General features: G+C 43.6%; 2 protein-coding genes and 1 long non-coding RNA gene across 4 annotated transcripts in view; 2 read left to right on the top strand and 1 right to left on the bottom strand.

The window, feature by feature from the left end:
• The window catches only part of LOC116356591 (uncharacterized), a 5,045-nt gene extending 402 nt beyond the window's left edge, over positions 1-4,643 (top strand). The window contains exons 2-5 of the long non-coding RNA XR_004205001.1: positions 1-18; positions 701-864; positions 1,120-1,924; positions 4,433-4,643. The exon at positions 1-18 is cut by the window's left edge and continues 154 nt beyond it. This is a non-coding gene — a long non-coding RNA (uncharacterized LOC116356591). The remainder of the gene's footprint in view (positions 19-700; positions 865-1,119; positions 1,925-4,432) is intronic.
• A 10,720-nt stretch (positions 4,644-15,363) lies between these two features.
• LOC109868431 (syntaxin-binding protein 1) lies at positions 15,364-53,816 on the bottom strand. Of its 2 annotated transcripts, XM_031802902.1 has the most exons (20): positions 53,583-53,750; positions 40,216-40,265; positions 36,480-36,561; positions 36,133-36,209; positions 35,833-35,911; positions 35,296-35,399; positions 30,079-30,227; positions 28,096-28,180; positions 27,601-27,731; positions 26,157-26,264; positions 25,789-25,852; positions 25,628-25,693; positions 25,424-25,504; positions 24,186-24,324; positions 23,828-23,937; positions 23,514-23,615; positions 23,295-23,380; positions 21,526-21,680; positions 20,160-20,321; positions 15,364-17,166 (listed from the first exon to the last, which is right to left on the bottom strand). In XM_031802902.1, the coding sequence occupies exons 1-19, from the start codon at positions 53,617-53,619 to the stop codon at positions 20,209-20,211; spliced, it is 1,818 nt and encodes a 605-aa protein (XP_031658762.1). In that variant the 5' UTR covers positions 53,620-53,750; the 3' UTR covers positions 15,364-17,166; positions 20,160-20,208. The 2 variants fall into 2 exon arrangements, with proteins under 2 accessions (XP_031658762.1, XP_031658763.1); XM_031802903.1 differs by lacking the exon at positions 20,160-20,321 and having other exon boundaries at positions 53,583-53,816.
• Positions 53,817-59,175: 5,359 nt separating this feature from the next.
• The window catches only part of LOC109868282 (protein Niban 2), a 38,301-nt gene continuing 25,387 nt past the window's right edge, over positions 59,176-72,089 (top strand). Inside the window, exon 1 of the mRNA XM_031802898.1 lies at positions 59,176-59,561. Within this exon, the coding sequence (XP_031658758.1) occupies positions 59,507-59,561 (55 nt within the window). The 5' untranslated portion in view covers positions 59,176-59,506. The remainder of the gene's footprint in view (positions 59,562-72,089) is intronic.

The following is a 72,089-nucleotide window of genomic DNA, read 5'->3' as shown; positions in this document are numbered from 1 at the left end:
CACATGCCACTCCCTGAGGTACCATGACAACACAGCTACTGAATAAACTACATTAGAGTATTCACTATTCTATACTATACTATCTTACAGAATGGAGGCCTGCCTTTCAAAGAGTGTTAACCTCAGTAAGCAAGACACTCTCTTTCTCGCAATCTCTCTCTCTTTCTCTCTCTCACTATCTCTCTCTTTCTCTCTCTCTCCAGAGACCAGTGTTACCTCTGCCTGGGGAGTCTGGGGGGGGGGGGGGGGATGAGGGTGGAGGTTAGCTCGGCTAGCGGAGAGAGCGAGGGAGTGGAGGGATCCTTTAAGTCACAAACACCAACGTGTAGAGAGAGACTTCAGCTTGCTGATGTTCCAGTAAGACTCCAACAATTTTAGACACTTTGAGATTCAGAAAAACAAAACATTTGAGATATGGACTTGCATTTGTTTATGGACAAAAATTATAAAACATTACCATTTGGAGACAGTGGCCAGAGGTAAACAAAACCAAAGCATGGATTGCTGTCTTACCTTGTCCATAGACCACTTACAGAGTAAGGAAATATGTCATTTTGTAATTTGGGTGAATCCTTTTTAAGAAGTCTAGTCTGTATATGAAGTACAGAACTATTCAAAAGCAGCCAATTGATCAATGTAGTAGTAATGTCAATATCAGTTTGCTTGTAAATACCACATCCAAAGGCTCTGTCTCTTCCAGCTACCAGAGTTTCAGGGAGGTGCACAGACTGCTAGACCTGGATCTGACAGAGGGAGACCATGACTTTCCTGATGCAGGAGAAGAAGCCACACATGCAGGCGGTGAGGGGACAAGAGAGGGACCACACCCAGTGACCAGGAGGGCCACACATGTCTCCCTCAGAGGTGAGTCTGAACTCACTGCACCGGGGTTGTATTCACTAGGAACCAAACTGAACCAAATGGAAGCAAACTGGCTGAAACAGAGAGTGACTATCTGAACTTGTTGTCGTTTTACGTTCCAAACCTTTTGCTACGGTGTGCTGACTGTGCACTAATGAATTTGACCCAGGCCTCTAAATGCTCATCATAAACTCTTACCAGCTCCTGAATTGTATTCTTTTTTTAATACTCTAAATTCTATTATGTGTTTTCGGATAGCCAATGCTAGGTCAGAAGGACGCTACATTCATTCCACTGGCAAGACCAAGGACCAGCAAATCAGTTCTTTGTTCCCCTAAAGACCTCAGCCAATCCCCTGCATTTCATGGCTCGCCTGCCAGTGACAGCAAGAGGTCAGAGGTCAGGAAGTCTCGAGGCAGCAGGCTCACCAGTCGGGGGAGAGTACTGCGTCAGAGAGGAGGGGCTCCAAACTGCAGCCTGGGACCAGGAGAGTGTAATCTCAGGTCAATTACTTGAGAGACTGGATCAAGCTTCCATTACATTTTTGACTGCTTATTCACCTACCTGGTGTCTGCTGTGAAAGAACAAATGTCATTACTTTTTGCACACTATCCACCCATTTCCTGTTCATGACTGAAAACACAATGTAATTGCATCTAACTTGTTTCCAAAACATGTTCAACCAACAAATATCTGTTTTTTTGTTGTTGTACTTTTTAGTAATTTAACTGACACTCTTATCCATAGCTAGGTGGGACAACCACATATCATAGGCATAGTAAGTACATTTTTCCTCAAAGTAGCTATCAATCAGTAAAGTCAGAGCTAGTAAGTGAGGAAAAAGTGTATAGGTCTATGCATATGAAAAATAATGTTGAATAATAAGAATGTTGTTCATTTATCTTGACAATTCAGCAATATCTTCTAAACCAGCAGTAAATTGTCTCTCAAACCCTCTGTGTGATAGGATAGGATAGGATCATCTCACCCGAGATGTGGGCTCTGAGAGCGGTCACCTGACTCCTGCAGCACCCAGTCCCTTCCACCAGATGGCCACCACGAGGTGAGCTACTCTCCTACTCCTTCCCTCTCTCTCCAGTCAGTGACTTGGCTGTAATTCTCACCGAACCTCACATCACATTCCTCACTCTCTCTCTCACACACACACACACAGCTCTGTACCGTGCCCTTACATTATCCCTAGTTGCCTATCTAAACTCCTTCCCTGTTTAATTCCTAATTATAGTTGCCTAAATCAAATCAAGGTGTAATAGACCTTACAGTGAAATGCGTACTTACATGCCCTGAAACCAACAATGCAGTTTTAAGAAAAATAAGTGTTAAGAAAGTACATACAAAAAATAAAATGAAGTAAAAAAAAAAATGTAATAATTATAGGGCAACAATAAAATAACATTAACCAGGCTATATACAGGGGGTACCAGTACAGAGTCAATATGCGGGGGCACAGGTTAGTCGAGGTAATTGAGGTAATATGTACATGTAGGTACATGAGGGGGGTCAATGCAAATTGTCCAGGTAGCCATTTAATTAGCTGTTCAGGAGTCTTGGGTGTAAAACCTTTTAAGATACCTTTTGGACCTAGACATGGCGCGTACCACTTTCCGTGTGGTAGCAGAGGAAACAGTCTATGAATAGGGTGGCTGGAGTCTTTGGCAATTTTTAGGGCATTCATCTAACATCTAGCCTGGTATAGAGTTCCTGAATGGCAGGAAGCTTGGCCCCAGTGATGTACTGGGCTATACGCACAACCCTTTGTAGTGCCCTGCGGTCGGAGGCCGAGCAGTTGCCATGCCAGGCAGTGATGCAACCAGCCAGGATGCTCTCGATGGTGCAGCAGTAGAACATTTTGAAGATCTAATGACCCATGCCAAATCTTTTCACTCTCCTGGGGGGGAATAGGCGTTGTCGTGCCCTCTTCACCACTGTCTTGATGTGTTTGAACCATGATAGTTCGTTGGTGTTGTGGACCCCAAGGAACTTGAAGCTCTCAACCTGCTCCAGTATAGCCCCGTCGATGAGAATGGGCCCGTGCTCAGCCATCCTTTTCCTGTAGTCCGCAATCATCTCCTTTGTCTTGATCAGGTTGAGGGAGAGGTTGATATCCTGGCACCGCACTGCCAGGTCTCTGACCTCCTCTCTATAGGCTGTCCTACCACTGTTGTGTCATCGGCAAACTTAATAATGGTGTTGGAGTCGTGCTTGACCATGCAGTCATGGTTGAACAGGGAGTACAGGAGGGGACTGAGCACGCACCCCTGAGGGGCCCCTGTGTTGAGGATTGTTGTGTCTAGGTGTGGCCCGTCAGGTAGTCCAGGATCCAGTTGCAGAAGGAGGTGTTTAGTCCCATGGTTCTTTGAGGGCACTATGGTGTAGAACGCTGAGCTGTATAGCATTCTCACGTAGGTGTTCCTTTCATCCAGGTGGGAAAGGGCGGTTTGGAGTGCAATGGAGATTGCGTCATCTGTGGATATGTTGGGGCGGTATGCAAATTGGAGTGTTGATGTGAGCCATGGCCAGCTTTTCAAAGAACTTCATGGCTACAGACGTGAGTGTTACGGGTCGGTAGTCATTTAGGCAGGTTGCTTTGGTGTTCTTGGGCGCAGGGGCTATAGTGGTCTGCTTGAAACATTACAGACTCGGTCAGGGGCAGGTTGAAAATGTCAGTGAAGACACTTGCCAGTTGGTCAGTGCGTACACGTCAGTACACGTCCTAGTAATCCGTCTGGCCTTGTGAATATATACAGCTCATTGACTGTGGTCTTAGTGCCAGCATCGGTTTGTGGTGGTAAATAGCCAGCTACGAAAAATATAGAAAACTCTCTTGGTAAATAGTGTGGTCTAAAGCTTATCATGAGATACTCTACCTCAGACAAGCAACCTTGAGACTTCCTAAACATTCGATTCCGTGCACCAGCTGTTATTTACAAATAGACACAGATAGCCACCCCTTGTCTTACCGGAGGCAGCTGTTCTATCTTGTCGATGCACAGAAAACCCAACCAGCTGTATGTTATCCATGTTGTTGTTCAGCCACAACTCTGTGAAACATAAGATATTACAGTTTTTAATGTCCTGTTGGTAGATTAGTCTTGATCGAACCTCATCCATTTTATTATCCAATGATTGCACGTTGGCTAATAGGACTGATGGTAGAGGCGAATTCTTACAAGGCAACCCAACCTATGTCCTCGATATCTCTGTCTCTTCTTAAAGCGAATGATGGGGATTTGGGCCTTATCCGGTGTCTGAAGTAAATCCTTCGCGTCCGACTCTGTAAAGAAAAAATCTTTGTCTAGTACGAGTTGAGTAATCACTGTCCTGATATTCAGAAGCTCTTTTCGGTCATAAGAGACGGTGGCAAAAACATTATGTACAAAATAAGTTACAAATAACACAGAAAAACACACACAATAGCACAATTGGTTAGGAACCCGTAAAATGGCAGCCATCTACTCCTGCACCATTACTTTTAAACAGACAGCTTATGGGTTCCCTTGTAATCTTATCAGTTTGTGTTCCTGTCTTTGTGTTCCCTTCCTCCCTCCAGTCTGTGTAGCCTGTCAGTTCCAGAGGAGCAGAACTCAGGGAAGCCCCAACACACACCCCCTCTCCCCTCCTCCTCCCCCTCACAAAGACCTCAGAGACCCGCCTCGCTGGAGCACAGTGGAGGCTCTCCTCTCAGCACCACAAGGTGGGTACGAGAGTCTTCAGGGAGAACTAGGGGAGGGGGGTCTCAGCATCCAGCTTCCCCCAGACCTGGGCTGAGAACCTCAGCATCAATATTCCCCCAGCCCTGGGCTGGCAGTGGTACCAGTGAGTTTGGACAAGGCAATGACCATAGTGAGTCCATGCTGTTCTGTCTATAACCATCATATATATGTTATGTTGCAAAATGTGTTCTTACATGAAGTGACTTAGAACCAGTGGTTGAAACCCAAATTGTTTCCCGATGGTGTTGTTCTGAACAGAACCATTAATTTTGTTGTTCAGTTTCACTGTTCCGACCAGCGAAGTAAAGTTCTGAACCGGTGTGTGTGTGTGTGTGTGTGTGTGTGTGTGTGTGTGTGTGTGTGTGTGTGTGTGTGTGTGTGTGTGTGTGTGTGTGTGTGTGTGTGTGTGTGTGTGTGTGTGTGTGTGTGTGTGTGTGTGTGTGTGTGTGTGTGTGTGTGTGTGTGTGAGTGATAGGTAGTTGGATGAAGTCTTTGTCTTCGTGTGTGTGTGTTTGTTTGTTTGTGTGTGCATGCGTGCACATGTGTCCCAGTGAACCCATCCAGTCTCTAAAAGTGGAAGTGAGCAGACTGAAAGTGCGACTAGAGGGCAGTCTGAGACAGACCAACCCTCCCAGTCTTGTCAGAGCTCCCCCTCAGCCCAGAACGACCACACACACCCCCTCAGCTCAACACATTGCATTAGGTTGGCCATTTGTTTGTTTTTTAAGTGAGATTTCATCATACACGTGTTACTGTTGAAACAGGTTAATTGCCATTTCTACTGTCCCTTAGGGCTCTGATCAAAAGTAGTATACTATATAAGGAATAGGGTCCCATTGTCTTCTTTAATTGATTTTGTAATGTTCCTTTGGATTCCTCTCCTCTCTCAGTTCTGCTCAGCGAAGGAGCGATGGTGATAGAGAGAGGAAGAGGGGCTAAGTTGGGTGAATTTTGACCCATTCCTCCTGACAGAGCTGGTGTAACTGAGTCAGGTTTGTAGGCCTCCTTTCTCGCACACGCTTTTTAAGTTTTGCCCACAAATGTTCTATAGGATTGAGGTCAGGGCTTTGTGATGGCCACTCCAATACCTTAACTTTGTTGTCCTTGAGCCATTTTGTCACAACTTTGGAAATATGCTTGAGGTCATTGTCCATTTGAAAGACCCATTTGTGACCAAGCTTTAACTTCCTGACTGATGTCTTGAGATGTTGCTTTAATATATCCACATAATTTTCCTCCCTCATGATGCCATCTATTTTGTGAAGTGCACCAGTCCCTCCTGCAGCAAAGAACCCCCACAACATGCTGCCACCCCCGTGCTTCACTGTTGAGATGGTGTTCTTTGGCTTGCAAGCCTCCCCCTTTTTCCTCCAAACATAGCAATGGTCATTATGGACGAACAGTTCTATTTTAGTTTCATCAGACCAGAGGACATTTCTACAAAAGTACGATCGTTGTCCCCATGTGCAGTTGCAAACCGTAGTCTGTTTTTTTATGGTGGGTTTGGAGCAGTGGCTTCTTCCTTGTTGAGAGGCATTTCAGGTTATGTCGATATAGGACACGTTTTACTGTGGATATAGATACTTTTGTACCTGTTTCCTCCAGCATCTTCACAAGGTCCTTTGCTGTTGTTCTGGGATTGATTTGCACTTTTCGCACCAAAGTACATTCATCTATAGGAGACAGAACGTGTCTCCTTCCTGAGCGGTATAATGGCTGCGTGGTCCCATGGTGTTTATACTTGCATACTATTGCTTGTACAGATGAACGTGGTACCTTCAGGCGTTTGGAAATAGCTCCCAAGGATGAACCAGTGGAGGTCCACATTTTTTTCTGAGGTCTTAGCTGATTTATTTTGATTTTCCCATGATGTCAAGCAAAGAGGCACTGAGTTTGAAGGTAGACCTTGAAATTCATCCACAGATACACCTCCAATTGACTCAAATGATGTAAATTAGCCTATCAGAAGCTTCTAAAGCCATGACACCATTTTATGGAATTTTCCAAGCTGTTTAAAGGCACAGTCAACTTAGTGTATGTAAACTTCTGACCCACTGGAATTGTGGTACTGTGAATTAAAAGTGAAATAGTCTGTCTGTAAACAATTTTTGGAAAAATTACTTGTGTCATGCACAAAGTAGATGTCCTAACCGACTTGCTATAGTTTGTTAACAAGAAATTTGTGGAGTGGTTGAAAAACAAGTTTTAAATGACTCCAACCTAAGTGAATGTTAACTTCTGACTTCAACTCTACATATCCCAACCAGAAGCTATGGATTACAGGCAACATCCACACTGAGCTAAAGTCTAGAGCTTTCAATGAGCGGGACACTAAATCCTGCTACTCCCTCTGACAAAGCATCAAACAGGCAAAGTGTCAATACAGGACTAAGATCGAATCATACTCAGAGCATACGCTGACCGGCTGGAAAGTGTATTCACTGACATTTTCAACCTCTCCCTGACCCAGTCTGTAAATCCTACATGTTTCAAGCAGACCACCATAGTCACTGTGCCAAAGAACACACTGTAGTACCCACATCTGTAGCCATTAAATGCTTGGAAAGGCTGGTCATGGCTCACATCAACACCATCATCCCAGACACCCTGGACCCACTCCAATTCGCATACCGCCCCAGCAGATCCACAGATGAGGCAATCTCTATTGCTCTCCAGTCTTCCCTTTCCCAACATCACAAAAGGATCACCTACATGAGAATGCTGTTCATTGACTTCAGCTCAGCGTTCAACACCATAGTGCTCTACAAGCTCATCACTAAGCTACGGATCCTAGGATTAAACACCTCTCTCTGCAACTGGATCCTGGACTTCCTGATGGGCCGCCCCCAGGTGGTGAGGGGGGGCAACAACACAACCGCCACGCTGTACTCCCTGTTCACCCACGACTGCGTGACTGCGCATGATTTCAACACCATCATTATGTTTGCAGACGTCTCGACGGTGGTAGGCCTGATCACCGACAGTGTGGTGCCAGCATAACAACCTCTCCCTTAACATCAGCAAGACAAAGGAGCTGATCATGGACTACACAAAATGGAGGGCCTTTGTACACTTCCATCCAAATCAACGGGGCTGTTATGGAACAGGTCGAGAGCTTCAAGTTCCTAAGGGTTCACATTACTAAGGAACTATCATGATCCACACACATCAACACAGTCGTGAAGAGGGCACGACAATGCCTCTTCCAACTCAGGAGGCTGAAAAGATTTGGCATGGGCCATAAGATCCTCAAAACGTTATACAGTGGCACCATTGAGAGCATCTTGACTGGCTGCATCAACCTTTGGTATGACAACTGTTTGGCATCCGACCACAAGGCGCTACAGAGGGTAGTGTGTATGGCCCTGTACATTACTGGGGCCGAGCTCCCAGCCATCCAGGACCTCTATACCAGGCGGTGTCAGAAGAAGAAGGCCCTAAAAATGTTTAAAGACTCCAGCCACCCAAGTCATCAACTGTTCTCTCTGCTACTGCACGGCAAGCGGTATCAATGCACCAAGTCTGGAACCAACAAGGCCCTGAACAGCTTCTACCCCCAAGCTAGTGCTTCGGAAAGTATTCAGACCCCTTGACTTTTTCCATATTTTGTTATGTTAGCCTTATTCTAAAATAGACTAAATCAATTATTCCCTTATAAATCTACATACAATACCCCATAATGACAAAGTGAAAACAGGTTTTTAGAATCTTCTGCAAATGTATAAAAAATTAACAACAGAAATACCTTATTTACATAAGTATTCAGACCCTTTGCTATGAAACAGGATTGTGTCGAGGCACAGCTCTGGTGAAGGGTACCAAAAAATTTCTGCAGCATTGAAGGTCACCATGAACACAGTGGCCTCCATCATTCTTAAATGGAACAAGTTTGCAACCATCAACCATCCTAGAACTGGCCTCCCGGCCATGGTCAGGGAGGTGACCAAGAAACCAATGGTCACTCTGAAAGAGCTCCAGAGTTTCTCTTTGGAGATGGGAGAAACTTCCAGAAAACCATACATCTCTGCAGCACTCCACCCACCAGGCCAGACGGAAGCCATTCTTCAGCCATTCTTCAGTAAAAGGCACATGACAGCCTGCTTGGAGATTGCCAAAAGGCACCTAAAGATCTCTCAGACCATGAGTAACAAGATTCTCTGGTCTGATGAAACCAAGATTGATATCTTTGGCCTGAATGCTAAGTGTCACATCTGGAGGAAACCTGGCACCATCCCTACGGTGAGGCATGGGGTGGCAGCATCATGCTGTGGGGATGTTTTTCAGCGGCAGGGACTGGGAAACAGGATCTAGGGGAAGATCTATGGAAAGATGATCTAGGGAAAGATGAACAGTGCAAAGTACAGAGAGATCCTTGATGAAAATCTGCTCCAGAGTGCTCAGGACCTCGAACAGGACAACCCCTAAGCACACAGCTAGGACAACGCAGGATGTCCTTGAGTGGCCCAGCCAGAGCCTGAATGTCCTTGAGTGGCCCAGCCAGAGCCCGGACTTGAACCTGATCGAACATCTCTGTAGAGACCTGAAAATAGCTGTGCAGCAATGTTCCCCATCCAACCTGACAGAGCTGAGAGGATCTGCAGAGAAGAATGGGAGAAACTCCCCAAATACAGGTGTTCCAAACTTGTAGCGTCATACCCAATAACACTCGAGGCTGTAATCACTGCCAAAGGTGCTTCAGCAAAGCACTGAGTAAAGGGTCTGAGTACTTATGTAAATGTGATATTTCAGTTTTAAAATGTATTAAATTAGCAAAAAAAAAAATGTGTTTTCCTTTGTCATTATGGGTAATTGTGTGTAGATTGCTGAGGGACATTTTGTTTCATCCATTTTAGAATAAGGCTGTAATGTGGCAAATATGTAAAAGGTTTTTTCTACTATTTCTCTTTTCTTTGCATTGTAGGGATGGCCCGTGTGTAAGCATTTCACTGTTAGTCTACAACTGTTGTTTACAAAGCAGATTCAATTCCTGTTTTCTGTTGTGTGTAAACGCTTTGTCATTTTAATTGACAAACAAGCCTGTGTTGATTTCTGACTTGCAGACCGAAGGACGGAGAGAGAGACAGAGGCACCCGGCCACATCCCCACAGAGATGTGAGAGGCATGTCCTTTGTAGCGCCGCCCCCTCCATGCTGGGCAGTGTGCCGCTGGTCCAGTGTGTGCCAGTGTGCCCACCAGTTCTGTGAGTACCACTCACTCACTCACACACAAATGACAACACGAGTAATCAGCTCCCTTATGTGGAGGAACACCTCCAGGAGTAAAATCCTGGAGGTGCTTACGTTTTGCATTAATCATGTAATAGTTTTATTAGTGTGAATATTTGAATCACACATAAGTATCTGTCGTGATTTCATCATTGTTTAACATTCCACTTTCTCCCCCTATGTAGTAAGAGCAGTAGTAAGTAAGTGTAATTCTGAATCTGTCCTGTTCCCTGCAGGTACTACTCCAGCCAAGTGATAAAGGCAGCTCAATCCCACCCCCAGTTCATCTATGTGTCTCTGAGTGGGGGTGTGGCCTCTGGGTTCAGGGGTCGTGAGCAGGTCAGAGGTGGATCTGGCCGTTCCATCTGCTGACCTGCGCTCTCCACCAGAAGGCGCTGTCACAGTCCTGCATGCACAGATGGATCAGACCAGAAATACACTAGGGTCGTATTTATTAGGCACCAAGCAGAAGAAAACTGACTGAAACGGGGAGGAACTTCCTGGATTTGTCCAATAAGAAACGCTTGTTTCCGTTTTCAGTTGCAAAACATTTTGTTACGGTTTGCACTAATGAATACAACCAGGCAAGTCTTTGGACTAACCACTGTGAGGACACAGATGTCTCTAAATGTGGCGTAATGTACTGTACACTTAATATTCGGTGTTAGAGTTTGATATGTGGAGTAACATGAAGCCTGGGTACAGATACTAGGACCTCAACCCAGTCATTAAGCCGCTGGCTTCTTTGGAACTATTTGATGGTCACCCAGTGGCTCAGCACTGATAGTAAGGTAGGGTCTACACACACTCTACTTTATACAGGTTCCTGTTTAGCTTTAGATCAAAGGTGGAGTGCCAATATTGCAATCTCAAGTATCATATAGAAACAACACAAATTCATCTCTTACTCATGAAATGCACTAGAATCTGAATCATTTATATATGAATGATTTAGCTTTCAAAATAACGGACATATGCTCATTGTTTGTATAATTTGCTTTGAAACCTGGAATATTATTTTTACATTTGAGCAATGACTGGTATGGATCTTCAGGTGAGGAGATTAACTATTCACACATTGATTTCTTCCATTTGTTTACCCTAATTTATTGATTCTAAATGATTTGTTTTGTATTTTGATCATTTGTGTATTGTGTGTAATATTTAGTTAATAAGGTTACTAATTGGTGTCAGTGTTACTGTAGTGTAAACTTGTACACATCAGGAAAATATTTTATCCGAAAATTGAACACAAAAATAAGATTTCAGAAATACACATTAATAGGATTTCAGAAATGCAGATTTGGAAATCTAGATTCTGGTATCTGTTGTACCTTTGTACTGCGATTGATTATCAAATGATTTTTGTTCAAATATTTTGTAGTAAAACATTTGTAGTTCAGATTTGAAGCCAAATAAATGTTGATGTTAAGACAGAACACAGAACACTTTATAATGTCACATTCTTGAAACCGTTTTCTATATTTCTCTTGTAATACTGAGTACATTACAGTATGCACCTGTCTCTAATGGTTTGCAAAGTTGTACTAATAGTTGTTATTAAGTAAGGCTGATGTTGGTTATAACCAGCTTGTTACTCTTGGCCATGAACTGCAGGTACGGATGAGTCACCTGGGTGTCACACTGTCAGAGACCCATACACACTGAAGTTGTACAGCTGACGTATTATGCATTTGACACAACCCTTTTGATACAATGCAGAGTTTCTCTGTTCAAAAACAATTACACACGTGTTGTGGAGACACCACACAACTCTGTTGTATCACAAAAATATAATTTGTATCACAAACAACGTGGCGCCGGAAGAAATGGCGCAGGAAGAAATAGCAGCAGTTTTACGGGCGCCCAACCAATTGTGCCATTATGTGGGGTTTTTTCGCGTTATTTGTAATTTATTTTGTATATAATGTTTCTGCAACCGTATCTTATGGCAGAAAAGAGCTTCTGGATATCAGGACAGCGATCACTCACCTCGGATTAGACAAAGAGCTTCTGGATATCAGGACAGTGATCACTCACATCAGATTAGACAGATTTTTTCTACAACAAACAAGACGCACAAGACATTCTCCAAACACCCGACAGGGCCGACATCCACGTTATTTACAAGAGGACGCGACGCAGGTACGGAGGACAAAGAGCCGGATGCCTGGTCAGGACCTGGAAAAGGCGAGTGGGAAAGCTGCCGTTACCGTCAATACTACTCGCCAACGTGCAATCATTGGACAATAAACTAGACGAGGTACGAACACGAATATCCTACCAACGGGACATTAAAAACTGTAATATCCTACGTTTCACGGAATCGTGGCTGAATGACGACATGGATATTCAGCTAGCGGGATACACGCTGCACTGGCAAGATAGAACAGCACACGTGGGGGGGCGGTCTGTGCATATTTGTAAACAACAGCTGGTGCACGAAATCTAAGGAAGTCTCTCGATTTTGCTCGCCTGAAGTAGAGTATATTGTGATAAATTGCAGGCCACACTACTTGCCTAGAGAGTTTTCGGCTATATTTTTCGTGGCTGTTTATTTACCACCACAGACAGATGCTGGCACTAAGACCGCACTCAGTCAGCTGTATAAGGAAATAAGCAAACAGGAAACCACTCACCCAGAGGTGACGCTCCTAGTGCCCGGAAACTTTAATGCAGGGAAACTTAAATCAGTTCTACCAAATCTCTATCAACATGTTAAATGTGCAACCAGAGGGGGAAAACAATCTAGATCACCTGTACTCCACACACAGAGCTCTCCCTCGCCCTCCATTTGGTAAATCTGACCACAACTCTATCCTCCTGATTCCTGCTTACAAGCAAAAAGTAAAGCAGGAAGCACCAGTGACTCGGTCTATAAAAAAGTGGTCAGATGAAGCAGATGCTAAACTACAGGACTCTTTTGCTATCACAGACTGGAACATGTTCCGGGATTCTTACGATGGCATTGAGGAGTACACCACATCAGTCACTGGCTTTATCAATAAGTGCATCACTGTGTCCCCACAGTGACTGTACGTACATACCCCAACCAGAAGCCATGGATTACAGGGAACATTCGCACTGAGCTAAAGGGTAGAGCTGACGCTTTCAAGGTGTGTGACTCTAACCTGGAAGCTTACAAGAAATCCTGCTATGCCCTGCGATGAACCATCAAACAGGCAAAGCGTCAATACAGGGCTAAGATTGAATCACACTACAACGGCTCCGATGCTCGTCTTATGTGGCAGGGCTTGCAAACTTACAGACAACAAAGGGAAGCACAGCCGCGAGCTGCCCAGTGACAAGACTACCAGACGAGCTAAATCACTTCTATGCTCGCTTTGATGCAAGCAACACTGAGGCATGCATGAGATTATCAGCTGTTCCAGACGACTGTGTGATCAGGCTCTCCGTAGCCGACGTGAGTAAGACCTTTAACTTCTCTAGGGTAGGGGGCAGCATTCTGAATTTTGGATGAAAAGCATGTCCAAATTAAACGGCCTGCTACTCGGGCCCAGAAGATATGATATGCATATAACTGGTAAATGTGGATAGAAAACACTCTAAAGTTTCCAAAACTGTTAAAATAGTGTCTGTGGGTATAACATAACTGATTTGGCAGGCGAAAACCTGAGAAAAATCAATTCAGGAAGTTTTTTGTTGTTGTTGGTTTTGTAGTTTTCTATTCAATGCCATTACAGTATCCATTGACTTAGGACTCAATTTGCAGTTCTTCTGCCTTCCACTAGATATCAACAGTCTTTAGAAATTGTTTCAGGCTTGTATTCTTATAAATGAGGGAGTAAGACCAGACCCTGACGTGTCACAGAGCTTTTTCATGCGCAATCCCGAGAGAGTGCATTTCTTGTTTACCTTTTATATTGACAACGTTATTGTCCTGTTGAAATATTATAGATCATTTAGGCTAAAAACAACAAAAATTATTACTGTTTGTAATAATTTGTTGACTGGGCTATGTTCTCAAATAATCTTAAGGTATGCTTTCGCCTTAAAGCATTTTTTAAATCTGACACCGTGGTAGGATTCACAAGAAGTTCATCTTTAAACCTATGTAAAATATGTTTTTTTTCTGAATTTTTATAATGAGTATTCCTGTATTTGAATTTGGCGCTCTGCAAGCTCAGTGGATGTTGGCCAGATGGGATGCTAGCGTCCCATATACCCTAGAAAGGTTAAACAGGTCAACATACACAAGGCTGTGGGGCCAGATGGATTACCAGGACGTGTGCTGACCAACTGGCAGGTGTATTCACTGACATTTTCAACATGTCCCTGATTAAGTCTGTAATACCAACATGTTTCAAGCAGACCACCATAGTCCCTGTGCCCAAGAACACAAAGGCAACCTGTCTAAATGACTACAGAAGTGTAGCACTCACGTCTGTAGCCATGAAGTGCTTTGAAAGGTTGGTAATGGCTCACATCAACACCATTATCCCAGAAACCCTAGACCCACTCCAATTTGCATACCGTCCACAGATGATGCAATCTCTATTGCACTCCACACTGTCCTTTCCCACCTGGACAAAAGGAACACCTACGTGAGAATTCTATTCATTGACTACAGCTCAGCGTTCTACACCATAGTGCCCTCAAAGCTCATCACTAAGCTAAGGATCCTGGGACTGAACACCCTCTGCAACTGGATCCTGGACTTCCTGACTGCCCAGATGGTGAGGGTAGGTCGCAACACATCTGCCACGCTGATCCTTAACACTGGAGCTCCCCAGGGGTGCATGCTCAGTCCCCTCCTGTACTCCCTGTTCACCCACGAATGCATGGCCAGGCACGACTTCAACACCATCATTAAGTTTGCAGACGACACAACAGTGGTAGGCCTGATCACAGACAAGGATGAGACAGCCTATAGGGAGGAAGTCAGAGACCTGGCCGGGTGGTGCCAGAATAACGACCTATCCCTCAACGTAACCAAGACTAAGGAGATGATTGCGGACTACAGGAAAAGGAGGACCGAGCACGCCCCCATTCTCCACGTCAGGTCTGAGGTGGAGCAGGTTGAGAGCTTCAAGTTCCTTGGTATCCACATCAACAACAAACTAGAATGGTCCAAACACACCAAGACAGTCGTGAAGAGGACACGACAAAGCCTATTCGCCCTCAGGAAACTAAAAAGATTTGGAATGGGTCCTGAGATCCTCAAAAGGTTCTCCAGCTGCAACATCGAGAGCATCCAGACTGGTTGCATCACTGCCTGGTACGGCAACTGCTCGGCCTCTGACCGCAAGGCACTACAGAGGGTAGTGCGTACGGCCCAGCACATCACTGGGGCTAAGCTGCCTGCCATCCAGGACCTCTACATCAGGCAGTGTCAGAGGAAGGCCCTAAAAATGGTCAAAGACCCCAGCCACCCCAGTCATAGATTGTTCTCCCTACTACCGCATGGCAAGCGGTACCGGAGTGCCAAGTCTAGGACAACAAGGCTTTTACCCCCAAGCCATAAGACTCCTGAACAGGTAATCAAATGGCTACCTGGACTAAAGAATGTGATGAGTCTTTTGTCCTTGTAATGGAAGCCAATTTATTAGACAGCCTTAGTACATTGGTACACATGAAGTATACTTTTGTTTGTGCTTCAACACTTGCAAATATAGAATCCCAATAAGTTCAACCGGTTTAGGACAGACTTATGTTTCATTTATTAATATTTCTTCCCTCTGACAAATAACTTGGATATAAATTAATTGAATAGACAGTGAAACCTTTACAACAGCAACTGATAATAGAAAAAATGAAATTAATTGTTGGCATAACAGAAAACGCATAGTGCTATCAATATACAACCTGTTTGGCCAGGCAATAGAGGAAAAATTGAGAAATAAAATGATAGAAATATTGGGGTTACATTTTCTTTGCAAAGCCATTCACCATTGGAAGAGTTAAAATGTACCAGAAGATAAAACGGACAGACAAACAAAATATAGATATTAGTTATTTTCCACTACAGCTACAGCTACAGCTAAAACATCACAAACACGTGACTTCACATTGGCATTTTTTAAAGGAAATCTTTTACTACTTCACAGTCAGAAACATCACCAGTCAACAGTGGGACACTAAAACATCAACATATGGCATATACACAACACACTACTCAGTGCATGACCCGGTTAAACATTTTGATACTAACCAATGATAAGACTTACAATGTGACAGGATACAATACTGAAATACAAATCGGCCCTTTATGATTATTCTTTAAACATCTGCAAGCAATGGCCTTTTGACACTCAACCGTGAAATCTCTCCAGAGAAAAGGAAAAGGATGTGGTGAGTAAATAGTTTCAGTCTTATGGCTGGAGGAAGGATGCTTCTACCATTCTGTAGCTATTTACAGAGTCCCGTTTTTCTCTATCATCAGACCTAGGGTCAGTTTGGCTGTTTGTTACTGTCTAACTCACAGATAGCACTGAAGGATCTCTTGGGTTGCCATACTAAAGGATATACAGTAACAGCCCACACAATGTTCAGGCATGCTACCAGGGATGGAAATTAAGCTAGCCTGCTAGCCTATGGCTAGTACTTTTCAGACCGGGCTAGTAGAAAATATGCCCAACTAGTCCAACGGCTAGTGAAATGTTGTATTTTCAAATATCGCATGGCACAGATTTTGGACTAGTAAAAAATTGTGGTCTTCTAGCCTGGCTGGTCAGTGCCCCAAATCCTTAGGTTCCATCCCTGTATGCTACTGATACAAATGTCTTGACCAGCTAGGATTCTTCCCCCTAATAGGACAGGGATGAGTTATATTGCATGTTGAGTGATATGATCTTACTGCATTGACTTTCCTAGTGCCAACCAACTCCAGTAAGGCATCCCTCCTCCACCCACTACCAATAAAAATCACACCAATAAGATAAACTGAGGGAACAAACAGAGAGAACCTCTACATTTTACACATTCTAGCAGGTTTCATAGCATACAATATTACATTTGGTACTTTCAGTTTCAAATTACCTTAGTTGATATTTAAACATTTTTTAAATAAGTTCTGTTATTTGCATCCATTGTAAAACATGAGAATACTTGCAACATGATTTTACTTCTGTTTCAACATATATTTTTTTCACCAATGCTATCATTGTTTTATATTCTTATTCTTCTCGTGCAAGATGAGATGTTTCCACAATTCATGAAGGATGACTGGGAGAATGACTGGGAGGATGACTGGGGGATGTGTAGGGTAGAGGAAAGGAGATAGATAGATGGGGCTGGGTGGTTTTAGCTTGCTGGTTCCTCATCTGGTTTGTTCATGGTCTTGAGCTGTTCCAGGAGGGCGGTGGGGGTGAAGACATGGGTTGATCCTAGAGAGGTGGACAGATACGCAGCAGAGGAAGCACACAGACAGAGCATTATATTAGAGCTGACCAAACATAAGCCTGCTAGGAAAATGTGTTTTCAGCTCTTGCTCTGAATGCTTAGATGAAACCACTGTATTCTTGAGAAGAAAAAAAAATTGGAAATAAGATAAACATATACGTACAACCAAAAAACCTGAAATCATAGTCGATAGTCAGCATTTGGAGAATGTATTGGTTATCATTATTGGTTATCATACGATGTGTGGGCTATTCACACATTTTAGAGATTGAAAGAAGATTGGTGGGGTAATGGACTGCCTGCCAAAAACGCACATGCACAGACATCACAGAGCAGGCAGGATTCTGTGAGCCGCAAAGCGCTGGTGGTAGAACCCTGTGACCACACCTATAGGAGAGTGCAGCCAACCAGCTGTAAGCTTGTGCATGTGACCTAAGAAGCTTTTATCACAGTGCATGCAAACATCAGCAATATGAAAAACCTGGTCAAAACACTGCAAAAAAAGAAAAGCAGATTTCAGTCCAACCGTTCTCTGATTGGATGACATCAGGGAAGTAATTTTGCCTATGCTTGTGAATGAAAATTTGAAATTGAAAGCTAAACACAACAGCACCACCAAAATATGAATGAGCTGACTTTTTCATAGCTGAAGACACATTTCGGACACAGTATAACTCAGGAGGTATAGGATTGGAGTCAACCAAACATTTGTCCATCTAGTTTATCACTTTGTCACTAAGATGTTGAGTGTGTCAATGGCTTACCCTCCATCTTGGACAAACCAAGGTCTTCATAAAGCAGACCGCTGGACCAAAGTTTTGATTTACTCCCCATACCTACTCAACAGTTTAATCAGTAGTATTGTTATTCTTCATCGGTTTGTTTCTAAAGGAAAGCTGCATGTTTCTGTCATATTGGCTCAACAAGGAAGACGCATAGGTTTACCTGTTGCTAGGTAGAATTCAATTAAAGTTCAGTAAATATAATTGGCCCTGGCAGTTAGGCCTTTCTAGCTGTGGCATGACAGCCAATCAGGAGTGGTTTATCCCAGCATCAATAGGCATAGACAGAGACAGGAGAGGAAGAGGCAAGTCCATCTTAAGTTGAGTCACCATGGGGATGCAGGCATCATGGGTGTAAGGGAGTGTGGGGTGGGGTGGGGTTGGGGTGAGCACTAGTCACAGATCAACTTTGGACTGGCCTTGCCTGGTTCTCTCCTGTCTCTCAGCGTCTGAAACACACAGCTTTGCAGGCCTCTGGCCAGAAACACAACACTTTGATACATGTTGCACCCCAACACTCACTACATATCCAAATACCAGATAACAGAAACAAACTGTTTTTTTGTAAATAAACAATGGTCATTTTGTTCTGGAAGTGTTGAATGTGGCAGTATGTGGTAAAGAGTCCATACTGCACGGTGATCGATACTAAGAAAACACCAAAACCATAAAACCAAAAGTTGTTTAAAAAGGATATAGCTTTAGCAGATAAGCAAGAACGAAATGGATGTCCTTTGCTAATGTGTTGAGGGAAACTCACTCAGGAGACAGCTTTAAAGGGACAGTGCGAGACTAGCAATTAAGCCGTTTTTCTACTTACCCAGAGTCAGATGAACTTGTGGATACCGCTAGCGTACCTGTTGACTTCCAGTCGTTGTGCTAACACTAGTTAGCATTGGCTTGCGAAACTACCTCTAACTTCCTTCATACTGGACACAAAGACATAACAATTCTATCCACTAGTTCATTTGACTCTGGGGAAGTAGAAAGAAATGACTTCATTGTCATAATCTCACACTATCCCTTTAACAAAGTGTGCAGGAAAATATCTTTGACAGTGTGGGGAAAATCTTACTTACTTAATTAAACAAAATCCCAAAATTAGGCAGTGATGTGGTAATTGATCATATTGGTGTTCGAAAAGTAGACCTATGATGTGCTTTTATATTCCTGTCTTTATGTCCCAAAACCCATATTGGTCTACTATTGGTTGACTATGCTGTATGGGCAACATATGGTGTTGCTAGGGGGGAAATATGGAGCTATATGCGAAAGAAAGTGAGGGGGGCAATTGTGAAGTCTTTTTATGATGTGTCGCATCTTTTCTAGGTGCTAAAGCATATCGAGTGAACATCGCTACATTCCCAGTGTCAGTGTCTGCAGAGAAGCACAGTGTCAGAGGGAGTGGAGATAGCAGTAGGGACATACATTGGTGTTCTCTGCAGATGACTCGTGGGCCATGTAAGCATGCATGTGATGTCTGGTGGACTGAGAGAGCGTGAAGTGGAGGAGAGGGGGAGAAAGTTGAAAAAAAGAGAGAACGAAAAGAACGAGAATCCTTTCTTGAAATCCAACATCAACTCAAGGACCTATCCTGTAAGAAACCACTAAATCAAGTTGATTGTCTTGAAGGTGTTAATTATAAAAAATAATTAGATCGTAATAATAAAGTAGAAAAAGATGGATCTCGGGGGTAGATTAAATCTGCGCCAAAAAAGGATTAATTCTGGGAAGTAGGGTATGAAACAGGCTGAGAGGGCCCTGAGGGCAGAGAGGGCGATTTAATCCACCCAGCTGAGATGATGTGGAGGTGGAGAGGGGCAGCAGGGATGAGGTCAGGACGCCTGTAGCAAGGCCAGCTCACACAGGCTTCACTACCTGAAGGCCCAACAGACAGATACTGCAACACATGCCCATTCTATCGGTCAGCAGCATGGCATGGCCAATCGCTATTGGCTGTGGGGGTCACCAATCACACTGTATCACACTGTATCACACTGTGATTGGGTGTTGGCCTGCAGGAGGTGGAGCTTGAGGTAACTGGGAAATGCAGTGAGCCAGGGACCAGACAGCCATCCCTGAGGGTAGGGGGCGGAGTTTAAACAGTACTGAGTGTAGTAAGAGGAGTACGGAGGGGAAAAAAGCCCTTGTGCTGTGGGGGTTCAGAAAGGGCTTCTTTGCGCGGCTGCCTTTACTTTGTCAGAGTGTGATTTCTCTCTCCCTCCCTCCCTCTCTCTGTCTGTCTCACTCGTCTGAGCCTGCGTCTGGCTCCTCAAAGGACACCCTAGTGGACTCTCGGAAGTCAGGGTGCTGCAGGTCCGTTAAGAATTTGATGGGGGTGATGGTGTGGGTGGAACCTGTGGAGGAACAGAGGGCGCTTCACGCTCATTTCTCATCACATGCCATGCCTCCCATGCCACTTTCTCTCTTCTGCCCCTTCCTTGCCATCTCCAAAAGAAGGGGTTAAACACACCACTGCACAGCACCACCCACATACTGTACATACACACACACACGCACACGCACACACACACACACACACGAAACCCAGATGCACAGAAAAAGACAGGGTGTAGCTGCAATTCAAAGACAACAGTGTTTTTAGACAGAACAAGACTGAATCCAAAAGCAAAAGCATAGCACAGCAAAAACAACATAGGAGACACCAGTCCCTTAGGACTGGCTGACAGACAACATTCAATGGACAGGGAACACATGTCACCCAAAAGGGCTTTAAATATATCACAGGTGGCATTCCAGGTAATTGTTCATCAGAAACATAATGTTTTCCTCCATCTAAGTTGCTAGATATAGCACTAAGTCTAGCACTAAGTCTAGCACTAAAAAAAAGTGTTGATTGCTTCAATAGGCAAACTAGGGTCATGACATAAGCTTACGCTTAATTAACCTTTACTGACTGGGATTCATGGTGTGGGTGTATGGGAGTTAGAAAGCGAATTGAGGTCAACTATGTTGGTGTGTGGATGAGTCAAAATGTTCATGAAGTACAGTCGATTGCGGTAGACGCTCAAAAGAGAGAAAGATTATCCGGATGACATCTCTGCTTCCTTCTTCTTTATTCACTTGTGGTCAACACAGTGGGAACAGAATACAGTTACATTGGCACTGATGATGGCAGACATGTGTATTCATGTTCTGCTGTGCTGACCACAATGAATAGGGACAAAACAGAAGTAGCTAATTTACGAGAGTCAGTCAGTTAGTGAAGGACGCCCATTTCACAATCTACGTCCTAGCCCCCATCCCTAAAGCACCATGTGTAGATCTTGAAAAGAATTGTGTAGATATCAGCCATTCCACCTAGCCTATCAGAGGGCATTGTGGACATATTACCATATTGTGGCTACCTATCCAGACTTTTCAGACCTACAAGTACCCAGGGGGAGGGGCTATGTGTCCATTTGAAATGAATCTGCATTCTTGCATAAATGAAAGGAATCCGTGTGTTAATGTACCACTAATGTCACACTCCCTACGGAGGAGTCCCTCGTATCCCCCCCTCGGCCTGCGCCCAGTGGCGCCCCCCGGTGTCAGACTCACCAATGATAGCCTCCCACTTCCCGTTAGCCTGCGTGACCTCGTAGGCAGAGCGCATCTCGCTGAAGGACGCGCCTCCGATGATGAAGACCATGACGCGCGGCCCGGTGCGGTACTCGCCTGGGGTCTTATTCTTGTGCCAGTGGCCATAACGGGCACTGCCAGGGAGGGAGAAGCACAATCACAAGGGTGGAATATCACAGTCTTACTATTTCAACACTGCTGTACTGGGTTAGGAATGAGTCTATCTAACTAGGAAGAGAGGTGGAGAGACCTGGCTAATCTGACCCACCTGTCTTTGTTCCAGGGTCTGTCTCCAACTGAGTCAATAACACACACCGCCACCTTCCAGGCCGAATACATTGCAGACATATGCCAGATCTCACAATGCCTGGATTACATTTACAATTTAGTCATTTAGGAGACCCTCTTATCCTGAGTGACTTACAGTTAGTGCATTCATCTTAAAATAGCTAGGGGGGAGTCATGCGCAAGAGTTATAATGTATCAGCAAACCACATCATATGATATAGCAATCTGATGCCTCCCTGCACAGTCTAACGTCTGTAATGTAGTCAGTCTGGATTGCAACCAGTGTGTGTGAGCGTGTTTGGCTGTGGGAGGTGTTTCACCCCACCTCGCACATGGATGTGAAATGTGCTCATGTAACTGAGCCTGCCTTTGGATTCCCAGAGCTTCTTTCCCAATAAGTCAATAACATTGGAGGGGGAAATGACTGGTGGATGTGGCTCACATTCTCAGCAGCACAGATCTGATCAATGCGCACACAATGAAGGTCAAGAGGGGAGAGGGATATGCAAGGATGCAGGGGTCAATGTGTCAGCACCCTCTCATCATTCCCCAGTGCCCACAACACCATCAATCCTCTCTCCCTGTGGTAGTAGTGTGAGGGTCAGATACCATGGCTGTGTCCCAAATGGAACCTTATTCCTTATTTTGTGCATTACGTTTGAACAGAGCCCTCTGTTGCAGTACTGTTTGTTTCATTAAATGCCCTCTTCTCCGTAACAGAATATGTGTTTAGTTTCACTGCTCATAGTCCCGCCCTTTTTCTCTTCTACAGCCAATCAGAGTATTGATCTCCCCTCACCCTCGGAGCTCAAATTACTATTAATCTACGACCCTCCATTCTTTGTAATCTCAATAGTGCTACTATACTGTAATACATTCCAGTGACTATAGTGCAATACATTCCAGTGACTATACTGCAATACATTCCAGTGACTATACTGCAATACATTCCAGTGACTATACTGCAATACATTCCAGTGACTATACTGCAATACATTCCAGTGACTATACTGCAATACATTCCAGTGACTATACTGTAATACATTCCAGTGACTATACTGCAATACATTCCAGTGACTATACTGCAATACATTCCAGTGACTATACTGCAATACATTCCAACTCCCAGTACCACAACTGTGGAAAGCTAGGTAGTGTGCATGATAACTATCTTCTATAAAACTGAGCTTATCAACAATGCAGTTGGCTAGAGAATGATGCTCTTTTCCCTGCTAATGTCTGCTCTGCTTACATAAAGCACTATACAAATAACATTTTATTGATGTGTGTGTGTGTGTGTGTGTGTGTGTGTGTGTGTGTGTGTGTGTGTGTGTGTGTGTGTGTGTGTGTGTGTGTGTGTGTGTGTCTGTGTGTGTGTGTGTGTGTGTGTGTGTGTGTGTGTGTGTGTGTGTGTGTGTGTGTGTGTGTGTGTGTGTGTGCGTGCGTGTGTGTGTGTGTACCTGACTGCAGTGCTGCTGAAGGAGGCAGAGGAGCGGGTAGAGATGTAGGGGTAGTGCTTGGTGTCCAGCTTATCTTCAATAACATCCTATAGGGATGACAAGGAGAGAGGCAGAGCAAGAGAACGGTTAGAAAATACACACTAAAGACAAGCTGGCATGGCCAGAAACCCACACACACAAACACACACACACAGACTATGTGAATGTCCAGTAACTGACCTCCATAATGTCCTTGACCAGTGGTGTCCAGCGAGACAGCTGATAGGTCTGCGCACTCACACGTTCCTTCCTGTCCAGCTTCTTTCCTCTGCGAAGGGTGGACTAGAGGAGGGAGGAGGAACATGGGGTGAAGAGAACAAAGGGGTAGAGAGAAAGAGAGAGAGACAGAAAAAGAGAGAGAGAGTATGGGCAGGGGAGAGAGATGGTATGTAGTAGGTGTTGAAAAGGTGTTGGTGCATCTATGCCCTTGATTGCAGCTCCAGGAGGGACGGAAGAGGAGGCTGGATAGACAGAAGGTGGAAGTGCTGACTCACATCTGTGATGATGGGCACACCCAGGTGGGCCATGTTGGTGATGATCTCACTGTCCTCAGGTGGGATCTGAGCATGCTGGATGAGCTTGTTCAGATTCTCCTCCGTGATGCCTACCCCACAACACACCACAGGTTGTTAAGCTCTTATAGGTTACCATTAAACCATCATTTATACCCTTTGTTTACCACGCAAAATGGCGATAAGCTTCAGGAATAAACAAGAAAATCTGATCCTAGATCAGTTGTTAGGATGCTAGGGTTAAGGTTGTGTTTGAGGCTAGGGTTGAACTGGGATGTGGACATGAAGCTAGGGTTAGGGTAAATGTTAGGGTTAAAGGTCAAGCGTCTCTCAATCTCACCGTTCTTGAGGAAGATGTAAAGGAGGATGATGCGGATCTTGTCGTGCGTGGTGACATTGGCATCCAGCAGGATGGGCACGATGGCCCTCATGGGGTCCTTGATCTTCTCCCCCTCAGCGTCTGTACCCATGGCCAGGTCCTACGTGCCAGAGACAGAGAGGAGATTAGCGATACATCCCATAGCACCCTATTCAATATATAGTGCCCTATATAAGGAAGTAATAAGTAGCGTCAGAATGTCTCATAGGAGCAGGAGCCTATCTCCTGTTTCTGTAGCGTGAGGCAGCTTGATGTACAAGTACACTCCCTGGACAGGACCCTTGTCTATCGCAGGGCCTTACCCCCAATCTCCTTAATGCTGAGTGCCAAGTAGAGGATTCATCAGATCCTATTTTTTACAGGTATGGCTCGGTTTGGGATCGAACTCCCAACCTTCCAACATCAGGGCGGACACTAACCACTGAGTTCATTATAGTGCCCTAGAATGAGTCTCTTCTCTCATCCTCTCATCCCTTTCCACCTCTTACATCCCTCTGCCCCTTCCCTGCTCTCCCCTCCTCCCCTCCTCTCCTTCCCTGCTCTCCCCTATTCCCCCATTCCTCTCCCTTCCCTGCTCTCCCCTCCTCTCCTTCCCTGCTCTCCCCTCCTCCCCTCCTCTCCTTCCCTGCTCTCCCCTATTCCCCCATTCCTCTCCCTTCCCTGCTCTCCCCTCCTCCCCTCCTCTCCTTCCCTGCTCTCCCCTATTCCCCCATTCCTCTCCCTTCCCTGCTCTCCCCTCCTCCCCTCCTCTCCTTCCCTGCTCTCCCCTCCTCTCCTTCCCTGCTCTCCCCTATTCCCCCATTCCTCTCCCTTCCCTGCTCTCCCCTCCTCCCCTCCTCTCCTTCCCTGCTCTCCCCTCCTCTCCTTCCCTGCTCTCCCCTATTCCCCCATTCCTCTCCCTTCCCTGCTCTCCCCTCCTCCCCTCCTCTCCTTCCCTGCTCTCCCCTATTCCCCCATTCCTCTCCCTTCCCTGCTCTCCCCTCCTCCCCTCCTCTCCTTCCCTGCTCTCCCCTCCTCCCCTCCTCTCCTTCCCTGCTCTCCCCTATTCCCCCATTCCTCTCCCTTCCCTGCTCTCCCCTCCTCCCCTCCTCTCCTTCCCTGCTCTCCCCTATTCCCCCATTCCTCTCCCTTCCCTGCTCTCCCCTCCTCCCCTCCCCTCCTTCCCTGCTCTCCCCTATTCCCCCATTCCTCTCCTTTACCTGCTCCACACGACACAACTTGTCCACTGTGCCCTGGTAGTGCTTCATGCAGTCCTCAGCCAGCTGCAGGTGAGTGGAGTACTGCAATACACAGAGAGAGGTCAGTATACACACACACGTCACATGCACGCACATACACACACACACACGTCACATGCACACACATACACAGAGACACAGACAAACATGCACACACACTCTAACCTTGCTCAGCTCCTTCTGGTACTGGGGCATCTTCTTCAGCATCTGAGAGAGGTCCCTCATGGTGGTCTGTTGGAACACAGAACATGGTCACGTTCGCTCTCCACTCAGCCATAAAAACGTACTGACAGAGAGGCTTTCTGAAAGCATCTCTACCTCCTTACCTTCTCTCCAGCAGTGTTCATCCTCTTGCTAGCAGAAAAGTCCTTCAGTTGGCGTGTCACCTCCCTGATGGCAGTTAGCGAAGATAGACAGCATTAGAGAACTTGTAAGTAGTAGAGCTCGACTTTATTCTGACTTTATTGAGTTAATATCAACCAGTGGCAGTGACATACACGAGAGAGAGAGAGAGAGAGAGAGAGAGATAGGGAGAGGGAGGGAGAGAGGCAGAGAGAAAGAGAGGGAGAGGGAGAAGCAGAGAGAAAGAGAGGGAGAGGGAGAAGCAGAGAGAAAGAGAGGGAGAGGGAGAGAGAGAAGCAGAGAGGGAGAGACAGAGAGAAGGAGAGAGAGAAATGGGTGTGTGATGACTTACGTGGACACCTCAGCGATATGTTTGTGTCTGAGCCCCACCCACAGGTCATCATCCTCATGCAGCAGGACCTCCTTCTGAGAAGTGTCTCCCATCCCAGGGGAATCATATCTGATACACACACAGACAGACAGAAAGACACACAGAGACAGACAGACGGAAATGAATGGTCAGACAGATAGATAGACAGACAGACACAGAAACAGACAGACATGAATGGACAGTCAGACAGATCGACAGACAGACAGACAGACAGACAGACAGACATGAATGGACAGACAGACAGACATGAATGGACAGACAGACAGACGGATGGACAGACAGACAGGGGACAGACAGACAGACAGACAGACAGACAGACAGACAGACAGACAGACAGACAGACAGACAGACAGACAGACAGACAGACAGACAGACAGACAGACAGACAGACAGACAGACAGACAGACAGACAGACAGACAGACAGACAGACAGACAGATAGATAGATAGATAGATAGATAGATAGATAGATAGATAGATAGATAGATAGATAGATAGATAGATAGATAGATAGATAGATAGATAGATAGATAGATAGATAGATAGATAGATAGATAGATAGATAGATAGATAGATAGATAGATAGATAGATAGATAGACAGACAGACAGACAGACAGACATGAATGGACAGTCAGACAGATAGACAGTCAGATAGACAGTCAGACAGATAAACAGACAGACAGACAGACAGACAGACAGACAGACAGACAGACAGACAGACAGACAGACAGACAGACAGGGGGACAGACAGGGGGACAGACAGGGGGACAGACAGACAGACAGGGGGACAGACAGGGGGACAGACAGACGGACAGACGGACAGACAGACGGACAGACAGGGGGACAGACAGACAGACAGGGGGACAGACAGACAGACAGACAGACAGACAGACAGACAGGGGGACAGACAGACAGACAGGGGGGGAGACAAAGATAAATTGGATCTATACATAAAAACAGGCAAAAGCACTTCAGGTATATTTACTGTAATCAACTTTAGCAACATTATGTCACTTTCTAGACTACAGAAACTCTAGCACATAGGATTTCCAGCACAGCCAAGGATTTCAACACAAAACCAAACCAGATTCCAAAGCTATTCTTCGAACCTGGCACAGATGCTCGAGTCCTGAATGTGTGTGGATGAGAAAGGTACTCTGATCAAAGTCTCTAGTTATCTAAAACACCACAGACGATTACCTTGGAGTGAACGTTTTGTGGGCGCTACAGCAGCCCTCCCTGAACTGTTTGTGTTCTTCTATTTACAGTAGTTACACCTAAACCTTAGCAGCTAGCTAGGCCTCAGCCTGTCTGTTTCCTTAGAGACAGCTGAAGACAGGGATGTGAATACAGAAACACACACACAGTGGAAAATGCACACACACAAACACATGCACACGCGTACCTGTAGACGTCGTTTTCGATGGGCAGCAGGTCATAGCCCATGGCCTGGAAGGTGAGCTCATGCAGGACGGGGGAGACGGGGTCAAATGCCCTGTCCAGGATGATCAGCTGAGAACGAGCCTTATCAGGACCCTGGAGAGAAAGTAGGATGGAGAGATGGAGAGACGGAGGAGGGGTAGAGGAGAGAGGTGCAGATTCACTCTGTGTCCTGATTGCTCCTACATGAAAGATGTATGTAGTATAAATAATAATAGTAATACATTTCATTTATAACACGTTTTTCATTGAAAGACAATTACAAAGTGCCACAGTGAGTGCAAGGTGGGATCCTTTGTAGCATGGTGCTTGTTAAAGTAGCACACGATAACAATATATTTCAGTTTAGTATCTTCTTCTATGTTCTCATATTTTCACTGCTAAAACATTTCCTTCTGCCTCTCATTTTGTTATCTATTAAGCACACTCCCCTCCTTCCCTCGTTCCATCCCTGCCTCACCTCTCCCATGGTGGGGTCATCAGCCTTGTAGGCATCCAGTTTGTCCTGCAACAGCTGGGCCAGGGTGGCATTGTCTTTGTACTCACTGATAGAGAGAGATAGAGACAGACAGACAGACAGAGACAGATTCTGAAAACTGAAAATATGAGAGGTTGTCTCCCTCCTTGTCAATGAGAGGTTGTCTCCCTCCTGTCAATAAGAGGTTGTCTCCCTCCTGTCAATGAGAGGTTGTCTCCCTCCTGTCAATGAGAGTTTACCTCCCTCCTGTCAATGAGAGTTTACCTCCCTCCTGTAAATGAGAGTTTACCTCCCTCCTGTCAATGAGAGGTTACCTCTCTTCTGTCAATGAGAGGTTATCTCCCTTCTGTCAATGAGAGGTTATCTCCCTTCTGTCAATGAGAGGTTATCTCCCTTCTGTCAATGAGAGGTTACCTCCCTTCTGTCAATGAGAGGTTATCTCCCTTCTGTCAATGAGAGGTTATCTCCCTTCTGTCAATGAGAGGTTACCTCCCTTCTGTCAATGAGAGGTTATCTCCCTTCTGTCAATGAGAGGTTATCTCCCTTCTGTCAATGAGAGGTTACCTCCCTTCTGTCAATGAGAGGTTATCTCCCTTCTGTCAATGAGAGGTTGTCTCCCTCCTGTCAATGAGAGGTTGTCTCCCTCCTGTCAATGAGAGGTTACCTCCCTTCTGTCAATGAGAGGTTGTCTCCCTCCTGTCAATGAGAGGTTACCTCCCTTCTGTCAATGAGAGGTTGTCTCCCTCCTGTCAATGAGAGGTTACCTCCCTTCTGTCAATGAGAGGTTACCTCCCTTCTGTCAATGAGAGGTTACCTCCCTTCTGTCAATAAGAGGTTGTCTCCCTTCTGTCAATGAGAGGTCGCTTCCCTTCTGTCAATGAGAGGTTACCTCCCTTCTGTCAATGAGAGGTTACCTCCCTTCTGTCAATGAGAGGTTGTCTCCCTCCTGTCAATGAGAGGTTACCTCCCTCCTGTCAATGAGAGGTTACCTCCCTTCTGTCAATGAGAGGTTACCTCCCTTCTGTCAATAAGAGGTTGTCTCCCTTCTGTCAATGAGAGGTTGCTTCCCTTCTGTCAATGAGAGGTTACCTCCCTTCTGTCAATGAGAGGTTGTCTCCCTCCTGTCAATGAGAGGTTGTCTCCCTCCTGTCAATGAGAGGTTACGTCCCTTCTGTCAATGAGAGGTTGTCTCCCTCCTGTCAATGAGAGGTTGTCTCCCTCCTGTCAATGAGAGGTTACCTCCCTTCTGTCTATGAGAGGTTATCTCCCCTCTGTCAATGAGAGGTTACGTCCCTTCTGTCAATTAGGTATTTTCTACCACTTGTCAATGAGAGGTTATCTCCCTTCTGTCAATGAGAGGTTACCTCCCTTCTGTCAATGAGAGGTTATCTCCCCTCTGTCAATGAGAGGTTATCTCCCTTCTGTCAATGAGGTATTTTCTACCACTTGTCAATGAGAGGTTACCTCCCTTCTGTCAATGAGAGGTTACCTCCCTTCTGTCAATGAGAGTTTACCTCCCTTCTGTCAATGAGGTATTTTCTACCACTTGTCAATGAGAGGTTACCTCCCTTCTGTCAATGAGAGGTTACCTCCCTCCTGTCAATGAGAGGTTACCTCCCTTCTGTCAATGAGAGGTTATCTCCCTTCTGTCAATGAGAAGTTGTCTCCCTTCTGTCAAGTGGCAGGTAGGCTAGTGGTTAGAGCATTGGGCCAGTAACCGAAAGGTTGCTAGATTGAATCCCTGAGCTGATAAGGTACAAATCTGTCGTTCTGCCCCTGAACAGGCAGTTAACCCACTGTTCCTAGGCCGTCAGTGTTTGTTCTTAACTGACTTGCCTAGATAAATGAAAGGATGGCACCCTATTATTTACATAGTGTACTACGTTTGACCAGTGCCCAGAAGTACACTATATAGGAATAGGGTGACATTTGGGACGCAGTCATGTTTGTGTCCCTGTGGCTCACCCTCGGTATCTAACAGCAGGGTACTCCTTCAGGGTGGCGCACAGGGTGGCCAGCTGGTCTGCCAGCCTCTCCATCACTGGGTTCTTCAGCTGGGTCTTATGGGGGCTGTAGAAACTCTGGAAGGCATCCGGGTTGTCCAAAGAGTACACCTGCACACACACACGCGCACACACACACACACACGCACGCACGCACACACACAATCAAATTTAATCAATAAAATGTTATTTGTATAGTGCTTTATGTAAGCAGAGCAGACATTGGCAGGGAAAAGAGCATCATTCTCTAACCAACTGGACTGTTGATAAGCTCAGTTTTATAGAAGATAGTTATCATGCACACTACCTAGCTTACCACAGTTATGGTACTGGGAGTTACTGCCCCATAAAATGCATCTAACATTGTGTGTGTGTGTGTGGGTGTATGTGGGTGTGTGTGTGTGTGTGTGTGTGTGTGTGTGTGTGTGTGTGTGTGTGTGTGTGTGTGTGTGGGTGTATGTATGTGTGGGTGTATGTGTGTGTGTGGGTGTGTGTGTGTGTGTGTGTGTGTGTGTGTGTGTGTGTGTGTGTGTGTGTGTGTGTGTGTGTGTGTGTGTGTGTGTGTGTGTGTGTGTGTGTGTGTGTGTGTGGGTGTATGTGTGTGTGTGGGTGTGGGTGTGTGTGTGTGTGTGTTATCATTTTTCTACAAGGCTAAGTTCTATAACATGTTGATCCACAGTTACACTGTACACTGGGGGGGGGGGGGGGTGTATGTGGGTGTATGTGTGTGTGTGTGTGTGTGTGTGTGTGTGTGTGTGTGTGTGTGTGTGTGTGTGTGTGTGTGTGTGTGTGTGTGTGTGTGTGTGTGTGTGTGGGTGTATGTGTGTGTGTGGGTGTGGGTGTGTGTGTGTGTGTGTGTGTTATCATTTTTCTACAAGGCTAAGTTCTATAACATGTTGATCCACAGTTACTCTGTATATTATGTTCTACGAATTGTGATGGTGTAATAATTTGATAGCAACAACAGAGTATTTTCTATCTAGGTTTCCTGTTTTGTACTACTGGCCTACTCTGGGTCTTTCTGAGGGCAAAATCAGGCCTCCTAGCTTCTGTATGTGTGTATGAGCTGATATTCAGTGACAGTGCCTAGACTATGGCCTTTCCTTCCTGCCTTTGTCTCTGCTGCAGTCCTCTCTTCTCCTCTCCTCTCCTCCCCCACCCTTCATCACATTCACCGTCTGTATCTCTCACTGTATCTCCTCTCTTCTGTCCTTTCTCTCTCCTCTCCTTCGCCATTCCTCTACCATTCCTCTTCTCTCCCCTCCTCCACTCTACTTTTCTCTTTCCCCTCCTTTACCTCTCCTTCTCCTCTCCTCTCCCCTTCCTATAGAACACAACCACCCACCCTGTGGCCCCATCTGTCCAAGGTCACATGACCACCCTTCTGCTGTGCATATGGGTCCCTCTCCTTGCCCCACTCCTATTGGCTGCCGTATGGTGCGGGGAGGCTGAGGGAGCCAATGAGGCGGGGTCCTTAGACAGGCTTATGAGGCAGCATTTCGCCAGGAGCAAAAACCTATGGCTCTGAAATAATCATCTGAGACAGGATGGGCAAAGCATCGTCATCCAGCCAGAGAGCTGTGAGTAGATCTGGAGTAGTCTATCAGTAAACAGTCTATCAGTAAACAGTCTATCAGTAAACAACCCTTAGCTCACTGGTGACTCACACAGTCAGTCTACGTCCCAAGTAGCACCCTATTCCCGATATAGTGTGCCCTGGTCAAAAGTAGTGCACTATAAAGGGAATAGTGTGTACCATTTGGCAGACTCCGTCAGCTGTGTGTTAAAGCTGCCGTGGCTCTGGGGATAAAGGGACCTAGGTGGCTGGATATGTCTTTCTCTCTTCTCTCTTTCTTGTTTTAATCGCTCCCTTTTTCTTCCTTTCCCTATGTGCTTTCCTTGCTATCTATCCATCTATTTAGGGCTGGGTATTGCCAGAGACCTCACAATACGATATTATCACAATACTTTGGTGCCGATACGGTATGTATTACCATTCTCACTATTCTATTTGAATTGCGATTCGATACGGTGATTTTATTGCGATTTGATGTTCCAAACATATTGTTCACCATTTGTCTGCTGCAGAGGGACAAGGGAGAGCCATGAGAAGATGTGTTTTAGATCAGTCATGGAAATCAAAGAGCTGAAAACAAATTGGCTCCCTATTTAAATAGAAGATACTGGAGTTTTGGTGCAGGTAGGGGTCAAGTAGCACAAAAATGATATTGTACAAACGATACGACATATAATGAAAAATAATATCCCGATATGTAACTGCATGATTCCCCCCCCCCCCCCCCCATCACTACTATATACAGTGCCTTGCGAAAGTATTTGGCCCCCTTGAACTTTGCGACCTTTTGCCACATTTCAGGCATCAAACATAAAGATATAAAACTGTATTTTTTTGTGAAGAATCAACAACAAGTGGGACACAATCATGAAGTAGAACGACATTTATTGGATATTTCAAACTTTTTTAACAAATCAAAAACTGAAAAATTGGGCGTGCAAAATTATTCAGCCCCTTTACTTTCAGTGCAGCAAACTCTCTCCAGAAGTTCCGTGAGGATCTCTGAATGATCCAATGTTGACTTAAATGACTAATGATGATAAATACAATCCACCTGTGTGTAATCAAGTCTCCGTATAAATGCACCTGCACTGTGATAGTCTCAGAGGTCTGTTAAAAGCGCAGAGAGCATCATGAAGAACAAGGAACACACCAGGCAGGTCCGAGATACTGTTGTGAAGAAGTTTAAAGCCGGATTTGGATACAAAAAGATTTCCCAAGCTTTAAACATCCCAAGGAGCACTGTGCAAGCGATAATATTGAAATGGAAGGAGTATCAGACCACTGCAAATTTACCAAGACCTGGCCGTCCCTCTAAACTTTCAGCTCATACAAGGAGAAGACTGATCAGAGATGCAGCCAAGAGGCCCATGATCACTCTGGATGAACTGCAGAGATCTACAGCTGAGGTGGGAGACTCTGTCCATAGGACAACAATCAGTCGTATATTGCACAAATCTGGCCTTTATGGAAGAGTGGCAAGAAGAAAGCCATTTCTTAAAGATATCCATAAAAAGTGTCGTTTTAAGTTTGCCACAAGCCACCTGGCAGACACACCAAACATGTGGAAGAAGGTGCTCTGGTCAGATGAAACCAAAATTGAACTTTTTGGCAACAATGCAAAACGTTATGTTTGGCGTAAAAGCAACACAGCTCATCACCCTGAACACACCATCCCCACTGTCAAACATGGTGGTGGCAGCATCATGGTTTGGGCCTGCTTTTCTTCAGCAGGGACAGGGAAGATGGTTAAAATTGATGGGAAGATGGATGGAGCCAAATACAGGACCATTCTGGAAGAAAACCTGATGGAGTCTGCAAAAGACCTGAGACTGGGACGGAGATTTGTCTTCCAACAAGACAATGATCCAAAACATAAAGCAAAATCTACAATGGAATGGTTCAAAAATAAACATATCCAGGTGTTAGAATGGCCAAGTCAAAGTCCAGACCTGAATCCAATCGAGAATCTGTGGAAAGAACTGAAAACTGCTGTTCACAAATGCTCTCCATCCAACCTCACTGAGCTCGAGCTGTTTTGCAAGGAGGAATGGGAAAAAATGTCAGTCTCTCGATGTGCAAAACTGATGGAGACATACCCCAAGCGACTTACAGCTGTAATCGCAGCAAAAGGTGGCGCTACAAAGTATTAACTTAAGGGGGCTGAATAATTTTGCACGCCCAATTTTTCAGTTTTTGATTTGTTAAAAAAGTTTGAAATATCCAATAAATGTCGTTCCACTTCATGATTGTGTCCCACTTGTTGTTGATTCTTCACAAAAAAATACAGTTTTATATGTTTATGTTTGAAGCCTGAAATGTGGCAAAAGGTCGCAAAGTTCAAGGGGGCCGAATACTTTCGCAAGGCACTATATATATCTGATTCTCTTTACTGATATCCCTCCATCTCTTTCTGATCCTCTCTCTTCACTTACAGCATTTCACAATCTCTCTCTCCCTCCTACCTTTCTCCATCTCAATCGATCTCTCTGGCTATTCTAGGATCTCTGTATCTTGCGCTTGTATTTTTTCGACTATTTAAATTCTGCATTGTTGGGAACATTTCACTGTTAGTCTACACCTGTTATTTACGAAGCATGTGACAAATACAATGTGATTCGATTTTCTCTGCTTAGCTCTTTCTGGATTGATCAATCTCCATATCTCTCTGTTTCTCTCCCTCCGTCTATTTCTCTCTCCCTCCGCTTCTCTCTCTCCCTCCGCTTCTCTCTCTCCCTCTGTCTTTCTCCCTCTGTCTCTCTCCCTCTGTCTCTCTCCCTCTGTCTCTCTCCCTCTGTTTTTCTCCATCCCTCTGTTTCTCTCTCTTTCCCTCCCTCTGTTTCTCTCTCTCTTTCCCTCCCCTTGTTTCTCTCTCCCCCTCTGTTTCTCTCCCTCTCTCTCTTTCCCTCCCTCTGTTTTTCTCCCTCCCTCTGTTTCTCTCCCTCCCTCTGTTTCTCTCTTTCCCTCCCTCTGTTTCTCTCTCTCTCCCTCCCTCTGTTTCTCTCCCTCCCTCTGTTTCTCTCCCTCCCTCTATTTCTCTCCCTCCCTCTGTTTCTCTCTCTCTTTCCCTCCCTCTGTTTCTCTCTCTTTCCCTCCCTCTGTTTTTCTCCCTCCCTCTGTTTCTCTCCCTCCCTCTGTTTCTCTCCCTCCCTCTGTTTCTCTCCCTCCCTCTGTTTCTCTCCCTCCCTCTGTTTCTCTCCCTCCCTCTGTTTCTCTCTCTCTTCCTCCCTCTGTTTCTCTCCCTCCCTCTGTTTCTCTCCCTCCCTCTGTTTCTCTCCCTCCCTCTGTTTTTCTCCCTCCCTCTGTTTCTCTCCCTCCCTCTGTTTCTCTCTCTCTTCCTCCCTCTGTTTTTCTCCCTCCCTCTGTTTCTCTCCCTCCCTCTGTTTCTCTCCCTCCCTCTGTTTTTCTCCCTCCCTCTGTTTCTCTCCCTCCCTCTGTTTTTCTCCCTCCCTCTGTTTCTCTCCCTCCCTCTGTTTCTCTCCCTCCCTCTGTTTCTCTCTCTTTCCCTCCCTCTGTTTCTCTCCCTCCCTCTGTTTCTCTCCCTCCCTCTGTTTCTCTCTTTCTTTCCCTCCCTCTGTTTCTCTCCCATCCTCTGTTTAGTACCTGTGATTCGTAGGGCAGGAAGGCGATGTTGATCTCAGTCAGGGTCTTGATGGATTTGGAAGCACGGCTCTTTACTAACTCGTTGAACAGTGGGTCCGGGCAGGCTGAAACAGGGAGAGGTTGATGTGAGTTTCAGTGCTGGTTCTGTGTGGCTTATCTGGTAGAGCATGGCACCTGCAACATCCGGATTGTGAGTTTGATTCCTGCTGGGGCCACGCATATGAAAATGTATGCACACACTACTTACTGTAAGAGGCTTTTCATAGGATTATGATGGTGAAATTCAGAGCGATTTTCTATTTTGGATGTCTAGATCAACAACTGTTTTGTAATAAATTGAACAGTGAAAAAAAGTATTATTTTAGGTTACACATTATTCCTTCCATGAAACCCTTTAACCAACATCACAGCCCTCTCCACTAACAATGAATGGCTGTGAGAGTATTCAATGATTGGCTGTGGCTGCGTCTGTGGTTGCATTTAATGACCTGTGTAGTGAATCTGTGTAGTGGAAAGGCTCCTCAGGTATCTACTCACAGTCAGTGAAGAATACGTGGGCTGCTTTGTATTTGGCTGAATGGGGGTCTTTGAAATCGCCAATCAGGGTCTGCACAGACTGGAAAATTAAGGATACAAGATAGTGAGGTGTTTGTGTGTGTGTGTGTGTGTGTGTGTGTGTGTGTGTGTGTGTGTGTGTGTGTGTGTGTGTGTGTGTGTGTGTGTGTGTGTGTGTGTGTGTGTGTGTGTGTGTGTGTGTGTGTGTGTGTGTGTGTGTGTGTGTGTGTGTGTGTGTGTGTGTGTGTGTGTGTGTGTGTGTGTGTGCGTGTGTGTGTGTACCTTGTCCGTGGGGGTAATCAGGTAAATGGCCTCCAGGGTGGGAAGAGGCTCTCGCCGTTTGTTTATGTCCTCCACAACTAGAGAGAGAGAAAATAAACAGAAGGGAGAGATGTGGTTATATCATGTTTACTGAATGCTGAGCCATGTTTACCAAATGGTAGCTACAGTCAGAGATGAAGAGGCAAGGCAAGAGGGTTAAATCTCATCATAATCTGTCCACAATAAGTAAACCGATAAGCAGACTGCCTGTCTTCCGGCCTTTGGAACAACAACTCTCATTAAGGCGGAGACCAGACCATTTCGTCATCATATACAGTATCTTTGCTGCAATGCTAACAATGGCTTACTGGTGATGCCATCTGACATGATGTCTGTCATCTTGCAGCAGGAGGACAGCATCCTCATGCTCAGCTGGTCCACAATCAGCGCCTGAGACAGGAAGAGAAACCAATGAGAAACCAGGGAGAGTGAGATACACGAAAGAGTTAGTCAGAGGCTTCAGAAAACAAAGTCTCTAAACATGTTGACTTTTAACATTGGTAGCACTGGTGCACCCAACTTTTAAAAGTTAGAAGCACCTGACTAAACAGGATTCAGGAGCACCAGAAAAAGAGATTGATCTAAATTAATTTAGATCGCCTACATTAGGCCAATGTGACTGCTTTTGAAAAACATGTCCTGAAGTAGCTATCCAGGAGCCATTTTCCTTTCTTCCAGTGCCATCTTAAACCTAAAACTCATCAAGTTACCAGGTTGTTGGTTACCAAACAAGTCTGCAGCCCGAGTAGTTTAATACAGCCCGTGACATGGTTTATGAAATAGTCAAATGTGACCCGCATATTTGTGAAAAAAATGGCTGTGGCTACAGATCAGTTTGTAACACCCCATTCTGGCATACATCTTCATACTGGTCCTCCATGGGATTCAAACCCACAATCCTGGCATTGCAAGCACCATGTTCTACCAACTGAGCTACACAGGGTATAAGGCCTCAAAATGCACCATTTTGTTTCTCTCCGTCGCCAACACACTTTCAACACTTGGATAATAAAGCAGTGAAAGGCTGACATTGGTTGATTTTCGGTTTTTAAGTATACATTTTTTCAAGTTGATTGACTACAAAAGTATTGTCCAACCCATAGGGTATCTCACTGCACCCTTACATGTCATGTCTTGAAATATGCAGACAGATGGATATTTGATTTATTTCCATTGTAATACCTCTGACAGACAATTTCGTAACGCCACCACCAACTTTTGGACTTTCTAACATTCCCAGAAGGCATGGATCATTATAACCTAATAAAAAAAGAACCTGGTAATCTAATTTAATTTACTGCAGGCCTCACTCCTATGGGGCGAACCTTCTGAATTAATGATTATATTGAAGATAGAAGCCGCCTCTTAACGAGTTCCCGAGAGCCAATTCGTTACCCAACAAAATAACATACATGTATTTTGCCTAATTGTTTTATGACTACAGACAGTAGGTTATTATTGTGCCCTTGTGTTTACCCAAGTTCTCTCTCAACTCAGGGACCACCTGCCAGACGATTTTTGTTTTTCCCGATGTAGGAGAGAGACTCTCTGAGAGGAGAGAGACTCTCGGACTGAAATATTCACACGACAATTAATTTACCAATAGCTCAGCTAGGTGTGAAAAATCACCCAATTTGTGCACAGTTTAGACTACCGATAGATAATGACGTCAGTCAGAGTTGAGTCCTATTGTAAAGTATAGCCTAATGGCCAAAAAGGGCAAACTTGCAATGTATTTGATGCTTAAGTCCTCTAACGTTTTACATTTCAAACTCCTTTACTTTCCTTTCAATATCACAGACCTGATTTGCCCTAACAAAAAATGCATCAACCCCTGCAAATATATACATTTCTTATAATCACATAATAATTCAAATGAAATGAGATGTAGCAAGAGGAGAGAGACTGCATACGCTAAAGACAATCAGAAAGAATGTGTCTTTAACCCTGCATTATAATATGAACAAACGCCAGAAATGAGTGAGTTACTCAGCCCAATGCATATGTTCCTGCTTCTGTTGCCTATTTGAGTGTTTGTTTAATATCCTAGTGATGCTGGGATCACCAAGCCTCACGCAATGCAACATGTCAGATAAAGCCATTTCTGTTTTTAAACTGTTCTATGCTGTATATTAAAGGCTTGACATTTATTCTCATTAGACAGACTCTCTGTTATTACTTATAATGCATTTAATGGGCAGAACAATTATATTGTCATCTAACAGCCCCTGTTTGTCATGCACAGTATCTCTTGCACTTTGACAATGATTTGACATGAGGCCTAATTCACATGATATGCCTAAAATACTTATATACACTAGGCTAATAAATAGTCACATTTTCCTTTGGATTATTTAATGAACCTATATCATGTTATCCCTTTGGAGCACATGCAAAAGCGATTTGGAGTTGTTGAACGGAAGTGACAAAATGTATTACAATTTAATTTGAGTGAACGGAATGAGGAAGATGAAGAAGAAGAGGGTGATTGGATTTAGAACAATAGTGTAAGAATTGCTCTTCCTCTGTAGCTGTTACTTACTACAACTGTTGTTACACTATAAGGTTTTATTCTAAGAGAAACTAAAATGTTATGTTATATTCTGTTATATTCATAAAATATATGGTTTACTGCAAGTGATCTCTGCTAAATTATAAGTTGATGACGAAGCCATAAAGCCTCAGCTACTAAACACAGATAAATAAACCCCCCCAAAAGGTTTAACATGTTTTCCAGACCAGAGCTATGTGTTTAATTTATTACATTTACCTGTGGAATGTTACCAAATAGATCTCAACAATAGAAAGAAGCATCTGGTGGCAGAGAGTCATGCGGAGAATGGAGTGAAAGTGCACCGTACTGGAAGTACTCAACAAGGCTGTGGGCCAGGTGTAAATGGTTTAGCAGGACAATAGACTCTTGCCGAGTTTAGGGACTTTAAATGTATTAATGTGTGTTTGCGCAGCATTTCACTTCGCCCATCTGTTTGCAGAGCCCACCACATGCACTGTTTTCTAACCACATCTGGATGGATCCATAATGAATTACTATGGGAATAAATATCACTGAATGACACAAATACTGGAATAAAGTAGGCTAATGCAATTGATGGCATGAAATTGTTGCATACTGAAACACCCAAAGTCATCCAATTGTTATGATAAGATTTGAAGTGTGTGGTCAACTGGAGTGTGGTCAACTATTTCAGCACCGTTTCACTCTGAAAGACCATCTGTAAAACATTTTGTGTTGCTTGGAAAAACTAGGTTCATTAAAAACCTTTCAGATAGGGTTTAGCAATCAAAACATCTGGCCTGCATGGACCTCTGTAGGATTATTTGTAAAAGTAAGCAAGCACCAACAAGCTTCATAAAGATGCCCTCTGATGGTCAAACTAGCATCAACGGCAACAATGTCTGACAGGAAAATAAAAAACGTCATGCACTCCAACATGCCATAACATTGTGCAGCATCCCGCACAAGCTGTATGCTGCAACTTTTAAATGAGGACCCACTGTACTTTTGTGAATATCTGGACATTGGATCCACAAACAAACTGGTCACATTCAGGACATAACTTTGTAAGGACTGTGTTTGTCCAAAATGTTTCAATGAAAAAACTGTGACCAGCTAGAACTGGACGTTCTAATCACACCAGTTTGAGAGTACACTGCAGGGACCACAGTAGAATGACCACACCAGTTTGAGAGTACACTGCAGGGACCACAGTAGAATGACCACACCAGTTTGAGAGTACACTGCAGGGACCACAGTAGAATGACCACACCAGTTTGAGAGTACACTGCAGGGACCACAGTAGAATGACCACACCAGTTTGAGAGTAGACTGCAGGGACCACAGTAGAATGACCACACCAGTTTGAGAGTACACTGCAGGGACCACAGTAGAATGACCACACCAGTTTGAGAGTACACTGCAGGGACCACAGTAGAATGACCACACCAGTTTGTTGCTAAGTGTCAAAGTATAAAAAAAGGGGGGGGGAAAGGAACACAAGGTGGACTGCAAAAATAAACTCTCACCTTCCATTCCCCCTTCTTCTTCACCTTCTTGATGACATCATTCATAATCTCTGTGAACGAGAAGACAGGAGATGCACAGGTCAGAACAGTATTATTTTCTTCACATGCTTCTTCACTGTGTGTGCGTCTGACCAATTTCAGTTGATACAATTCTATTTTTGTTATTTTCAATGTCAAAACCCCTAGCATATAGATTTGAGTGTACAGTACAGGTTCATAATATACAGTCATTTTCTCTGTCTGATTTAATTTCCTTGACAGACACTGTTTCCATAGTGATGAGTGACAGTGGAGCACAGGAGACAAAAAAACACTCTCACACTCGCATCTGGGAACAAGGCCGTGAGAAGAGTCATTCCTCTATGGAGGACACACACACGTATGCACCCCCACCCCCCCCACCCCCGCCCCCCCGCCCCCCACCACCACCACCACCACACACACACACCTTTCCCTGCACCAACTTCATGACATCTAACACAGCCCTTTGCTTGCTCCGAAGCCCCAACCCTGTCAGGAATCTATCAGCATCCTGCTGTGCCAAACACACCTAAGTCAGGCTGTGCCCAGAGAGCCCCAAGCTCACAAACAGATACACACACACACGCTTGTGAGATAAGTAACGAGTGAGAATATGTTGAGAATGTCAGTAAGGCCAGGTGAATAGTACCTCCCTGCAGTGATCTCCCAGATCAGCCACAGAGCACACTGAACCTTATATATGGTTCTATTGGACCGCATTGCTACTATATGCTCTTGACAGCCTGCCTCATAGCTGTCATGTATAATTGCTGGTCATCTGACCCCTTTAAGAATACATCAGCATGCTGGCAAGGGTTCTGTTCTATATTAAGTGAATGGGTTGTGTGTTCATGTGTGTGTGTTTATTCATGTATGCATTGCCGACCGTAATGAAATACTCACATCATTGTGAAAATATGGCTCATACGCTCTATTTGTTAGAGTTCATGTGTCTGTGACTCTGGGTATGACTGTGGGTACAATTCGGCAGGTAGTCTAGCAGTTAAGAACATTGGACCTTTTTTTCTCACCCACCTACACACAATACCCCTTAATGACAAAGTGAAAACATGTTTTTAGAAATTTTAGCGAATTATTGAAAATTAAATACAGAAATGTCTCATTTACATAAGTATTCACAACCCTTAGTCAATACTTTGTAGGAGCACCTTTGGCGGTGATTACAGCTTTGAGTTGTCTTGGGTATGTCTGTATCAGCTTTGCACATCTGGATTTGGGATTTTCTTCCATTCTTCCTTGCAGATTTTCTTAAGCTCTGTTAAGTTAGATGGGGAGTGGCGGTGAACAGCAATCTTCAAGTCTTTCCACAGATGTTCAATGGGATTCAAGTCTGGGCTTTAGCTGGGCCACTCAAGGACTTTGACATTCCTATTCTGAAGTCATTCCAGCATTGCTTTGGCTGTATGCTTGGGGTCATTGTCCTTTTGGAATGTAAATCTTTGCCCCAGTCTAAGGTCGATTGCACGAAGCAGGTTATCATCAAGGATTTGCCTGTATTTGGCTCAATCAAAATAGCTGTTCCCTCTATCCTTATCAGTCTCCCAGTCCCTGCTGCTGAAAAGCATCCCCATAGCATGATGCTGCCATCACCAAGCTTCATGGTAAGGATGGAGTTGTGCCCTTGTATTTCTTCAGACATAGCGCTTTGCGTTCCGGCCAAGGAGTTACATTTTTGTGTCATCAGACCACATCGTCTTTTGCCTTTTGCCTTTTGAGTTTTTCACGTGCCTTTTCGCAAAATCTAGGCGCTAACATGTGCCTTTTCCTTTAGGACTGGCTTCCGTCTGGCCACTCTCCCATAAAGCCCAGATTGGTGCTGTAAAGACTGTTGTCCTTCTGGCAGGTTCTCCCATCTCAGCCAAGGAACTATGTAGTTCTGTCTGAGTGGTCACTGAGTTCTTGGTCACCTTCTTGACCAAGGTCCTTCTTGCCCGATTGCCCAGTTTGGTAGGACGGCCAATTCTAGTTTAAATTTCCCAATGATGGAGACCACTGTGCTCTTGGAAACTTTCAACACTCTAGAAATAGTTGTATACCCTTTCCCAGATATATGTCTCATAACAATTTTATCTCAGAGATCTACGGGCAGTTCTTTGGATTTCATGGTATAGTTTCTGCTCTGACATGCACTGTCAACTGAACCTTATATACACAGGTGTGTTTCTTTCTAAATCACATCCAAACATTTGAATTGGCCACAATTGGACTCCAATCAAGTTGTAGTGATGTCAAGGATGATCAAAGGAAATTGGATGCACCTAAACTCAGTTTAGAGTGCCATACCAAAGGGGTGTGAATACTTATGTAAATTAGATATATCTGTATTCCATTTCCAATAAACTTGCACACATTTCTACAAACAAGTTTTCACTTTGTCATTATGGGTTATTTTGTGTAGATGGGTGAGAATGTATTTTTAAAAATATATCCATTTTGAATTCAGGCTGTAACACAAAAAAAGAATGTTGGAATAAGTCAAGGGGTATGAATACTTTCTAAAGGCACTGTATTAGACACCATTTTCTTTCATATTTATGTTATGTGCCAAGTGCTTTTAGTGGTCTACGAAGGTATCCACAGTATCAGATAAAGAAGTAATTGGACACGGAGCTAAAAGCCACAAGAGACGAGCAAATCCACATTGCTACGCAGATCACTGCCTGTGTATTAAATGCTGTCACTGGAGGGAAGGTCTCTGAAAGCATCATGTCTACTCTATCTTACACTGTAGCTAGCAAAATGGAGGGCTGCCTCCACCAATGAGTCAAAATGCATAATGAAATACAGCTCGTCTATTGCCTTCTCATGCAATTCCATTCCAAAATGGACTGAATCAATTTTGACTCCATTACAAGTAAATAAAGAATCAAATGTATTATCCAAAAGAGAAGACACATTTTTGCTAGATGCTAAATTCATTCTCTGAACTTGAAAAAACTACAAATCAATTATTGTTGGTTGACTCAAATTGGCTCTAGTTCTTCTCTGTTGCAGTATGAATAAACTCATCCCATTGGTCATCTGTGGATCAGGCCAAGGCAGGGCCATGTGTGTGTGTGTGGCGGAGCCATTATTAGCCTGATCGCTGTTGTTGGCCATCTGGCTGCAGTATTGGGATAAATCCATTTAGGATGACTCTCTTTAACATTTTGCGGTATCCCCATATAAAAACCGCTAAGCCCTTTGGCGCAGTAGTGCCCAACATCTGGGCATACACAGAGATACAGATGGATTATCACAGATTAAACAGGCTGTGTGTGTGAATGTGCTACGTGGAGACTACAGGGCCATTCAGAGAATGAGGGGGATTTGTTGGGTAATTGCTGCCGATAGTAATTCGTAAGGACAACACTCACATGATGACTAAAGGGATAGCTCACCCAATTTACTACATGACATATTGGTTTCCTTGAACCCTGTACACAGTCAAAGGACAAGGTCATTTGGGTGGACTTTCCCTTTAAGCACAGACCACTCAAAGCCAGGGGGTTAGGTCTGTACATAATACAGCACTCCAACCGTAGATGCACTGATGTCATCATGATGTGACCTCGGTAGGGAAAGTCTAATCTTGCAATCTTTGTGGGGAATGGCAGAGAGTGAATCCAAAGTGAATTCTTGATTCAGCTCGTCTATTTCCAGCTCTTTCTAGGCTATGTCACAAGAAACTGTCAGCAAACAGGATGACAGAACTGTAGGAGCACAAGGGATATCCTTCTCTCACTTTCCCTTTTCCTCTGTCCTGTGTGGTTCTCTTTGCCCTCCTATCTTCCCCCCCTCTCTCCCTCATTCAGAAACACAAACTGCCAGTCCACATGACTGCACATAGACATAAAATTAAGTTAGAACCAAAATGGCTGTTTTTTTAAGGGCATGGGGTACATACATGTATACTCTCTCTGACTCCCTTCTCCTGAGCTGAGGTATGTGTATGTAAATGACAAAGAGACTGAGGGATAGCCAAAAGACAAACATCAAGATTAACAAAGCACATAGGAGGAAGTGGAAGTGGAGGTTGTTCTGGGGTTGTTCTGGCTCTTCCTTGACCCCTGTGTGGCATAACAATGCAGTCCCAGAGCAGGCAGACTGAGAGGAGGGAAGGAACCTGAACAAACACAGTGGAGCAGCTGTGTCAACTAGCAGAGTAGAGAGGCTCACCGGAGGCACGCAGGAGTCTCCTTCAGATAGGTCTGGTCATATGCTACCAAACATAAATAGTAGAGTTATACAGTATGCAAGCGGCCTGCCCCTGAACAAGGCAGTTAACCCACTGTTCCTAGGCTGTCATTGTAAATAAGAATTTGTTCTTAACTGACTTGCCTAATTAAATAAAGGTTCAATTAAAAAATATATCTTTTAAATTATCAGTGTTTGTGTCAGTCTGTGTCTGTGACCAGACCAGTGTATGAAATTGTCCATTGTGGGATGGGTTGGAACCAGAGCTCTTTCTAGGTGAATCAGGCATAGCTGTCCTCAGCCTGATCCGTGTGTCACTGTAAATACGAAATCAATTTGACATCTCAGAGTTGTTCAAATTAGGGGGATACATAACCCTCACCTGAATCTTGATACTGACTTTTGTCTTCCAAAGTAGAGCAGAGAGAATTGGAATGGGTTAGACACATACAGATGTTCCCCAACCATTCACCTCACACAGGAAGGCAGTACTCTGTGTTCACTGCATAATGAACAGCTGTCGCTTTAGCAGCCTAGCATTAGCATCAACAATAACATTAACATCAACCCATACCACACTGCTAGGCTAACATTAACCCATAACCCATACCGTAATGGTAAGCTCCAGCAGGAGTCACTCAACACACTCTTCATACAGATAACCAACACAGCGTAACAAAACTAGCAGAATATCAGACCACTATCCTTTCCACTTCCATAGGTTTTGGTATGAAACATGAACCCCCATCAAAATAGATATAATTATGGTAAAACAAAGTATGCTATTGCTTCTAAGCAGTATAGTAAGTTGAATCAGTATAATCATTCATAGACAGACTGAGGCATTGCCTGTTATTTCTCAGCCTTTATTGTAGGTTGTAAGTGTGCTCAGCACAGGATAAGCCTTTTATCCACACAGGAACAATTAGTCTGACTGAGAGGCTGGCTGGCTGTATGTTGTGTCATTGATGTGTATTGGTTTTGTCATGGTTGTGCATTATGTCATCCACTCCTGTAGAATCCTCAACATTGACCCCAACAAACACACAGCTTTCGCTACTCAACACTGAGACTCTCCCCCTTTACCTTCCTATTCTCCCTTGGAGGTTGGCGACTACGATTGAGTGACCCATTTTCTCTGGATATCAGCATTAGTCCCCAGGGAATGTAACATCCCTGCTCTTGAAGGGAAGGGAGGCCATTTTAGCAGAACACAGCCCCTCCCATCTCCCTCTCATCATCAGAACCATACTCTAGTCTTTGAGGGCACACAGCAGGAGGTACATTCACTCTTAATTATCTCAGTTAAAAAGATTAGGATCTTGACTGATTTGGTCCTCTCTGACATTTCGGATGGCTCTTGAAAAGACAAGAAGAGAATAGACACATTTGGTAAAATAGTCATATTTGGTTTAATTATGCCCTGTTCATAATTCGTTAAGAATACTAAACACAGTTCTAACATGTATGTAATAGTGTGGATACGACACAAATAAAAAACAGAGGAGAATGGATTCTCAGATGTAGATATTGACTACTGCTCTCCCTGGTATGATCCTCAGTAACAGAAGGAGTAGAGTGTCTCAAGAGTGCCCTTCCACAGACTTAGCCAATCACAGGCAGCCATGAGTCGACAGTACCTCAGTCAGCTCTGTGAGGCCAGCCTGCTGTTACGCAACCTCTTGTCTCTCACAGCGTCACCGCAAAACAGATTCCAGATCAGCTGAGAGACATCTCAGGAGAACTGAACAGGAATAACAAGCAAGCAGCGACTACTCTCATCCCCATCTCAGACTGGGTCAAAGGTTGTGCTGTCAGAGGCTGGCTGCCGGTCATGACCACTCTCTCAGAGCAGGAAATGGATGGATGTGAGTGTGACTCTTTGCTGTAGCCACAGCCAGTGGGAAAGGGACAGGGTTTTGTGAGAGGAAAAATAATTCTAACATTCTAACAAACACAGACACGATGAAGACCACGAACAATCCCTCACATAAATACTGTATTCTCATTATGTTGAGGTAAAGTATTTGTCTGACACAAAAATCTCTCCTGGTGTCTGGGAGTTATATTCCATCTATTTCTTCATTTTCCTACAACACAGTGTAATGATAGACTAGAGCAGGGTTGGGCAACATGCAAGCCTAGTCGATCTAGCCCGGGCGAGGTTTTAGCACAAAAAAAAGACATGATAAATCCACCTGCAGATACATTTCCCTCTATGTTTGAGTTCATTTTCCCCCTTATTTGAAAGCTGTATTTACTGCCTGCAGTCAAGTGCAACGTTGAAGCAATTTACAAAATGCCTAGTCTAGTGCTGAAAATGGCAGGCAGAAAGAAATGTCAACGGAGAAGCTAGTGATGCGTTGCAATGCCGCAGGCTGCTATGTCCTGGCAAGATCAGTTAAAACAAGGTTTCTCTCTCTCTGTCTGAAGTCTGAGCGGAATGTGTGCATGCGTAAGTGTCTGGTGTCTGAGTGAGGAAGGGAGGGGGGCTGTGATAGGTGAAGGAGCTCTGCAATCTCATGAGGTCTGAGGTACGAGGGCTTAATGACTCTGCACATCACCATCTAGATGAAATCCCTTCCCATAAAGCAACAATACTACTTTCCACATCACTTCTCCTCCGTAACTCGCTCTCCTCCTCTTCCTTCTGTCATTATCCATCTCTCCCACTGGCAGCCTAATCTGCATTCTGTGATGTTGTTCCTCTCTTTCTTCCGCAGCAATGGCAATATTGGCCGATGCTACTTGGCCCTGCTACAGCAAGCCTCTTGATGGTCTCTGGTACATTTTGATGTTTCTATGTTAAGTATGAAAATATACTTAATTTGTATGGTGCTTTTCGCTGCAGAGGAATCTCAAATCTAAATCCAAGTCTGTCTTTGCTGTGTGTGAGTGAGGTCTGCTGGAGAGTTGAGTGGGAGGAAGGAGGAATAGTCCCTGCCAGTGCTGACACAGCAGCAGTGCTTCTTAATCAAGGGAAATGGGATGTAATTATTAATGTTCATAATCAAGACTATTCTAATCTAGCATATAAAGAGGGCTAGTCTGTGTCTAGAAAGTCATTAGAAAATATATTAAATGTTGCGTCTGTCTGTGTGTTTACAGTGGCAGGCTGAGGGCACTGCGTCACACAATGAACCCAGCAAGTGTGTGTGAGTCTGTATCCCTGTCAAGGTCAGTGTGTGTGTGTGTGTGTGTGTGTGTGTGTGTGTGTGTGTGTGTGTGTGTGTGTGTGTGTGTGTGTGTGTGTGTGTGTGTGTGTGTGTGTGTGTGTGTGTGTGTGTGTGTGTGTGTGTGTGTGTGTGTGTGTGTGTGTGTGTCCATCCTGGTGTTGGCCTGGGCTGTGCAGCTGATGAGTGCTTGGGCTGGGTCAATGAGATGTACAGTAACTCCCTCTCTCCCTATACTGCAGAGCCTGGTCAACTCTGGAGCCCTGCATGGTGGTGAGCATCCTCCCTCCTTCCATCCCTCTCCTCTCCATGCATGGTGGTGAGCATCCTCCCTCCCTCCTTCCATCCCTCTCCTCTCCCTGCATGGTGGTGAGCATCCTCCCTCCTTCCATCCCTCTCCTCTCCTCTCCCTACATGGTGGTGAGCATCCTCCCTCCCTCCTTCCATCCCTCTCCTCTCCCTGCATGGTGGTGAGCATCCTCCCTCCCTCTTTCCATCCCTCTCCTCTCCCTGCATGGTGGTGAGCATCCTCCCTCCCTCCTTCCATCCCTCTCCTCTCCCTGCATGGTGGTGAGCATCCTCCCTCCCTCCTTCCATCCCTCTCCTCTCCCTGCATGGTGGTGAGCATCCTCCCTCCCTCCTTCCATCCCTCTCCTCTCCCTGCATGGTGGTGAGCATCCTCCCTCCCTCCTTCCATCCCTCTCCTCTCCCTGCATGGTGGTGAGCATCCTCCCTCCCTCCTTCCATCCCTCTCCTCTCCCTGCATGGTGGTGAGCATCCTCCCTCCCTCCTTCCATCCCTCTCCTCTCTCTGCATGGTGGTGAGCATCCTCCCTCCCTCCTTCCATCCCTCTCCTCTCCCTGCATGGTCATCTCTCTGTCCTTCTGACTAACTTTGGAATCACATCTTAGCAAGCCTCGGAAAACCCAGGCTTCTCGCGTTCTGTTGTAGTTTTGGAAGGATGGAGCCGCAAGATCTTAGTAGCAGTCACAGCCCACATGGGGATGTGGGGTACTCTTGAACCATTTTATTAACAAACTGAGTGATGTCCACTGCAGACTATTAAAACCACCCACTCAAGCAGCAGGGACAATGAAGTGGGGGAGAAATACTATGAGTCATTGGGTAGGATGCAGTCGCTTGGGTCAGTTGGGCTAAATCCAGTCTCTATCTGGCATGTGTCACACTGGATTTACAGTCATGATCACACTACTCCCGGTTTCCTCCTCTGTACTGTCAGGCTAGTCTCTTCTCACAGCCCCTGTACTGTCAAACTACCTACACAAACCTCATATCACACCCTGTGGACCTCAGTCTGACAGAAAGGCTAGAATGTAAGACAGGGCCATTGTGATAATACTGAAATGCATGTTTTAGGCTAAGTATTTCCAACAAGTAAAAGATCAAGAAATGACAGAATTGAGAGCAAGATGTGTGACATCCTTCTTGTCTGATCCATATAAAGTCAAACATAAACGTCCACTGTATTACATTTTACATTTGAGTCATTTAGCAGATGCTCTTATACAGAATGACTTAGAGTAGTGAGTGCATACATTTTCATACTGTATGAAGCACAGATGAGACTGGGCACAGACAGCACTCTAACCCCTGCAATACCACTGATTCACTATAGTGGCAATAAAAAAGAGAGCAAAGAGATGGTTTGATGTTGCAGAATGCTGCTGAAAAAATACATTATTTTGTTGAATGATAAAAATATAGGCTACCATGCATTCTCAAATATTTTTAAATAAATTCATTTTAAGGGCCGGTAATGCAACTAGAATCACGTATTTTCTCTCATTTCGTTTAGAGGTGTAGGCAGCCTACAAATTAATGTCAAATTTTGATTGACACATCTATGGACTTTGGCCTTTCATTCCTATCGCTGGCACTATTTTGTAGTCTGCTGCTTCATGGAATTGATGCTCACAATCGTGAAGGCGGAGGGAGAGAGATATAAACGCTATACGCTGCCCATCCCCCTTCAACAGAGGTTGCTACTGCGCGTGCTGCAGAGGGCCCGTGGTGTATCGCGTTTTACTGCGTACGTTCCCGTTGTAAACCAATCCGAGACAATCTACTCACCATCAACCCAGTTAAATAGCGCGCAGGTGCTCGATGCATCCCTCCCTGCCTTTATCGACATGCTTAACTCGCAGGCTCTACCAAACAACAGTGCAGTATTCAATATAAAAAAGTATAATGAATAAGAAAAAAAACCACACAAAATAACAATAAGTATGAAATAAGAGAAGAAGCTATATGCAGTGTCAGTACCTAATGTATAATGTGCAGGGATACTGGACTATTTGAGGTAGATATGCACATGTAGGCAGGGATTAGGCAGGGGCAGATTGACCATCTGGCAATTCTGGGAAATGTCAGATGGGCTGGACCATTTTTTAGTTGTGTGGGCTGATCGAATTTGACACACAAAAAAACAGTTTTTATATAAAAATAAAACAATGAAAAAGGTGACATGGCTGGCAGCCCATGGTCCTGTTAAAATGTTTTTTTTTTTTTTTATGATTTCTGCCAATTTCTCTGTTATACGAATCTACAGTACCTACTACCTTTTATCTACTTTGCAACTACTTAGCATGTTAGCTAACCCTTGCCCTAACCTTAACCCTTTAACCTAACTCCTAACCTTAACCTAAGCTTAACCCCTAACCCTAACTCCTAGCCTAGCTAATGTTAGCTTAACATTAGTGTTTGCCACCTAGCCACCTACCTCATGTTAGCCACAACAAATTGGCATTTGTAACATATTATAGGTACTGCAAATGCGTAACATAATGTACAAATTGCAATTCGTAACATATCATATGAAATGGATGATGGACATCCACAAATTGATACATAACATGCCAAACGTAATACATCTGCCTCTCTGTCCAGGTTGGTAATTTGGTAGGCGAACGTGATCAATAGGCTATCTCTTGAGAATCAAGCTATTGGGTTCGTTTATTGAATATTCTTTGCATATCTAATTGCACTACCATTACTGATAGTAGGCTTGTAGGCTATGCCTACACATCCACAATAACCTCTGGATATAAATCCGTTGCTGTTGATGTCGCCATTATCTGATAACATGTTTAATCTTAAAAAAAAACATACATTTGGTGAGCCTTTAGACCCAGGAGAATGCCTCACCCCGTAATAAATCTGGTTTGTGTTAAAGATGCGCACACTTGTTTTTGTCTGCAGTTTTCGGTTTGGTTATTTGTTTCAAGTGTATGTGGCGGTTCTAGCTTGTATGGAGCCCAGAGCGAACCACCCCTTCAGCGCTCGTCCCCACCCGCACCCGGTGATGCCCCGCGACTCCCCCGGCAAGATGCCGCCCGCCCTGGGCTGCTGCCATGTCGCCCGTACCTAAATCCGCTATTGATTTTTGTATTAGTGAATAAATAAATCTCTTTGCCAAAATTCGTCATCTCTCCCATGTCTTATTCGACTAGTATGTTTGAAAGTGTAAGGATAATAATTCAGCCATAGTTGTTCTCAAATGTTTATTTGCTTGCCTACATTTTACTCCCTCTATGTTTAATATAACACACATGCATTAATTATTCATTTCTGTTGCCTACGTGAAGTTTATTCTATAGAAAGTATTTGACTCTGTGTGTCACAGAACTGTGTCACACTAGCCAAAACATTAAGGAAATTAGAAGGGGGGGGGGGTTCTGGCAGGGGGGAGATATTCGGCACAACACCTGTTATGTTTTGCGTGATGATTGTGAGGCGTTATACAAATATGACAAGGACTTCAAATAGGCCTATTACACGTCAATGGAACTGTAGCCTACTGTTCAGATGGGTTAAATGGAAACTCAAATTTGGACAATGACTGTAGGTCTATAATCGCTCACATAGCCTTAATATTAACTCCAGGATAATTAATAATTTCTTGCAGTATAATGATACACCAAACGTAGGCACAATTTTCATTTGGGAACAGCAGTAGATAAATATGACTTATTTATTTCAGCATCTTGAGAGAATGCGAATGCGTTAGATTGGCTGCCGTCTGGTGCTATCTATAGCAGAATCATGAAAGCTGATAATAGTATTTCAAACAATAAAATATGCATCCAAGCAGAACTGAAATCGTATCAGAAACATGTAGTGTCGTTTTCAAATCGTTCTATTTCTTTACAACCGGTCAAACTGATGTCATTTGGAAATTTTGCACTGAAAATATTTTTCTTTTCTCCCCTGACCCTAAACGGACTTGCTCCGTAAAAGAAGCAGAGGGGACAGTGAAAACTTGATCCATTCTATCGATTTATGACATTACTCCGGTGAGCAGAGGTTTATTTAGTCCAATGACTAAAGAAAAGCTGCATGTATCTAATTATAGACAAGTTGACTAACAAATAACCTACCAAAATGTAGGAAATGATAAGCAGAAACATATCTAAATCAGGCAAAAAAACGTTACGCCTTCTCTGACTAGCCTACTGCGCATTTTATATATTAGCGGATTAGGGTCGTGTTCGGACTCAGATTTTCACTTTACAACATATAGTCGGACGGTTGCGGATGGGTTAACAATTGCGGGCGGGTGAACAAACGGCTGACCTGCGCACCACTAGTCCACACATTTTTCCAGATGATTTGTGATGCTACACTCTTAAAAAAAGTGTTCTGGATTGAACCAAAAAGTGTTCTAAACTTGCTTTGTATATGGCACCCGTAAACGTTCCATATGGAACCCAATGGTTCAATATGAATCAATTTGGGTTCAGTCAAGAATAACACCTGAGTTTCCTACACAAGGGTTCTATATTGAACCTTTAGTGGTGCAATATGCTATATGAAGCAAGCAATATAACCATTTTTTGTTTTATCCAGAACCTTTTTTCCTATGGGTGTACATAATATTTCGTTTGAACAGTTAGAGAGATGTCTCAAAAGCCCCTACATGACCATGGCCTACAACATCCATGGACTTCAACCTCCAGGGGATTGGGCAATAGGCCTAGTGACAGCACTGTCTGAAAACAACCATCGATGCTTATTTTGAAACCATACACCGATGCTGTTTCATTAGGCTTCAACTGCTACTTAAACTGCGCAAATGATGCTTGTAGATCGTGGGCAAGTAGGCCTATGAGTCAAGGCGCATTGCCTCTTATTATACGCGGATGAAAACACCGTAATATCCTTATTCGAAAAGGTGTGTTAACATACGGAATGCGGAATTTTTTCTGTTTTTACTGTCTATTTCATTCCTGTCCTCCATATAGAGGACCGCTCACCCTCCGCCTTTACTCTAATACTGCAGACCAAGAATATCATGATGTTTAACCTTCATTTTATTGTTTGAACCGTTCATGCTGAAGGATGATGTTCTACGCAGTGTATTGCACTGGCGATCCATCATAGGGGTGAGGCATTTCTGAAACACGGGAATCTTATAAACGCAGCTCTCCTGGGTGGAGAATATTCATTTACGATCCATCGAATCATCAATTACATGAAAGTATGTAATTTATCGGCCTACAACGTTCTACTGTGCAGTTAACATTGTGCCTCAATATAAAAAACAATGGCCTGGAATAGCATATGGTTTTAAACGTTGTGTAATGTCACTTTACTGCCGCACAGTTTGTATTTTAATTTCAGATTCGTAGTATGGGCGTATCTGTGTCTTTCTCGATCAAAGCACCTTCTTATGCAGAGTTCGATTTTTCATAGTTTATAATTGGCCGCGGCGCGTTCAGATTATAGCCTAATCCGTCGAAATTGTAATGCGCATCAGCATCGCTGTAGCAGAGAAATTGCACATTTATAGGTCCCTGGCTAATGCTATAGCTCCCTGGCTCATGCTATAGGTCCTTGGCTCATGCACATCACCACTCTGTCCGAGAAAAACGCACAGTGCATCCCATCGATGTGTATCAATGGATGTTCAATTTATATAAAATGGTCAATAGGCTAAATATAATAAGGTATTCTTACTTTCACCAACCACCGCCTTGAGTCCTATGGGTGCCATGATGCTCTTGTGTGTTTGACCGTATTCTCAATCTCTCCCTTTGACTCCCTCTTTCTCCCTCGCAGTATTCCTCTCGTTTCTCTGCTCGACCGAATGTGCACACCTCACATCGCTGCAGAGCTTCGAATGGAGACGTCACTGCTTATCTCTCCACCCCCATATCAGTGGCTACATTAGCCAAATACATTTCTAAAAATGTCATTATTATATGTTTTAGTGGAGACCCGTCATTCAGGGCAGGTGGGTCAGAACCACATTTTTTAGCATGTTATTTTTACATTAATACATAGGCAAACATTTCAGTTTGCAAACAATGTAAAAAATGAAATTATTCTTGAGTTTATACAGTCGCATACAAACATGTTCTCTTTTTTGCTTTCTTGAGTAAGGCAGCAACAAAATGCAGGTGTTTCAGTCTAGCTCAGTGTTGTTATGGTGGTGGGGCAGCCAGCAGAAAATACAGAGTGTAGGGGTTGGTAATGTTCTCTAGTTGCGCAGTGATTGGCTCATGGGGACCCAATGTCACCTCAAAATCTATGGGGAGAGCTCGAAAATTCAAGCCACTTGGGTGCTGCCATAGAGTTTTATTAGAAGTGCCCATCCAAGAAGGCTCAAGGTCATAAAGGTCATAAAATGACATCAAATCACATTATTCTACCGTAGCTTTGATTGAACTGATCATGTCAACATCATACTTAAAAAATCTTAGCTAGCAAGCTAGACAAGCAGTCATCATCATGGCTTCACGTCGACAATCTACTGGCAAATACTTTTCAATCCTTTTCATATGGAGATAAATTATAGATATAACATTACACAACAAGTTAGGAATTGCAAAGTCAACAATGAGTGGTTTGGAAGGAATCAGTGGTTAACTGCAAGCGTTGCAAAGCAATCACTAGCCTGCTATTCAGTGGTGTGGGTGTGTGGTCCAAGTCTGGGTTTAAGTGTCTATTCCCAGGCTTAAAAGGACAAACATTCACATGTCATGGGCCAGAAAAAGTTGAATACATTGGCCATGCTATCAATGCAGCATGACTTCGGGCGGCATTCAAAACAACTGGAAGCTCGGAACTGGGGAATCTCAGACTTCAATGAGTTTAAGACAACTGAGAACTCTGAAAAAAACTAGCTCCGACTGGGAAAATACATTTTGAACGGTCCACAGTGACCACCGCGCCACCTTCCTGTTCAAGTGAGCACAGCACAACAAGGTGAGTCCAAAAATGTATTGTATGCTGCTGCATAATGATGTAATATGCCAGGGAGATGTTGTATACTGAGCGAAGAAATGAATGCTAAGTGTATGTTGTGTAGTAAGCTGTTAGTAGCCCATGTGCCTAACCCTAATAATGTAGTCCCTTTCCCCTTCATAACTTAGCCTAGTGTTCTGACTTGGTGGTGCACATGTAGCCTATAGCCTGTTTTATAGAAATGTAATCATTGAATATTGTAAGAGCTTTCATTTTCTGCTTATATGCCCTCTATATTTATCTTACGGTTCTGACTTGGTGTACAGGGAGAATACTGTAAGAACGCCCATGTTCTGAATTCTGTCACTGAACATTTCAAAGGTGCTGAACAAACATTTGTTTAAGAAAGTCAGCCATATCAGCGAGTTTTTTTTAAAAGGCAGTAAATTAGGCTAAATGTACTGTTTCGCTGCCAGTCAATGCTCCGCTGACAGCCAGGTGTAGCAGCTGTAAGGATTCACTCCATGGTGCTGAAAATAAAGCTCTGCTGTTGGGAGAGCGTTATGTAGGCCCTAACAGTTTGTGGGCACGGTGTGTCACAGTTATAGTGCAATTAATGCAGGCCTGGGCAAAGGCCGGCCCAGGGACCGGATGCGGCCCGTGACCTGATTCAATACGGTCCGCGGAATCATGCTCAGATCAAGTAAAGAATTTACAATGGTAAAGTTTTGGAAAACGTATTTGTTATTCAAATTAAAAGCCCAATGAATACCAGCCTTTGTATAATGATTTAACTCCCACCGCTTGTGGGACATTTATTTTGAAGGCACACATAAATAACAACTGCACGAGGACAGACAGTGACTGGCAGGCTGACACACGTCACAGTTATGAATAATAGTTAGCTAGAAATTGTGCAAAAATTAGTTTTTCAAAGATTTCAAAGAAAAGGAAAGTAGACTATGAATGTAGGGTGTTCCAGCAAGAGTGGACATTGAAATATGTATCTATTGAGGTATCAGGGAAAGCTGTGGGCTTAGTGTGCAAAGAGAGCATCGTTGTCTTGAAAGACTACAACTTGTCCCGACACTACCAGACGAAGCATGTAGAGAAATATAGGAATATGTCTTCTGAGCAGAGGACAAGTGCATCAAAAGAGTTGCTTTCTCATTTGCAAAAGCAGCAAGGACTTTTCACGAAACTGCATTCAGCAAATGACGGAATTGCTAAACATAGCAAGCCATTCGCTGAGGGCGAATTCATTAAATAATGTTTAATTGACTCTGCAGCAATACTTTGCCCCGACAAGAAACAGCTGTTTGAAAATGTTTCCCTGTCAAGACGAACAGTGACACGGCGTGTTGAGGACGTCACAGAGAATATGGAACAGTTGAAAGACAAGGTAAAGGATTTCACCCATTTCTCCTTGGCCCTGGATGAGAACAGTGATGCACGTGACACGGCGCAGTTGTTGATATTCTTACAAGGCATAACCCCAGACTTTGAAATGACAGAGGAACTTGCTTCAGTGCAGTCAATGAAGAGCACAACCACAGGGAAATATTTATTGGAGGAGGTTAATAAGTGTGTGCACCAAAGCTGGGACTGAGTTTTGAAAAGTTATCCAGTGTGACCACTGATGGGTGCCCAAACTTGACAGGAAAACACGTTGGCCTTTTGTAAAGGATACATGATCAAGTAGCTGAGCTGAACCCAGATCCGAAAATTATTTTCCTGCATTGCATTATTCATCAGGAGGTGCTCTGTAAAAATGTGTTCTGAAAAAGAGCCATGTTGTGGATACAGTCACTAAAGTGGTAAACTTCATAAGAGCAAAATCTTTAAACCACAGGCAGTTTGTCTCACTGTTGGAAGAGACAGAGTCAGGTCATGGAGATCTCCCCTACCACACAAACGTGAGGTGGTGTGGGACCTGAAGTTGGAGATTGCTGAGTTTTTGCAAATGAAAGGAAAATATGGATTTCCTTCAACTGCAAGATAAAGAATGGTTGGATGATTTGGCCTTCACCATGGACATCATGGCCTTCATGAATGAACTGAATTCCAAACTACAGGGAAAGGGCCTTTTTGCACATCAGATGTACAGCCTTGTCAAAGCTTTCAAGGGAAAATAGCTCCTTCTGACCTGCCAAGTAGAAGCCAACAATCTCCCCCACCTTCCGACACTACTAGTCGGTTCCTTATCAGATGACCAGCAGGAGAAGTATACATCACTAATGTGTGCTTTGAACGGTGAGTTTTCTCGTCGTTTTGAGGATTTCAAAGTGTTGGAAAATGACTGAAAATGCTGTTGGTTTCCTCTCCTTTCACCTTCAATGTGGATAACGTTCCCACTGACCTGCAACTTGAGCTTGTCGATCTTCAGTCTGATGCAGTGATTCAAAACAAGTCAAGGCACAGATCATCTCTTACCGACTCTCATCTCTCAGCAATCCTGCGCATAGCGACGTCAGAAACTATACCTGACTTCACTGCTCTAGTCAATGCCCATCAGAGAATTCACTCCACACTGATTGGCTAGTTTAAATGTAATGTTGAGCTCTCTCTTTCTTGTGTTTTTTTGCATACACGTTATCAAGAGTTCTGGCCGTGGTGCTGAATGCACAGTGTACTTTTCCCTCTGTGTAGTTCATTGCATGTTTAATAATGAAAATACCAACCAAAAGGAGAACATTGATGTGGTTTATTTCTATGCATGTAAAATAAGTAGCATATCTGGACGTGATTTACAGTAGATATATCTGCCAACACAGTCATACACATGATGTATAATCCTGTAATATGATTCTGGCCCACGATGGCAAAAATATTGTAATGACCTGACTAGATCATAAAGGAACAATTGTCCAGACAGAGGATTTAGTTTACGAATTGACGGTTTATTAAACCAACTTTACACAGGCTACTGTTTGTCCCCCCCCTTCTTCGGAACCATGATGACTGGCGCCGTCCAGGGGCTGTCTGAGGGCTCGATGAAGTCTCCCCGCTGCATCTCCAACACAGCCTTGTCTGCCGCCTCCTGGCGTGCCAGCGGGATACGGCGGGGACGCATCTTGATGGGTCCAGCATCACCTGTGTCGATCTCATGCTGCACCAGATGAGTCTGACCCACCTCTTCCTCACTCAGCGCAAAGCTGTCTCTGAATTCAAACAGCAACTGCCACAACCGTTCCTGCTGCTCGAGGTCAAGACCAACACAGTTCCTCTTCCATATCTCCCTCACTGCAGACAGTGTCCTCTCCTCTCCCATCTGGGGTAGCTGGGCTGGAGGGACGTGGCCCGGGCTCACAGAGGGCTGTGTCGTGGAGGTAACTGGGGGAATGTAACACACAGCCGTAGGTGACAGGGGGGCTGGGGAAAAGTCACACACAGATGTGGAAGCGGGGGGGCCATGAGTCTCTGCTGCTTTAACTGTTGGAGTAAAGGGTTTGTTGGGTTGAGTGAATGTGACATTAGGGGGGGGGGGCATGGTGACTGCCAGCCCTCCCTGGAAGCTCAGTGTGCCCCCATTTAGGTCTAACTGGCAGCCTGTGCTCCTAAGAAAGTCCAACCCCAGTATACAAGGGTCCTGCACAGCCGCCACCCACACAGGACCTGCCCCCTACTGTCAGAGTCATTAATCCCTTCCCTTTCATGGGTGCCAGCTCACCTGTGACTGTGCGGAGCTGCACGGTTGTGGGCTCACACTGAGTCCAACCTGGCACAATATCTGGCCTCACCAGAGTTACTGTGGACCCAGTGTCCACCAGGGCAGAGCAGGGAACCCCCTCCACACTGACAGTGACATGACAAAAGTCCCCAACACAGGTCCGCCCCACTAAACAACAGGCTCCATCCGCTTGTAACGTTTTTAAAATATTTAAATTAAAAAATTTAAATTAGTATTGGTCAAGAATCTTCAGCCAAAACTGGATGAAAATGGTCCGTGGTGGTCCTTTCACTTTTGCCAATGTTGATGGTCCACACGGGGGCAGTATACCTCCTCCTGAGCAGTCTCATCCCCATCCCTAGCTCATCATCCTCTCCCTAGACATGGCATTTAGTTTCCTGTCAAAGATTACTTTCTTACAAAAACAGAAACTTTACAGAATAACATCCTCACTCACGACATGATAGATGGCTGTATTGTAGCCTACGTTATATTAGTGTTGAAAAACGATTATTAGCCTACATTTTTTTTGCAAAGGCTAAAAGCAACATTTCCGCACGTCAATAATGAAGTTGAAATTTGGGCCAGATATAATTTCTGTAAATCACAAAAGGGTACTTTATGCACTCCACAGTCTGGTAATTTTATACCCAGAATATTCCTTTAAAAGCCACACCCAGGCTGAACACGATGGAGTGATGATTTTGAGAGGGTGTGTCTTGTCAGAATGAACTAACTTAGCCCACTTTCTAACTTTTCATTTGATTTTACTCACGATCCAGAAAAGGTACAACAGGACACGCTCTTCCACCACTTTTTGTCGACACAGATTTTCTGGCGGATAAGCGATCAACTTGCTTTTGAAACATTGTATGTGGCGTAGTTTCGGGGAAAGGCGAAGTCATACGCGGAAGGCTAGTGTATTTTTTCCTCTCCTAGGTTGAGATACTGTCCTTGACATTGGCCAACGCGCCTTTTTGCCCCTTCTCTTGGGGTTTGTTGGTTAACCAGCGGGGCTGTAACGATGGGGGATGTCATTTCCACTCACCTGGACGAAGGCAAGCGAGAGATGATTACCGGTAAGCTCCTCCTTGACTCTCCCTCCAATTTACATCTTGAATTGCTGCTTAATATATTAGCGTAAAATGTGAAGAGAGATACAAGACAATTCATTAAAAGGATATGGGCTCCTTACCCACTGTTTTTTATATTCCCGCACAGGAAACTTACTCGACAGTCAGCATCCCTCGAAAGTTACACGTTTTAAAATGTACATTGTTGCAATAAATTAGAATACTACATAATGTCACATTTCCTCGCATAAAATTCAGCCGAATTACATTCTAAACGGACAAACTCTCCCAATTTGAATCAAACCCAATCTGACCTTATTTCTCAGAGATGATAATAGCTACAGATTGTTACACAAAATAATGTGATTTAACCAAATATTTCTGGTATCCATTACTGGGAGTTACAGGTTAGGTCGCTCAAAAAGAGCCTAATGATACTCCTTTGTCCAAGAACATTACACTTTCTGTTTAAAGGGTGAATTGTCTCTGGAAGACAAAACAGCCAAATACTCCATCTAAACGTGAATTGATTCTCCATTGTGGTATGGTTCTAGAACCATAAATCCCTCTACTTTCATATCACAAAATAATTTCACAAATGCATAATACACACTTACTGTATGCTGTTTTAACCATTTTCTTTACACAGTTGCAGCCAACAGTATTTTTCACTGACAACACGTTTGTGGTGTCTGTCTTCCATTCACACACACAGGTGTACGGCGAAGCAGATAGCTAATTAGTACAGGTAGTCCACTCTGTCTTCCGTATGTTTTCCGTTAACAAGCAGTGGTGGAAAAGGTACCCAATTGTCATACTTGAGTAAAAGTAAAGATACAGGGCCTCCCAAGTGGTGCAGCGGTCTAAGGTACTGTATCACAGTGCTTGAAGTCACTACAGCCCCGGGTTCAATCCCAGTGTGTGTCACATCCAGCCGTGACCTGGAGACCCATGAGGCAGCGCACAATTGGCCCAGTGTCGACCGGGTTAGGAGAGGGTTTGGCTAGCTGGGACGTCCTTGTCCCATCACCCTCTAGCGACTCCTTGTGGCGTGTGGGGTGGCTGAAAGCTGACCTCGGCGTTTCCTCCGGCACATTGGTGCGTCTGGCTTCCGGGTTAAGCGAACAGTACGCCAAGAAGCAGCGCGGCTTGGCAGGGTCGTGTTTCGGAGGAGTCATGACTCTCGACCTTTGACTCTCCTTACGGGATTTGCAGCGATGGGACAAGACTGTAACTACCAATTGGTTAACACAAAGCTGGGGAGAAAAAGGGGTCAAAGTTTTAAAAAATACTTTAAAAGAAAATGACTGAAGTAAAAGTGAAAGTCGCTTGTGTCAAAATATTTGGTTATAAATATACTTTAAAAAGTAAATGTAATTGCTAAAATATATTTAAGTATTAAAAGTAAAAGTATAAATAGTTTAAAAATTACTTATATTAAGCAAACCAATGTTTAGTGAGTCCGCCAGATCAGAAGCAGTCGGGATGACCAGAGATGTTACATTTTTTATGATTATCAAGAGAACAAGTACTTTTGGGTGTCAGGGAAAATGTATGGAGTAAAAAGTTATTAAGTTAAGTTACATTATTTTCTTCAGGAATGTAGTGAAGTAAAACTACTGAAGAAGTACTTTCAAGTATTTTTAGTAAGGACTTTACACCACTGTAAACAAGCAATGTAACATGGAATATGGCATTGTGGGAACCTGACAAAGGTGTGTATCAATTTAACCATTTTTGGAAAAAATATATAATTATTTCTTGCTGATATGAAAGATAATATAATTATTTCTTGCTGATATGAAAGATAAGGTCCTTATGCTTCCCAAACCCTACCGCAAACTCCCCCATACAGAAGATGCCTTTGTCTAATGAATCATTGGTGTAACGTAATGGAACTGAGAGTCAAGGGCTACAGGTTAGGTACTGTTTGGTGTATAGGACAGATCATTTTCGACCAACCTTAACTTAGCAATATTTCAAATGGATTTATTTTAATAATGGAGTATTCTCTAAATTCAAATGCACCATCTGCAACTGGACACATACATTTTAGAAGATGCATGTTTGGCTGAATCGAGAACAAAAATAGTGTCGCCAAGTTAAGCTTGGTCGTAAATGTTCTGTGCTACACCAAACAGTACCTAACCTGTAACTCCCAGTAATGGATACAAAAATCACATTATCTGTTCTAACATTATGTAGCTAAGATAATAACTGCTTTCCCAAGGACAGTGAGCTTGAGCATAATGTTTGGGCAGTAGTTTTACCCTGTCCAAATGTGGTAGTGGCTTTTTTCAAAACGGGGCCGGTATTCGTTTCTACAGGTTCATGGGAGCTATTTTACCGTGCACTAAATAATTACAATAGCTGCTTCTGATTATTCCTCTTTCCAAGAAGAGCTGGACAAAGAATATATATTTTTTACATAGGAAGGTACAGCCCTATTTATTTGAGCTGGAATGCACTGAAGAGGAGTTGAGACCGCGAGAAAAATAATTGCGAGACCAGCAAGCAGCGGCTGGATAAGGAGGGCAAATGACAAACAAGTAAGTTGTTTTGCAGTCGATAGCTAGCTAGCAATATAAGCTCTCTTTTAACATGTGTTGTTCCCCCATAACGGGGCTTGCTAGTACCACTACAAGCCAAGTTTTGCTAGCTAGCTTTGTTTCCTATACCTAAAATGTATAGAGTTGAAGTTATAGCTAGCTAACTAGCCTAGCTAGCTTCAGTGCACCCCATTAGGAGCAAAATTACGAAGAGTAAAGGAATGACTCTGGCTTTATGACTCATATTAGTCTTGGAGTAACTATACCTGTATGTTGTAGCTAGCTAGCTAATGTGTGTGTGTGAGATTTCAAAGTGTCTCATATTATAAACTTGGTGGTTCGAGCTCTGAATGCTGAAAGACCAGTATCGGACTGTATACCACGGGTATGACAAAACATGTATTTTTGCTGCTGTAATTACATTGGTAACCAGTTTATAATAGCAATAAGGCACCTCGGGGTTTGTGGTTCATGACAAATATACCATGGCTAAGGGCTGTGTCCAGGCACCTATGTATAAGAAAATCCCTTAGCTGTGGTATGTTGGCCATATACCACACCTGTTCAGGCCTTATTGCGTAATTCTAAATCATGCTGCTACAATAGCAATACAGACAGTACACAGCGATTGCCCACAAATGTCTAATAGTTTGTCTTTCTTTCGCAGACAATTCCGCTTGGATACAAAGAAGTTGATGACTCTCAAAGAGAAGTGAAAGGTCCCATAACAACAATCTCCCTTGTATCAAAGTGACTCTGAACACCTCACTGCACCACCTAAACCCACCATATGCAAGTCTTCCCTTTGTAAAACTGTAGTATTTATTATAGGCGTTAGTAGTATATTTTTCTTCAATTGTATATATGTCATGTGTTGCCATAATTGTTCCTGCATACTGCTGTGTAAACTCACCTCGGTCTCCAGAGCAAATAAACTTGTCTTAAACAAACCATGTTTACTTATTTGACAGAATAATCTACTGTTTTATTGAAACATGTTTACTTGCCAACAAATTTTAGTTGAAATTATCTGTTTCGCAGTAAGATTGTAGCTAGTTTATGCAAATTAATTTAATGAATACCACAATGAAACGATCCAGATGTTGAAGTCAACACTTTATTGGTTTTCGATGCAGCAGGAATCATCTAGTCACTTGTCTGTACACTTGTAAAAAAAAAAAAACTTTTCCCACATTTTGTTACGTTACAGCCTTATTCTAAAATGGATTTTTTTTAAATATCCATCTTTCTACACACAATACCCCATAATGACAAAGCAAAAACAGGTTTTTAGAAATGTTTTCAAATGTACTAAAAATGAAAAAACAAATACCTTATTTACATAAATATTCAGAATCTTTGCTATGAGACTCGAAATTAAGCTCAGGTGCATCCTGCTTCCATTGCTCATCCTTCAGATGTTTCTACAACATGATTGGAATCCACCTGTGGTAAATTCAATTGATTGGACATGATTTGTTTAAGGCACACACCTGTCTGTATAAGGTCATATGTTGACAGTGCATGTCAGAGTAAAAACCAAGCCATGAGGTCAAATGAATTGTCTGTAGAGCACCGAGACCGGATTGTGTCGAAGCATAGGTCTGGGGAAGGGTACCAAAAAATGTCTGCCGCATTAAAGGTCCCCAAGAACACAGTGGCCTCCATTCTAAAATGGAAGAAGTTTGGCAATGCAGCCAGCTCTACCCAGCTCTTCCTAGTGTGGAATGAAGAAGAGAAAATTTAAAAAAACAAACATATTTTTTGAATAGCCAGCATATTATGAAAGCTGGGGAAAAGTTGGTTTAGATAAACAAATTTAGTTCTCTAGCTAGTTGGCTAGGTAACGTCAGCTCGACTTCTTCTTTTCTGCTGCGCTGATGTTGGCTGATCGGATGCCTTATTCTTTGACGTGAAGTGGAAAATCGATGGAATAGCATTACGTTTCAACATTCGACCTGGCAACACCATGAGTTGAGACTTCCGATCCGTTTCAAAATCCGCTGTCTGGAAGTGTTGGCTACAAACAGACATTTTTATTTCTCCATGGGAGTATTCACATCAACTGGATCCACCTCCACCAGGATGGTACTACATCCAGAAATGATGAATTCTGGATATGGTGGTTGGTTTACAACCAGCAAATGTAGATGGCCCGTTTTCTACCGGTGAAATGCAGAAACCCTCGATTTCCGTGTAGTGAATAAATTCTTGATTTTTATGACATGTTAATAACATATTAATGGACATATATAGTGAAATAGAGCAGCAGTGAAACTTCCCTTTACGTTTCTCATATGTCACATACACTTAGGTATTGAAGTATCTTTAAAGACTTCGTCATTGACAGTGTACAAAAAAGAGAAATTGGTCATCACACAACAGAACACTTATTGGAACGACTAGCCCATGTCGGACTGGCGTGAAAACCCACATGAGGCCAATGGGGTCATGTTTGCTGGGGTGTGTTTCACTGAACCATTTCTCAATTCAGTCGTGTTAAATTGATTATATGAGTTTGCTTGGGTGAAGTGTGGTCTGATCAGGCTACTCCAGACCTGTATTTTCCATGGCTAGCCACACTGTCTGGGGTTCCAACCTCAGAATCCAGGATATGTGTGTGTGGTTGTGGCTGGAAACACTGTATGCCACTTTCCCCCCAGACTCACCCTCACAGGGCTCCAGACTAACATTTTCCCCTGGTGCCACTAAGTTTTTCAGTTGCACCAGCCCATGATTTGGTCACACCACGCCGTCACATAATATATACTGTGTAATATATATATATATATCTTATAAAGTAATTCAGTGCTTTATAAAAAAAATTAGATCGTATTCAAGAAATACATTGTTTCATGTTGTGATTCAAGTTAATGTCACATGCATAAATAAGTACAGTGAAATTCCTTTCTTGAAATCTCGAAACCCAACATTGCGATAATCAATAACTATGTAATACTAGAAAAAAAACACGAAAAATATGAAGGGAAAGTGGGATACCTAGTCAGTTGTACAACTGAATGCATTAATCTGAAATGTGTCTTTCGCATTTAACCCAACCCCTCAATCAGAACTAAGTAAGCATACTATACAGGGTCAGTTCCAATGCAATATTTACAATGTGCAGGGATACTGGAGTGATGGAGGTATAGGTGTAGGGGCAGGTGCGCAACTTCGGTTTTAGAAGTGGGGGGTTTTTTTTTTTTTTTTTTTACAATTATTATAATAATTTTTTTATCCGGTCGGATAAACACTCCAAACAGGAGTGCTTGGAGGCGTCCACATGGTCCTAAAGCACACCATTGTCTCGTTTTGTATCACATTCCGATTATAAAACTGAGGGGGGTGGGGAAATGCAATTTCAGAATGCCCCCCCCCCCCCCCCTCAGTGAAAGTTGCACCCCTGTGTAGGGGTAAGGTGACTAGGCAACCGGATATAAGAAACGGCGTAGCAGCAGCAGCTTGTGGGTGTGTGTGGAGTTAGTATAAATGTATGTTAGTGGGTGTGTGTGGAGTTAGTATAAATGTATGTATGTGAGTGGGTGTGTGTGGAGTTAGTATAAATGTATGTATGTGAGTGGGTGTGTGTGGAGTTAGTATAAATGTATGTATGTGAGTGGGTGTGTGTGGAGTTAGTATAAATGTATGTATGTGAGTGGGTGTGTGTGGAGTTAGTATAAATGTATGTATGTGAGTGGGTGTGTGTGGAGTTAGTATAAATGTATGTGCATATTTTGTGTGAGTGAGAAGAGGATGGAGTGTGTGTGTTTAGGGCCCTGTGAGTGTGCATAGACAATGCTAAGTAAAAGGTCAATAAAAATACAAGGTTAACTCAATCCGTGTGGTCATTTTGTTAGCTATTTATCAGTCTTATTTCTTGGGGATAGAAGTTGTTCAAGAGCCTGTTGGTCCCAGACTCGATGCACCGGTACTGCTTGCCATGTGGACGCAGAGAGAATAGTCTATGGCTCGGGTGGTTGGAGTCTTTTCCGTTTTTCCGGGCCTTCCTTATGTGCAACCTAATCCAGTGATTGTCAATCATTATGGGTTGACAATTAGGCTGTTTTATTTTACATTTTTTTAAATAGGGCTCCAGAATTAAAAATACAAATAAATTCTCCAATTGAATGAATTTGCCTACATCTTAATGTGCACTAATACCAAAGGCTAGTTTATATTAGAAACTCATTAGCTAGTTTGCTAACTCTAAATATGGCACTCAGTGTTAGTAGTCATTAGTGTTGGGAAGTTTGGCTCAAAAGAAGGAATCTTTCGACTTTCATTCATTTGAATCAACATTTTATTGTGACAGCCTAAATTTAAAATGGATTCAATTTGTTTTTGTCACTGGCCTACACACAATACCCTGTAATGTAATTGTCTTTCGAAATGTTTACAAATTAATAAAAAATGAAAAGCTGAAATATCTTTACTCAGTAAGTATTCAACCCCTTTGTTATGGCAAGCCTAATTCAGATTAATCCACAAAGACAAGGGAGGTTTTTCAATGCCTTGCAAAGAAGGGCACCTATTGGTAGATGGGTTTTTCTTCTCTTTGCTCATTATCTATTTTCCTGCGCACATATGACAGATAATTGGTGGTCGGCGCATGTCTCTGGAGCCGCTGAGCCGGAGGAGCGTGTGTTAATCCTGCTGTAGGACTCATTGCGGCCAGCACTAGCAGGTCAAACAGATGACTAGTCACTCTGAATTTTTTTTAATCATGACTCTCGAGTCAGTACAAAGAGTTAGTTCAAAAATAATGAATTGTTTGCAAACTGCATATCACTTAATGTCCTACCTAGGTAATCGCAATTGCCAGTGCGCATTTCATATCTCAAAAGCATATAAAATATTTTGGTTGTAAAAATAGTTGCTATTGAGCTGAAAATTGAGAGCTGTGAAATAAAAAGTATAGCTATAGAACGCTGATAACCTCATTTATTCAACTGGGGCAACAGAAAGGCTGTGTTTTCCCCACAATATGATTTTTAAATGTTATACAATCAGAAAACCCTTTCTTTCTCCCAGAGCATTTTTTTCCCCCTGGGAAAGAGAGAGTGGTTCGCTTGACACAGCAACAGGCCCCAACTAAATGGGTACAGGGGCAGGCAGACACTTTCATTACAGGAATCATGAGGATAATGTACTTTTCTGTTTGACCAAATTATTATTATGGATAAGAGCAAGATCATTTTTATTTGTCAAATGGCAGCCAAGCATCGATCATCATGTCACCAGAATAAGACCCTCGATTTAAGGTGCATCAAACTCATCACAGTGCACTTCCACCACCCTGTGAAGTTCATCGTAACTTATTGTAGCCTAATAAACTGCATTGTTTCCCGAGTTGTAGTGGGAGGACCACACCTGTCATCGCATGACTCCAAGTTTACTTCGATATGATGGTTATTATATCATGGATTTGATGGTTATTATCAGGGCTGACCCCATTTAGTCAACTGGTCGATAGGCTGTTGGTCAACCAATATTTATTTTTTTGTCGAGCTGTGGCAAATATATCAAAACTAAATGTTATGGCACACGAGACGCCTGTCTGAGTGGTCTAATCCATTGTGTAGGCTGCGGGGATGGTTTACCATTTCTAATCTACAATGTTTGGACAAGGTCATTTCTGTTAATGCATTCATTGTAGTAATAATAATATAGTCTTGTCATTGTAGGAGTGGAAACGTTATTTATTTGATTCCGTTTACGAGTAGTCAATTTATTCATTGTCTTTTGTTTGGAGCGCTCCTGTCAAATTTGAGTTATGCATTAATTAAACTATTCCATGAAAATGTGCATATGAAAATCATAACTGGCAAGCAGATCAGTGGAAATGGTATAATAACTTGGCACTACAAATGGAAAAAGTTGCAGAATGCTGGTGTACCCTATTACCGGCAACTTCAGGAGCAAAATGGCAGAATCTGCAAAGGCCAGCAGCGGGAGGAGGGGGGTTGGGAACAGGTTTTTACTTCTGGTTAGGCTTTATTGATCTCTGGCTTCCTCTTTAGTAATTTGTGTCTTCATTTTAAAGTCACAGTGCTTAAAGCGTCAGACAATGTAGCCTACATATAGTTGATTTTATTCTAACATGGGGTGTGTCTACATATTGAAAAATACACGTTTTAAAATTTCAACCAATCGAATGGTCGAAAGAACTGATGACTCTCGGTTGACTACTATATATACTGAGTGTACAAAACAAGAATGATCCAACACCCAAAGGACATCCAGATTCCACCTTGTAGAGTCCATGCCCCAATGAATTGAGGCTGTTCTGAGGGCAACAAGGGGGTGCACAACTCAATATTATGGAAGGTGTTTCTTATGTTTCGTACACTCGTTTAATATTTTTTTGAAAACAGATTTTTTTTAATAATGCTATTCTACACATTTTGTCATGAGGCTAAGAGAAAATGTTTCCTGCAATACTATATTTTTTGTCATGGGTGTGAGGAAAAATGTGCTGTTTTTTAGCTCATTTCAAGCTAGTCTACATCATTTGCCATGAGGCTTAGAGATTCAGGATTCTGTCCCTGTATAGCTTCCAACGATGTCTAAAGCTGCAGATTAAGAAAGAAAGAGAGGGAAGTGAGTGTGTGTACAGAAGAAGAAACAGGTAGGAACATGCCTTGGGATTACTGAGCAGAAAGACAGTTTGGTTCTCACACACTGCCCTATTTTGTCCTCCCTCTCTGGCTCTCTCTCGCTCTTTCACAATGTAGTTCTTTTGGCCTAAAAATCCATCATTCTCTCTGCAGCTTTCTTTCCACCTGTCATATTCCTATTGTTTCATCTTAAACATTTTGTCTATTTCACAGTCACTACCGAACCCACTGCATAAGGTGAGAGCAGTGTGTGTGTGTGTCTGCACACATGTTTGTGCCTGTGGGAGGAGTGGTTAGTCAGCTCTTTTCCTTTGGGAGTATACTGTTTGGAGTAGTTGGCTGTACTGGTCGACATCTCCACATGTGCTATCAAGGCACATTCTCAGCAGCTGAACTCCTCTTTGACACACACACATTTCTGTTTTCTTTCCTACTCCCTAGACTTGTGTTAATCAGGTGTCAGTGAACCTCGTGAACCTTGTCTGTCACTCCTTCATCCCTTTAACCCTCCTATTGTGTTCGTTTCATGTTAATTCATTCTGTGATCCTTCTATTTGCTATTTATGACCTGTAGGCCTCATTGACCTGAGCTCATACAACTTGTTTTTGTGTAAAAAAAAGCATAATGTATGGATTATTTTTACTATAACAAATACTCCAGATGAAACATATTGGGCTACATTTATCACAGACTACTTTGTCAAAGTTTAACAAGGACTCTCTCCTCCTCACCAGTGTCATGATCAAGATATGATCAAGAGCCTCACATACAGTATATCGTTTAGATATTGTGCTGCCACATAATTAAATGTGTGCAAGGCCTCAAAAAGCTTTATATGCCAAGGCTGCGAGAAAAGTTCTCTATATTATTGTTTGTGAGAATGCCAACAGGTGTGGTTCCCGTGGGGGAAAGATTCTGTTGGGGAGAGGTTGCTATGGAAACCAAGAAGGTGTGTGTGGGTGGGGGGGGGGGGGGTTCTGGGAGAGGAAGTGTGTCCATCTGATGAACGGGCTTGTGCCTGAACTAAATGTTATACACTAAAACCGGGAACGCCACAGGTGTACAAAAGTTAGATAAAACACCCAAAATGTAATGGAAATCATCAAATTGTATTTTGTGTGGACAAAGTCATGGAACCTTTTGACAATCAGATTAAATTAACTACATTTTTCAGAGCGAACTTGTAAATCGGTCCAATTCAACCGGAACACAGTAGGAGGGTTACTACATTATATTATACAATATGGACAGTAAGCCTAGCCTACATCCCAGTGTACCATTCAAGCTACAGGATGTCTGCTGATTCTTAGAGTTTTCCAGCTCTTTAGATCATCTGCACCCAATGAAAACAGGAAGGGAAATGATCAGTGCACTCTGACTACTGTACACTCACTCACTCTGTCTGCCTTTCTACCTTCTGCCTTTCTTTCTCAAACACAGGCTAGAAGTAGGTGGTTGTGCTGTCAGTCTCTAATCCCCGGCACTGGGACTGCCTGCTCCTTGTATTTGGGATGACGGGGCACTAAGTAGACACACACACACACACACACACAGTTTCCTAATTTAGCCCTTAAGTGCGATCAAATCTCCCATCAGTTTAGTTTGCTGCAGACTGTCGTTCAAGCCATGCCTTCATTCCAGTGGGGAAGTGTGTCATTTGACCTAACTCTCCCTGTGGCCAGTCTGCAGGCTTTGGCACCCTAACCCAGCCTGTGGAAAGTGCAGCATGTGAATGAAATAGCAACTCTAGCCTCTGGTTGTGAATGGGGCTATCTCTGGTCCTCAGAGAACACACATGGGTGTCTAGTGTATTGTTCTCAGTCAGAGGTCACAGGCACAGTACAGAGGATGTGTGGGAAATAATGGATCAAAGTGCTCACAGATGTAGCAGGAGATATCTGGTACCCTCATGATGACTCAAACAACATCCAAGCCCTGCTGGCCTGTTTCCACTGTTCTACAAATACACACTGAGGGTGGTGTCATGATGAATTAGACCAGCGTGGAATATATTATACAGGTGGAACTGAGGGGAACACCCTTTTTAGTATCTATGTCTAGATCCTTCTCAGTATTTATTTTTTGGGTTCTGAAACCCAGGGTTGAACCAAGTATGTTTTTTTTTATACAGTGCATTACAATACACTGAAAGTGTGAACGTGTGTTTGAGTGTTACTTTGAGATGACTTCTCTCCCCTCTTTCCTATCTTGTCAGGTCTTTCCTTCCTGCCCTCCTACTCAAAGACTGTTCTCTCTTTCCTGTGGCGCCCCTACCATAAACATCTCACAGATTACTGAGAGAACATGGAGCCACCACAAGCTAAGCCTGTGGACTCTAAGGGATCTTTAGGAAAAGGGCTATATTTAAGGAAAAGTCCTACCAAAAATAACTTGTTTTTATAATAAAGAAGATGGTATTTTACCATTCAACATCCTGATGCTCGTATCTCCATATAGTCTGTAGTGTGGTACAAATTCAGTAGGTACAATGTTATTGTAGGCTCTAATGTGCCTTGACTGTAGAAGTCTTCATTATCTGTTCCAATTTAGAATTCATTTATTGTACTACATTTTATGAACTGAGTGTAAAACACATTAGGAAATCTTTCCATGACATAGACTGACTAGGTGAATCCAGGTGAAAGATTTGATCCCTTGTTGATGTAACTTGTTAAATTCACTTCAATCATTGGAGATGAAGGGAGACAGATTTAAAGAAGGATTTTTAAGCCTTGAAACAAGGGTGAATGGGCAAGACAAAATATTTAAATGCCTTTGAACAGGGTGTGGCGGTAGGTGCCAGGCACACCGGTTTCAGTGTGTCAAGAACTGCAACGCTGCTGGGTTTTTCACGCTCAACAGTTTCCTGTGTGCTTTCGACACCTTGTAGAGTCCATGCCCTGTTCGGAGGGCAAAAGGTGGTTGCACCTCAATATTAATATTAGGAAAATGTTTTTAATGTTTTGTACACTCGGTGTGTTTAGCCCTTTCTCAATTAATGATGTCTCTGTTTAAACATACTATAACTCATGATTTGGTATAATTCCTTATAGTGAGATGTGAGAGCAATTTTAATTTTACTGCTTGGCTTTTCATATACGGCTGATAGAAAGGTGGTAAAAATACTGGAGGGTTAATGCCCTCTCTTCCACAGTCTCTCTGCTTTACCTGTCTGAGTCCAGTCCACCTTTCGTTACGAGTCACCCTATAGTATAGCCTCTCCACAAGGCTGTCGTCTATGCCACCTTCGGTAGTCTCACAGCCTCTCTTCAAGACCACATCCTCTGTGATCTGCTGAGTCACATTACTGATGTGTCATGTTCTGGCCCTGCTGCCAGCTGAAGTTTCTGGGGCTGTGTGGCCTAGC

This window comes from Oncorhynchus kisutch, linkage group LG23, assembly GCF_002021735.2.
Source record: "Oncorhynchus kisutch isolate 150728-3 linkage group LG23, Okis_V2, whole genome shotgun sequence".
In the NCBI taxonomy this organism is placed as follows: Eukaryota; Metazoa; Chordata; class Actinopteri; order Salmoniformes; family Salmonidae; genus Oncorhynchus; species Oncorhynchus kisutch.
The sequence above is the reverse complement of the archived record's forward strand: the minus strand, read 5'-3'. Positions and strand labels throughout refer to the sequence as shown.

What these genes read in the sequence shown, in the direction of transcription:
- LOC109868431 (XM_031802902.1), bottom strand. Translation starts at nt 53,619, where the DNA reads ATGGCACCCATAGGACTCAAGGCGGTGGTTGGTGAAA. An exon ending in TGATTACCCCCACGGACAAG is followed by an intron (nt 35,912 to 36,132) that starts GTACACACACAC and finishes TTAATTTTCCAG; the next exon opens with TCTGTGCAGACCCTGATTGG. An exon ending in ATGACCCCACCATGGGAGAG is followed by an intron (nt 27,732 to 28,095) that starts GTGAGGCAGGGA and finishes CTTTCTCTCCAG; the next exon opens with GGTCCTGATAAGGCTCGTTC.